This window comes from Chelmon rostratus, chromosome 12, assembly GCF_017976325.1.
Source record: "Chelmon rostratus isolate fCheRos1 chromosome 12, fCheRos1.pri, whole genome shotgun sequence".
Lineage (NCBI taxonomy): Eukaryota > Metazoa > Chordata > Actinopteri > Chaetodontiformes > Chaetodontidae > Chelmon > Chelmon rostratus.
In genome coordinates, this window is record NC_055669.1 from 13789724 (window position 1) to 13857072 (window position 67349).

The 67349-nt window shown below is 43.0% G+C and overlaps 4 protein-coding genes across 6 annotated transcripts; all 4 read right to left on the reverse strand.

Annotated features, from left to right (window-relative positions):
• Window positions 1-30438: 30438 nt before the first annotated feature.
• On the reverse strand, window positions 30439-34880 carry LOC121615287 (RE1-silencing transcription factor-like). The gene is made up of 5 exons (XM_041949578.1): window positions 34468-34880; window positions 33658-33757; window positions 33449-33572; window positions 33101-33359; window positions 30439-32902 (listed from the first exon to the last, which is right to left on the reverse strand). Exons 1-5 carry the CDS (start codon window positions 34756-34758, stop codon window positions 31559-31561), a joined length of 2118 nt encoding a protein of 705 aa, XP_041805512.1. The 5' UTR covers window positions 34759-34880; the 3' UTR covers window positions 30439-31558.
• Window positions 34881-35267: 387 nt separating this feature from the next.
• Window positions 35268-39633, reverse strand: LOC121615350 (zinc finger and BTB domain-containing protein 14-like). Its single transcript, XM_041949676.1, has 5 exons — window positions 39259-39633; window positions 38693-38792; window positions 38505-38607; window positions 38172-38412; window positions 35268-37469 (listed from the first exon to the last, which is right to left on the reverse strand). Exons 1-5 carry the CDS (start codon window positions 39535-39537, stop codon window positions 36195-36197), a joined length of 1998 nt encoding a protein of 665 aa, XP_041805610.1. The 5' UTR covers window positions 39538-39633; the 3' UTR covers window positions 35268-36194.
• Window positions 39634-39982: 349 nt separating this feature from the next.
• LOC121615320 (zinc finger protein 662-like) lies at window positions 39983-47640 on the reverse strand. 3 transcript variants are annotated; one of them, XM_041949634.1, is made up of 5 exons: window positions 47558-47640; window positions 43088-43181; window positions 42896-43010; window positions 42544-42802; window positions 39983-42286 (listed from the first exon to the last, which is right to left on the reverse strand). In XM_041949634.1, the coding sequence occupies exons 1-5, from the start codon at window positions 47624-47626 to the stop codon at window positions 40931-40933; spliced, it is 1893 nt and encodes a 630-aa protein (XP_041805568.1). In that variant the 5' UTR covers window positions 47627-47640; the 3' UTR covers window positions 39983-40930. The 3 variants fall into 3 exon arrangements, with proteins under 3 accessions (XP_041805568.1, XP_041805567.1, XP_041805566.1); XM_041949633.1 differs by lacking the exon at window positions 47558-47640 and adding an exon at window positions 43765-44171 and having other exon boundaries at window positions 42896-43007; XM_041949632.1 differs by lacking the exon at window positions 47558-47640 and adding an exon at window positions 43765-44171.
• A 3837-nt stretch (window positions 47641-51477) lies between these two features.
• LOC121615469 (angiomotin-like 2a) lies at window positions 51478-59295 on the reverse strand. The gene is made up of 11 exons (XM_041949831.1): window positions 59123-59295; window positions 57765-58572; window positions 57059-57227; window positions 55494-55638; window positions 55303-55392; window positions 54352-54647; window positions 54072-54247; window positions 53873-53974; window positions 53590-53777; window positions 53252-53383; window positions 51478-52797 (listed from the first exon to the last, which is right to left on the reverse strand). The coding sequence occupies exons 2-11, from the start codon at window positions 58484-58486 to the stop codon at window positions 52712-52714; spliced, it is 2106 nt and encodes a 701-aa protein (XP_041805765.1). The 5' UTR covers window positions 58487-58572; window positions 59123-59295; the 3' UTR covers window positions 51478-52711.
• Window positions 59296-67349: the final 8054 nt, after the last annotated feature.

The following is a 67349-nucleotide window of genomic DNA, read 5'->3' on the forward strand; positions in this document are numbered from 1 at the left end:
ACCACCGAAACTGATCATGTCCTTCCTCGATTTGATCGGTCAAGTATATTGGAAAAGAGGGGCTGCTGGACACATCCCCAGCGTCTGCAGATGTGTGCGTGTGAGAGCGTGTGTGTGTGTGTAAGCGAGAGGGAGCGAGAGAATATCAGAAAACATATTGGAGAGGAAAAGACTCGAGAGCAACATGAATGCCTTTCTGAGCAGCTTAGTGATGTGCCAGAGGAGAGAGCTCACAGAAAGTAATTGGATTTCATTTTGGTCCGCAGGAAAAAAAAAAAAAATCCTAAAAAACAGATGCATGCTGTCTCCTCGGAGCTCCTGCTACAGGTATCATAAAGGCCGAGAAATGTCTAAGTCCCTCTGAGAGTTCATATGGTACAAGCCCAGTAAGAGGAGCAGAAAATTCTGTCTTTTGATAAGAGAGGAAAACCGTCAGAGCTTCATTAAAAATGCTACTTTGCTCTCTACACATAGAAACAATGATACAGATGTTTTTTTTGGGATGATGCAATGATCCTACATGGTGTATTTTTTATGTTTCTTTCTGGTCAGATCCACAGATCCTCAGTTCTGCTAAATGAATTCACCCAGTAAGCCGATATTTGCTCATCGACACCTGTTGTTTGCTCCGAGAGGCAAACGCGTGGCGATGCCGTGGATTAGTATGCGTCGAGGATTAGCTGGCACGCCGTAATGATGCCTGTAATGATGACAAGACAGTCAGAACTGCAACATCTGCATCAGGTAACGGTGCATTTCTACGCAAAGCAGCCACCTCGACTGGGGATTTATTTCACTCAACACACCACTCATATGCTTTATTTCTGCGGTCTGTTGTTGAGATGAACGTTGGTTTGTAACAAGATGGAAAACTAAGGGAGGTATGACTGCAGATTATGTTCAATTAAACCTCTGAGCAGAGATTTTCCTCGCTAGAAAAACAAAAGCATTGTTGTTTGTTCAAATGGCCATTTGCAGTTTGACTGACGACAGAGTTTCGGGTGCTGACGTGGCCTCCAGCTGCTAGCCTTGAGGTGAGGAGTGGGCTACAGAGGCCCGGTTAGCTCAATTCTTTTAACTCCGCACCTCCATTTCCAAACTTCAAAAGCTGACTCACGTTACATCAGTTTGGGAATATCAGATTTAATGCAGCTCCCTCTGAAGCCATAATTTTTTAATTATTCAGTCGTGCTCCTCAAGACCCGTAAACAGACTTTGATGTGTGAAATGTGGGCAGTTCCCCTGATCTTTCAGCTGCCCACCATGTTGTTGTTTTACACTTTGGTTTCTGTACAAGTGAAACAAACAGACACGCATGTGAATTATTGAGCTTTACAGCTGCTGGTAGGCAGATTTTGTTACCTTTGGACAGAGCCATGCTAGCTTTTCACCCTGTTTCCAGACTCTGTGCGAAGCTAAGCTAACCAGCTCCTGGCTCTAGCTTTGTTTTGACCCTGCCGACGTGAGAGCGATTTTGAATTTCCTTGTCTAACTTTTGGCAAAAAAAGCGAATAAGCTTTTCAGATAGCCACAGCTACCTGAAATATTGTGGAGGTGGATCAAAAGCATTTCACTTGAATCATTTTTGTCTGGCAAAAAATCTCATTCTGTTTATAGAAACACCAGATCAGAAAAAGCTAAAATCAATGACAAACTGCCTGTTTTGTTGTTTAATTTGAAGCAGCTGTTGTCCTAGCAGAGTCCCACATACCTGCCATACACGAAACATCGCTTGTTACTATGAGAGCACGGTTAAAATTCACTGATAATGACCAAAAGAGATTTCATAGTCCTCAGAGGCCTGCGTATTTGAACCTCTTAATAATGTTTCTCTGCCACGGCATGTTTCTCATGTCTTCTTCAGACAACCGTAGCTATAAATGGCATATCATAAATTTTAATGTAAACGTCCAATAAACATTAATGGCCGAGAGAATAAATCCCACTGATGAAAATACTCTGTCTCTTCAAGACACTATTTTTCCAGCGCACAGCTGAAAAATAGCTAGTTAGAGTTATAGGACATAAAGTGGCCATCTAGGGACACGCACATTTTTACAGTCTATTAATCTATGAATAATTAAAGGCTCTCAGTAACCCCAGAGGAGATTACAGCACTTTGTCTTTCAATACAGTAACTTGTTTAGTGGTGTACGGCAGTCTCTATTTTCAGGTTTTCAGCACAAAAACGAGTGCCAGCACTACATTTTACTGACAGAGCAAAACAGGTGAAAAAGCAGCTGTTAAACTCCTGATACTGGTGCTGTTTAATTGGAAGCGAACGTCCAAATTCCTCTCACTCGTTATTTTTATTCTTAAGTGACAAGAGGTAACCTTCCCTTCCTGCTCCGTTTACTGCAGAGGAGATTTTTCATCACGTTCACACAGGCGAGCATTAAAATCATATGTCATTATTCTGTAATGATCATAATGCGGCAGGACTGGAGACACACGGATTCCCCCCGCCCCCCATCAGTTTTGTGAGCAGTGAAGAGATGTCCAAACAACAGCTGTTATAGCTGCTTTGCTTGCTTTGAGATTTCAAATGCTCACTAGCAGCGCTGGTGACAGTAAACAAGTGCTGCTGCGTGCAGATGATAAAAACAAATAGTTTCCAATCTCATCAAAGGCCAAGTGAACTGAGATGGATTCGGAGCCAAGCGGCTGCCAGCGTTGAGTGTCTCGCAAATAAAAAAACGGAGTATTTTCTCCACATTAATGGGTGTTCTGTTGTCTGATATAGAGAACCTCCTCCACTTGTTCAGCCTGATTTATATTTGAATCTGTTGGTTCAAATACGGGTTGTGGACGCTGATGTAGGGGCCGTAACAATTGCGATAATGATTATGTTGGTGAAAACAAAAGTAAATTATGCTAAATAACAAAGCAGCAAAATAATAAGGCAGCAAGGGAAAGTAAAAGCAAAGCTGACCTGAGAAAATGAAAAGAAAGCCTTAAACTCGAGGGGAATTTTAAAGAAGTGATTGAAAGACGCACAGGCTGAAAGTCCTGAAACTCAGAGGCCTAACTGATGCTGCTGGCTAACATTACAGCTCACCCAGAGCAAGACGCCATTAATGTTTACATCCCGTGCATCACGAACACGAGCCTCTCGTCCATGAGCATATCCACGCTTCCATCTGCGCAGTGATATGGTTGGTTGGTGTATTTGTTTTTCAAATGTTCAGCAGACATCTCTGCCGCTGATATCTAAAGAACTCACACCAAGACAATCTACATTCTTAATGTTAGCAGCAAAATGTGTAAAAACTCAAAAGGAGGTGGTTAAGAACGGAGACTGTGGGTGTTATCAGTGTCCTGTCTCCTGTCATTAGATAAAAAAGCCGAACAGCAGCTGGAGGCGGGTGATGGACTTGTGGATGAAGCCAGAACGAAGGGGCCGCAATAGTCCAAATGAGATGATTATTCAGGATGGGTGATTGTAAAGACAAAAAAAGATGACTCTTGGCTAAGAAACATTACATAATTCTAATCATTTGGAGTCAGACATTACACAGCGTTTGGATTCACTGTGCTGGGTTTCCTTGTTAAACTGAAGTGGCCTTTTAAACCAGATTAAACCAAAAAGGGCTCTCTCAGACATGGTTTAGAATAATCCTAGATTCAGTCCAAGATATGAGCCTAATCCATGCCACAGAAGTGCTATGATTTTTCAGGTATGTCTATGGATTTCACCATTGAATATCCTGAACAAAATGTATTGTATCACAATAGAAAGTTACATCTAGTGATAGAGGAGGTGGGCTGATGGCCGAGCTAAAGATGGATTACTAACCAGGCAAAGTGAGTGACTGTCCTGGGGCCTGAAAACTCACACAGGCCTTACAGTAGATACTGCATTAAAAGACTACCAATCATTAACATTTATTAACATTAAATGTGCAATTACATGATTAAAAAAAAGACCATGCAGGAAGTTCTGGATTTTGCACTCAACACGTTTAGCAGAGAAAAAAACACAAGACATTAATAAAGATAAAAATGTCAGAAGCAATTACAGGATAAAACGAAAAAGCAGAAAAAAAACAAAACAAATAGAGACCTCGTTCACAGCTGATATTTTCAATTGTCAAAGCAGGAAAAACAACAGGTGCAACTAATAACATTAGAGTTGGCTGTTTTCCATTGATGTGTGCCAACAGCAGCGAACAATACCAGAGCCGCTACTGGCGTGCATAAATGGAACAGGGACATTACTAATGTTGTTAGTTTGAAGAGTAAGTTAAAATGTCAGTGAGAACCCGTTTTTGTTTTCAAGCTCTCTAAAAACATAATCAGTGTGGCCATAAAGGGTGAAGATGTTCAGACTGCTGTGCAGAAGACTCTCAGGTCCTGGAGATCCTCAGCTCTGTTTAACAGCTACTTATCACTGGTTTATTACCTTGATGCTTTATTGGTCTTATGCTTCTATACATGATTTTGAGTCAACCACATATAACGTCCGTATTCTGTCGCTTTCATCAAATGAGAAGGGAAGGGTTACTCCTTTAAAACTTTTAGAAATATCAGGTTTTAATAAGATCACAAGACAAAAGAAAACTGTCTTTGACAGATGCGTTTGTAAAATCTTGCAGTGATTGTTATATTTTGCGCATACTGTGCAAAAAATGAGAAAATAAAGCCAGTGTAAACAAAAGGCTTAACAGACATTCCTGAAGTTCTTGTGTACCAGAGAATAATGACAACTCAACACCACAAACAAGTGAAGTTGGGTCTGTAGCTCATTAATGGAGAAGAGAATGAAATTCCTCTTCCACAGCAAGAATGTTCCAGGCGTCATTGTTCCTCCAGACAAGGATTTTATAAATGCACAAGACAAACGCAACGGGAATAAAACTAAACTGTGACACAGCAGCGCTAATTAGAATGAGTTTTCATATAGCTGAAGAGAGAAATAATGAGAAACGTAAAGTTATTTTAGAACACCATCAAAGAGAAGGACGACTAAAAAGACTGCAAAGACGTTTGCGCTTCTTTTTATTATCGTTATTTTATTAAGAGTGATATTTCAGTGTGACTGTCACCATAGCAGACAGTCATTTTGTCATCCTTTGGTAACAGACAGCAGTTCAACACAAAACAGGTCCTCTTTTAATCACTTTAATACAAAAGCGTCACAAAGAGCAACAACTGGAACCATTCCAGAAACGTATTCGAGAAAAACTGTGTCACCAAGTTTGCGCAGCGACTGTTTCATTTTTCTTTGGCATTATCAGGCAATTAGTTTCTTTCATTTATCACATACTGGGTTCAGTAGGCAATCTTCCATATAAACACACACACGCTCTCTCTCTCCTACACACATGCACACAACTACACACACTCCCTCTAATGACAAGTATGCATGAAGTGGTGTCAGCATGGAGGCACACACACGCGCACAAGCACATACCTCAGCTCCAACAGGATTAGCATATCATTTCACAGAACAAAGTGGAGCTTCTGTGCAGGAACAGACAGGGAAGAAGAAGCAGCAGGTTTCCAGAGATTAGACACATATTCATGAATACTTGACATCTCCTATAGAGCAGATAATTTGGCTGTAATGAATTCAGATGTTACAGTTTGTTAAGAGGTGTCTCTTTAATAGAAATGTTTTAAAAGATCAGTACTTGCGGTAAGTGAGAATGGTGTTTTACAAACTCTGACGTCAAGAGTTTCATCTCACAGATGAAGTTTGCTGATTATGGCTACACCAAGTGATGTGCACAGACTGAAACAGGCTTATGTGGACTAGTTATGGAGAAAGAGAGACAGGGTGTTTGGGTAAGCGTAGCTCACAGGGGAGCTAATGTTCACACCTCCAAAATCCCAGCAACCCATTATGTGTATCTGCGATAATGGTTGGTTGAGCAGGGAAAGATATCCAGGAGCAACGAGGTTGGACCAGCACCCAACTATGAATTCGTAAGAGCGCCAACAGCAAAAGCACACAGACACACTCTGATTTATTTTCCAGACAGGAGTTTCACAAGAGTTTCATTTTTCTGGCAATTTCTTCATTTCCTACGGAAGCCCTGAGAGGCAAGTAAGAAAAAAAAATTCTCTCGATATATTTTCTAAGTCTAAACAGTTTTTTTCCTTTTCTGTGTTTATGACTTAAGTATGGCAGAATACTCTTTCTAAGCTGTTTATTTTTTTTTTAAAGTTACTCCTTTTGTAACCTCTGAAAACTGGTGAAAAAAAGGGTTTTGGCAGGTTCATTTTGGTGTTTGTTGTTGTAATACTCATTTCAGCCACAAGAGGCTGAAGTGTACCACTACCCCAGGTTCTAAATAGGACTGAAAGCTTTCATGTTTTCTTCTAGCTGAGTTTTAATTTCTCCATAAACTCTAAACACAACATATATCATGTGTTAGCATGCTATATAACATTACTGTCATATCTGTCTGTTGGCTAAAAAATGTATTTCATATGGTGCTAATCTGCCTTAGCTTTAACCTCCTCCATATGTGGACTTCTTGATCTTTATAATACCTCATTGGACATGCTGGGAATGAGAACAGACTGCCTCCGGAAGTCTATCAGACCACCCTGCATGCTAAAAAATGGCGATAAAGGGATACCTCTCGAGCATCACCACAGTTCAAAGAAATGCTAAACTGGATGAGCTGCGAGAACAAATGTGCTTGGATGAAGTTAACGCTCTTCAGCAGAGTTTGGGTGCCCAACAAGCTATCAGCTATCATAAGACAACATTTTGACAGAGACAGTGTTATGCAGGCAAATTTTGCTGTGAGCTAGCTAATAGCTAAGAATAGGAATTTGTGAGGGAGAGCTTCATTGCTGCTGTGGAGCTGGTAGCACCGGACAAAGTAAAATTGTTCTAAAGTTTCAGTTTGTCTGGAATAATTCATAGAGATGATGAAAAGTAAAGGAGCTTAACATATCAGCGATGCTGTTAAATGTGGAACCAGCTGATGTGCCTGACAACCAACGACATAAAATCATAGAGCTGCAAAGCAACAACCTACTGCTGAGAGCAGCTCTTTTTTTCATTATCATCATCATCATCATCATCCCTACCTTCTGCCTCACCAAAGAGAAGCAATGCAGAGGTTGCTATGTGTGTTAAATAATTTAGTAGGGGAGGCCAAGGCCACCCTGATATAATTAGTGCACACATATGCATATTAAGCTTCTCATGTGCTGCCCAATAGTAGCTGTTATCTGTCGACCTCAGGACTTGTTTTCCTCTCAGTAATAACTTCTGATCTCCTTGATAACAAATGGAACCAGTAGCCAGCCACTAGTGCTATTTCAACCTGAGGAGATTTATTAAAGTACTTCTAGAAATCCCCACCAGAGCCATGCTGAATCTCACAAATAATAATCACCATAAAAATCACCATAATCACTGTTTTTCTTGATACTCTTGACAAATCAGCAGTTATTCAATTACGTCAAAGTAAACTGAGTAAGTGCATGGGGAGAAAAACAAAAGAGCGTTTCTCTCGCTCAAATAGACAACTTCATTTTTAATCACCGTCTGCGGCCAACTAAAGAAAACCTCCATCAAAACATTTTCAAGGGTTTCATAAACTGACGTAGAACAAGTGAAATACTCAAACCAAAAACAACAGCGAGCTCATTCGTTTTATCTGCAGACAGTCTAGCTGGTGTAATGGAAAGCTTGCTGTAATGTGGTGTATATCATGTCTACCTGCTATTTGAGCACAGGGAAAAGCTCTTTTCTCTGAGAACACTCAATCACATTACCCTGTAAGTGCAACCGTGCCCTTGTCAGAGCTCCTCTTCTGTATTAACAAGAGACCATCTTGCGATGTGATCACACCACACCCACGCCCATCTTCAAACTCGGCCTTCATTTTGATCTCAGCTACACCTGTACAGCTTGTGATGCTTGACAAAAACTGATCACAGACACAGAGGCAGACATTTATTCATGGCAAAAAGTATAAAAGAGTTCTAGGACATTTTAAAGTGGAACATTACAGTGTGAGACTGAGGCATTGCGCACATTATCCTCATGTGCCTGTTACTAGGACAACATTATCTGTTTCAGTGTGTGCTTGCGATGTGTTTTAGAGATGGCTCTGCTGTAAAGAGTGCAATATAAATAAATGTATTCATTCATTCGTTCATTTAGAAAAGGCCATGAACATCTAATATCTATGTGACATATATGGAAAATTCAGCGCTGTTCGGCAGCTGGCGCATCTGGAAAGCTCTGCACAAGTTAAAGATCGTAAATTTAAGTGAAAAATGTGCGTGTATCGCAGAGTGTTGTTTAGGGAGGACCGGGGGGGAGCAGAGGGACAGAGCTGCTGTTCACAGACAGACAGTTTCTACACCAGGAAGCTGTGGAGGAGCGCTGCAGCCAGAGCCAGAGCATCTGTATGTATAAACATCCAGAGTCTGAGTTTATTTTTTAAACTTTTGGGATTGAGAAGTGGATCTATCTTCACTCTCGCTGTCGGCCTGTCTGCAGCGGCGAGCCACCTAGGTGACTGTTTGGAATTAGCCTCTGTGTCCATGTTGACTGCTGACTCAGGGGAAATTTTACTTCATGAACAGGAGAAGGGAAAAGAAAACGGACTGGAGGAAAACAGAAAGAAGTGGAATCTCTGATGAGTGTACAGTTCAGTCAGAAGCTGAACTCAACACACACACACACACACACACACACACAATGACACAGTCAATTCCTGCCGATGCTTGCTAGCTTATGGCTAAGTAGAGGTACTGTGGCTGTTTGAGGCGAATAAACATACAGGTTGATAATTTGTGTTTATTTCAACAAATCCCACATTCAAACTCGCACAAGTAACATGAGGCTTAGCAATATTACTGACTTGCATAGCCAAATAGTTAGGCTATTAAGAAATAATAATAATAATTGATTATGTCAGTTTGCCCAAATTTTATTTGTCACAGAACAAACTAGCAGCCTTCCTCTGCACTCATCCATTAAGCATTTTGTTCTACAATGTGTTGTATGATATATGAAATAAATGACATTTGTAGTTGAGGTATATGATCAGATCAACCAAATATCAAATATATGTCAGATTAAGCATGATCAGGGGTAAACTGATGTTGAAAATGCTGACCACTCTTAGTTGTGATATGTAAGGCCACGCAGGGCAACGTGAGATTCAGATCAGGAAAAGATAAACTAGAGGTGGTAATGTTTGAGGGACAATGTCCATAGATATAGATTGTCCAAAGGAGAACATTCATCAGTGGGACAATGCCCAGAGCATGATCTTGTCTTTGAAGATAAGAAAGATATGGGTGGAGTTAGACAAAACGCTATGCTATATATTGTGTTGTCTGGATGTTAAGGGCAGAGTTTTCTGATCTGACCCTGAAGCTTTCTCAGATGGCCGGCATCTGATCTGGTACTGCTTGTTAAATAACTTTTCTTTAACTCAAGCTTGTATCAGCGGAGTCCTCTCTACATCATCATCACACCACTGCTCAGCAGGACCTGGCTGATAAACATCATAGTTATATCATGTTTTTAGTTGCATATTACAAAATGTATAGATGCCAGTGCCCCCACCATTTTCAATAATGAGACTACAATAAAGCAATACATATTGTCAGTTTCATTCAACGACACACGCCTGCAGGTCTTCTGACCGCTTTACGTGTGGATCACTGAATATCATCATTGCAACACACAAGATTAAGAGACAGAATATGCTGTAAACTGTTCAAATAACTTTACTGTACGATTATTCAGAATTTAGAAAGGACATCTCAAACGTTTGACAGTATCTTTAGTCACACACTGTACACACACACTTGTGCACTTGTGGAGAATGCAGGACGATGCTGCAAAGAATTGAATGCTGTATGTAAAGAAAAAGCAATGCGTCTTCCACATTGATCATTAAAATCATGAATATGCAAACACTGGAGTACTAGATCTCTAGCACTAATACACCTTGCAACACATACTCCAACAGATTCATAATAGATGTGGAGAGCTTCCTGAAGAGCCGTGCTGCATGACACTTCATCCAGGCCTTGAGCCTGTCTGCCTGAACCTCTACTCCTTGTAAAATGCCCTGAACATGTACCAGACAGACCATGGGCCAGATAAAAGACAGAGCTGTGCAAGTTAAACAATAAAATATTTTTTATTGAAAGGAAAATGTAGAAATTATACTTGCCTGTCTTTCGAAAACTGGTAAGGCTTAGGACTCAAGAGACAAATCACACTGTTTATGCAGTCATGCTAGTGATGATGATTAATGTATACATGAGTCCATGTAGAATTAATTATATTATTTTCACTGTGTTACAGTATCTTGAGGATCAATGTGCACCGAAACCAATATAATTTGCTTTTAGTATAAAGGCAAAAAAGTATAATGATGCTACACTAAAAAATAAACTAGCTCTGGCCTAAAAATAAACAACATGCACTCATGTGCTGCTTTTATGTATACACACACAAAGAGACCGGCACTCGATAACATGCCTCGAAATAATTAACCCCACAGACGCTAAAGCACTAAGCAGTACATACATTGGGTGGTATAAAAGAGACACAAAGTAAATATAATTCAACACATACGATAGCCTATAAATACAGATCAAGCTGAGGTGCTAATGGGCTGTCAAGAGAGGTGCAACAAATGCTGATAACTTGGTGTTTAAACGCCATTCCCACCTGTCACCCCCCTGCTTTTATTAAAAGATTTGCATTATTATATTCCACAGTGCTGCTCTCCTCTTCTTCCTCTTTCGTTTGGTGCTTTTACTTACCCTCCAAGCACATAATAAGTACTGTCTGTTCCCTCATCGTCCTGAGCCACAACCACTCTCATGTAGGACTAGCTGCCAACAGTGGGGACCATCTCGTTCTGGAGCTCTCTCTCAAGGCAGATTCTCAACTTACACAATCAGCCAACACATACATTAGACCAGGCATGTCAGACTGATTCCACAAATGGCCATGTGGCTGCAGGTTTTCGTTCCAACCAAGGAGGAGGACACCAGGTTGACCAATTAATCAGCTGATAACTAAGTGATCCCTCAAGGTTCGAGGTTCAAGGAGTCTTTATTGTCCCCGTGGGGCAAATTGCTCTACAGCCAGCAGTAACAAAAACAATCACAGAACAACAACATATTGCACAGAGGAAATAATAAATGGAACAGCAGATTAATCATTCACTTATTCAGAAGACCTATGGTGTTGATTGGCTGGCTTGGTGTGCTCCGCCTTGGTTGGAATGAAAACCTGCAGCCACACGGCCCTTTATGGAATTAGTTTGACATGCCTGCATTAGACAGACAGATTTGCATAGCAAAAGCACATGATTTAACATTTTGGAACAACGGAATAATCAATTAGTCAATTCTCTCATTCATTTAATTTAACCAAATTTCACAGACATCACAGATAGCTGTCAATCAGTTTTGGAGTGACATCATGTTTGTATGTGTGCCACAGCTTACTGTTTTCTAAATGGAGGCTGGTGGGGCTCTAGTGCAGGGACGGGCTGCAGCAGGAGAATGCTCAGCTAACCTGCTCAGGGTTAGTCCAACATTTCATGCAACATAAAAATGATGCTAGGCTACAGGATGTACAGTCAAGTTAGGGGGTCACACCTTCTACGAAAACGTTCAAATTATAAAATCAGTCCGCCTCTTCTTCATGTCATCATTCTTAGGAAATCTGAATGAGGAGTGTTGCGCAAAGGTGCATTTACAGCACAAAGGCTCATGTAGGACTAGCTGCCAACAGTAACCATCATCCTGGCTCCATGGCGTACAGACATAAGAGTAGAATTGAACTTCGGATCAACATCTTGACAAGAAAGCAAATAGATGTATTCCCCCAAAAATGTTTAACTATTCATTTAAGCCTGACACAGAGGAAATAAGAAGCAGCATCTTTAATCATCATGTCCCATTATCAGTAACGAGCTTTTGATGTAGGAGAAATTTTTTGTAACAGGTATCCATTTCTGAGCAACACCCTTTTGATCACAACACTCTGCTCACAGTGTGCAAATAATGGAGAAATCAGTATACTCCTCACAGCAGAATTGAGCCAACTTGACATGATTTGCATTTCTGCTGAAGTGCTGACTGAAGATTCATCTCCTGAGAATGCAGCAATTTGTCTGCATCTGTAATTAGTAAAAAAACACACAGGGATGTGCATATCTGATAGGAAACCTGGTTTTATTGCTTGTTACGGAAATCAGATAAGTAAGCATGAATCAAAGTGAGGAGGGTGGCTGTATTTTAATGAAGCAGATGGTGAGAGGTAATATTAAACTTTACACATGTAAATGAGCGTCTAACCTGGCTGGGGTGCATATCCTGGACAAGACATTTCTACAAAAATATTCTACATTACACGCTAAGTGCTATTCAGGTTTCTAAAATATAATAATCACAAAAATGAGTACAAATTGAAAACTCCATATTTGCAGTTGTAGTTTTTCTGAAAGGTGTTGTCCAAATATTTTAGCACACATTGTTGCAAATACTGTTGTTAGTCAGTAGTTATTATGCTCAGAGAGCCCTGAGCTGAAGCTGAGATCTAACAGCCACTCAGATTCCAGTGGTGTTGTGTTGCCTCTTAGTGTTGAAGTGAGCAGCAGGGATTTCTGCTGCCATCGTGTATCGCCGGAGGGCTTTTTCCACTCGGCGGTGGCCGACCGTGCGGACGTGTGAGCTCTGTTTGGCCTCATGTACCCTTCTCAAAGCAACAGAATTTACAGGACAAACACTCCCAACTGGACAAGGTCAACTGGATTATCTTTCACAAGTCTGAAATCCTAACAAGAGCCACATTTGAGAGAGTGAAGGGTCTGGAACACATAAACGCTTTGCCCCGCTTACTGTGCTTTTATTATATTTTCAGCGGTTAACGATTATATTTTTTTAATAAGATGAAAAACATTTACCAGACGTACTTGAATGAGCACGATGAACCTTAAAGGAGTTGTTCTACACTTTGGGAAACACTCTTTTTATTTTGTTTCTTGACAAAAGTTAGATGAGTTAGATGATCAATATAAAGCCCATGTCTTTATGGTTTATGCAGCCAGCAGTCAATTAGCTTAGCTTAGCACAAAGATGAAACAGGGGGAAACTGCTGGCTCAGTTCTGTCCAAAAATAACAAAATCCTCCTCCAACTGGTCGAAATGTCAAAATATTCCTTAAAAATCACAATAAAAATGCATTGCACTGTATCCCCAGAAAATGGACCACACATTTGTTTTGTCTAATTAAAAAAATGTGATCATGTCCTTCACACACATTTTTTATTTTCTAGTTTAAAGTACATCTTGTAACTTTTGCTGAACAGCGACAAATGTTGGCACAAGTGGGAACTTGAACCCTGTTTGTTTGTGACTAAAATGTCGAACAGTAACACAAGAATCAGCTTGCCAGCAAACGATCTCAGTATTGTCAGGCCCAGAGCTAACTCAAAGTTAGCTCACATTAGCCACTATAAGCGAATGGTCACCAGTTAAGGCTGCAGCAGCAAAAACTCTTGAGTGTATTGAAAACAGGCTGCATTTTATTGCTTATCAATTTGACTTTTCATTTGTAAGACAAATAATTATTTCCAAAGTTTTATTTCATTTTATTATTAGACAGTGACATCCCTTATCCTCACATAAAGCCAGCTTTAAGTTCAAAACCTGCAGCATGTTGGCAAGAAGACAGAAGCTAGTAATGACAACGGTAATAATAAGTCTTTTTATAGCTGCTGCCTAAAGAATCTGTCACTGTGAGAAGACGAGACGAGACGAGTAGAGAGGAGGTGGCGGTGAGGGACTTTTTCTTCACTTCTACGAAATTACCAGATCGAAAGAGTGCACTCTTGGCAACATACTACTGTAAAACCACACATGCAGCCTTTAAATGGACTCAAGTAAATTAAGGTAAATTAAGAAACACCATTAGTGTCTCTCTGTGCATGCACCACAAATGAGTGGCTAACAAAATGGACCTGGGACAAATTAGAGAAACAAAAAGAGAAAGATATTTTGAATACATTTGCGATGATTCAAAACATCACCATTATGAACTTTGAAAGGTGCATCTGCTCTCTTTCTGGATGGTCGCAGGCTAAAACATGGAGAATTCACGCTCTTAAGAACTGTCTTTTTCAGAGGAGCCGAGGAGAGGCGGTGATTAAAACTGCGTTCAGCACTCCTAGTCTGGAGGAGAAGCGTTAGCCAGGAGAGAAACAGAGGAGAGGAAGAGCTGAGTGGAGGGGAGGAGCAGCAGTCAAGGCCTGTGCCAGACCCTCTGTTCTCACGTGGGATGGCTGTAATTAATTTGGACACTTGGCTGCTGGGTGGCATCAGCAATAGTTCGTGTGTGCGCGTGTGTGTGTGTGTGCGTGCGTGCGTGCACAGGCCTTTTATCAGTGATGACATATCCCCGCCCTCCTACTGTATGTTGCCCTTGAGGTGGCTATTTGCATTAGTGTCAGAGCAGGGCACATAAGCTAGCTGACTCGCAGACTCACACACTCAGTCGTACACACATGCATGCAGGCATACACCTACATGCACGCACACATACAGACAGACAGATGCACACTAGAATTTGAAGCAGGGTACAGTAAGTTTTACTCAGTTAAGACAATTTTGAATATGATATTTCACCATAAACAAGATATTGATCAGTAGGATTAGTTCTGAATGAGGATATTTTTGAAATGTGTTTTGAAGTCTGCGGAAGTTGTCATTGATCTTCTACCTCTGTTGTTTGAATTTAAAACAAGGTTATTAAAAATTCATTCATGTCTTCTTTTCAGGGCTATAGGTGGCTGTGGGGCTGCAGCCTATCCAGGAAACAGTGAGAAGAAAGCAAAGAAACATCCTGTATAGGTCACCAGTGCATCACAGAGCAACATAAATAGACAATCACTCACACTATTAACTATGAATGAACTGGACAAGAAGTTCACCTGGCCTGCCTCTAGAGAGAAAAGACAGTAGGCATGGAAAACCTCAGAGTCCTCCACATATGAGTATCCTGGGTCGTTCTTCTTCTTCATCTCCTTACCGCACACCTCAGACAAGTGTACAATATGATACATCTTTGTGAGGGCCAAGCACTTCTGTAGCCACCAAACATCTCAACAAGTGTTAGTTAACTGGGAAGGATAAAGCCAAACCCAGAGATCCACCTGATATGCAAAAGCAGGTACATCAACCATGTAGCAGATAGTTATCAAAACATCAATTTCCAGACTTTTTTAGGACACTTGGGGGCAGGGCTACAAGCAACGAGCTGAAAGACGTTAAACCTCTTTGCATAGCCGAGGGGGACTGCGCCATTAGGTGCAGGTAAGAGAGACCCCTTTAAATATTACATGAAGTCATTTGAACGATTGTTAATGTAAAAAAAAAACCCATTAATACACCTTTAACCTCTGCAAGAGTTTGTGGCTTCTCTTCTTCTCATCGCTTCTGAAATTGTCATATAATTTTGATGACCATCAGTACACGGATATAAATAATATAATGAGTGCAGCAAAGTGTTGCAGCAGTGTAAGCCTACAGCAGCTCAGCAATTTAGATGCAATTACAATATAGCAAGCTGTCATATAAACCTGAGCTTTGAGTTAAATGCTTCTCTAATATTTAGCTGACAAACCTATAAGTGTAGCTGAAGAAATATCCAGGCAGCGGATGTAAAACCTTTGTATGGATTTCCTCAAACTGCCATTTATGCTGGGAAACGCTTCTTTCCAGTCACTGTTTCCCGCCATTGGTGACTGAGATGGATGTTTCAGCTGCCGGGAAACTGTCGCCACCAACCCTGCAACTGCAAATAAGAATTTCACACTTCCTGCACTCAGTTAGTTGGAGTCTGAAGTTACTTTCATGCAGGCCATCAAAGAGCAGGAAAGTCATGCGGAACGCCTCACCTCTGCCCCTCTGGGGAATACAGCCAGCAAAAGTATGATGTTGAATGAGCACTGCGCAACTGCCATTGATGATTTCCACGCACCGGTGTCAGAGGCTGCCACCAGGTGTCCACTGTGGCAATCTGGAGGTCCATTGGGAAATGTCTAAGCTCTGCTGCTGTGAACTTTCCTCCATGTGTCACATATGAACTGCAAAGAAAGTTTAAAGCTGGTCCAGAACATCTTTTATTCCTGCAGCTACTGAATGAAGATCAGATATAGCCGGCTCTTCTTGAGAGACAGAAATACAGTTTTTTGTTGCTAATTGTTAATGTGAATGTGTGCGACTACACACTGTGGAACAGGAAATGCCACTGTCTGTGTGTTGGCTGCACAGCATTTGTTTTGATGCCGTTTTGTGGTATTTGCCCATCTGTTGTGGTTCAGGGAGTCTCTCCAATGACAAATTGGCCTGTCACAGTGAGGTGGGCAAGAGTTCAGGTTCCTCTGGCTTTAATTCATGGGGATGCAGTTAAAAGGATTGTGGGACTGACCACCAAGTGGGTTCAGCCACTGGATAAATACAGACATTGCATTGTGCATCATCATTTTCAATTTCCTGGTCTTACTCTGTCATTTCTGGTCGCATATTTTAGGTAATAAATGACATTCAAATGCTGGCAAATTAAGCAAAACAAGATAATTCTTCAGTGTGCCTGGGCTCATTCTTGACAGCGTAAAAGGCCCAGAGTCAAGCCACTTAGCTACTATGGTTAGAGGAGCCAGTTCAGGCTCCTTGTGAGGCTGCATCCAGGGCTCTTTTCACTGGAAGCACACAGAGAATGGCTGATTGAGATGTGCAGACCCAGTATCCCTAAGAGTCACTGTACGTCCATACTGGATAATTCTATACATCACGATTTACACCAGTGCTAATGTTTAGTGCCAATGTAGGATGTAGTGTGCCTTTAATGTAGCATGGTGGAATGTCTGGAGGTTGCAGTGAGATATCCTGACGTTTAGTCCCTGATTGGGTCAAGCAGCAGGAACACTGATTCCTACATTTCCTATAATGCAGTTCAATTCAAATGAATCATCAGACCTGTCTTCCCATCCATTGACACAAACGCTATGTTCATGTTTATACTCTCTCAGTGATCCAGTCTGAGTTGAATGAGGGTCCTCCTTCTCTTCTCATGTGTGCAAATCAAACCAATCACATCTTATTTTGAAGATGACTGACGCTTCGAATAGCCAATGAAATTGTGAACACTCCAATATGCCACTTCAGTGGGTTATTTACAGCTCCAGCACCTCAAAACAAGGATTAATAGCCCTTTTACGCACAATTTCAAGTGATAAGTATGGTAAATATAACGATATATAGCCAAATATAGGTAAATTAAATATGAATATAGATGGCCAAAATGTAGATTTCATTAATACAAATATAGATATTTATGTAGATAAATATATAGTAAATTGGCTATTTTTCAAGAATGCCTAAATACACCATAAGAGCCAACATGAAATATTCAGTTTCTGTGCCATTTTTTTTATTGAACTTGGACTAGTGTAGGGCTTCATGCTGCCATTGTTCCAGCATGAAATGATGCCTCTAAATGCATGTTTACATGTTTCACAATGTAACTGCTAAAGGTTATTTAAACCATCAGCCTTTTTGCAGTCGCTCGAAAATAACAGAAAATGAGCGTAATGAGGAAAATGTGAGTGGACGTTCACTCTATTAGACTTGTCCACTTACCACAGAGGGACATTAGCATGGCTCACGCCGACATAAAATAATGTTCTATGAATTCAAAATTCTACACTCTTATAGTACAAAATTCCAGATAACAAGTCTGGCTTCATTACAGATATTCAGAGTGCCCCCTAATGGTCCAGCGGGGATCGTGACAAGCTGTAATCAAGAGTGAGTGCTGTCATTAAACAGTATATCATGAAAAAATAGAATATCTGCTGCAAATGTGTAAAAAGGGAGAGAAGCAGGGACAGAAGAGAGATATAAAAATGAAGACAAATGAGGAAATTTGAAGCAGAGAGGAAGCGAGAGGAAAAAGGGGAAATGTGCATGTGCCACAGTCCTAATTAGTCAACCTTGGGCCGTCTGATGAAGGACGAACCATCGACAGAGGCAGTGCCGTGCCTCCAGGCAGCCAGATAGGGGAACACACACTGACACAAAAATACACACCGTCTCTCACTCTCCCTCACACACTTGGCTTTAATTAAATTTACAGATGTCAAAGCTCTGATCACGAAAGCAAACGCCCCTCCTCCCTCCTGTCATTCATCCGTCCATCTCTCCCTGCGTCCGTCCCTTTTTCCCCACCCATCCCGAGCCACGAGGACAGCTTTGAGTGGTGTGATGGTGAACGCTGTGTCGTTCAGACCCCCTGTCTGTCTCTCTCACTTTAACACACACACACACACACACACACATACTTTCGCCTACATACACTCTGTCATGCACACATGCTCAGACAGAGAGAGAGAAAGTGTTTCCAGACAGCTATTGATCTGTTATGTAGCTGATAGGACAGTAATGAACTTCCTGTAGAACAAACGGCAGCCTGTAGAAAGAAATCTGCTCCAAATGTCACATGGCACAACAAAGTTTTCTGACTGACATGTTTAGAGTTTTTTTATAGTCCGCAGTGATTTTTTTTCAGTTTTTGAGAGCTTGCGTGTTTGCAGCACATAAAAGTGCTGCAGCGTTTAGGGTCGTAGTCCTTGAAGTGGCATTTTTTCTAGTCTCTACTAAATTTTGGTTTGATTCTCTACGATATCCTTACAATCAGCTGGTGTTGACTGAACAAAAATACTAAGCACTTGTGCATGAGGCCATAGAGTCTAACCTGTACAAACCTTGGTCATGGAAAGTTTCAATGAGTCAGTCAGGCAGGCTGGACTAACACATTCAACCCTTCTGCCCCTGTACTCTCTCTGCTACTAGGGGATCAAGATGGGGGATGACGGGTTAAGAAGGGGGATGCATTTTGGTCATTTTCCTAACAAGGGGGATGCATTTTGGTCCCCCTTCATTTTCCCTACTGAGTTAAACCAAACAGGGTGAAATTAATGCCAAGCTAAGGTACCAACTCACCATCTTTCATTATTAGACTGACACAAAGTAGATAAAATCTATAGGCTGCAGCAGACTGAGTACACATACTGTGGCTATGCGAGGATAAAGCCCCCTTTGAGTGTCACGTTTGCTCCACAAACAACTTGTCAGACACTTACATGGATGGCCTGAACTGCTGATGAGCTCCATCACACTCTTCAAAGGAAACCAAGTGATCATGAAATAACATGGTAAGGACTGACCTTGCCTTCTTCTCTTTACTGTGCAAAGAGCCACTGCTCTTTGTCTCGCTGGTCACCGCCTCCCTATTCTCCTCTCTCCTTAGAGCTGTATCGCCATTAAGGTAATGGAGCAAAGTCTGAGTGTGCGCGGCATGAAGATACAGGGAGAGTGTGTGCTGTGTGCCCTAAATGCCCCTGGCACCTCGTCTGAATTTAGAAAGGAGCTCATCAATCTTGGTGTCCAGCTGCCTGTCCAGCAATGACACTACAGTACGATATCTGTATTTGTGGGTGTAATTGAATGTGTGTGTGTGTCCTGAAGGGACCGTCTGCTAAAGGGAAGATAATGGGATGTAATGGAGATGAGGCTTACACTCGTTTCCTCTCTATTTTTCTCTTCATCCCTCCTCTCGTTCGCTTCCTTCACAGTCTCTCCCACAGACGAGCCTGCAACGTTTCACTCTCTGACTGACGGGCAACATGCTACTCAGTTAATACGTCGCCCTGGGCAGCAGGTGAAGGTAAATCATCCTGCAGGATGCGCCGCAGCCAAAGACAGGATTTAAAAAGTGAGAGAGCAGGCGAAGACTTTATTTTCCAACCTGACTTGAGTCCAAGCAGAATTTTAAAATATATTATGCCTGTCTGCTCTCTCCTCCTTAACGATAACAACCTCTTAATCCACTTAGCATTTTTTTTTTTTTTTTGGCGGTTCAAAAACCCCACTAGTAGTTTTCAGCTTGTTGGGGATCGTTCACTCCACCCCCAACAACATGCAGAAGCTAAAATTAAAAAATAAAAAACACGTGGAGAAAATAAAATATGAAAACAGGCCCAGATGATTTACAGTTCACAAACACACAGATACATCATAAACATGTGCATGTAGAAGTGCAATGCACACACTAGCAGCTCCACACAAACACACACAGGGTTTCATGGGGAGCTATAGAGGCTGGTTTAATAGACAGGGATTTACATTTAGGATTTACCATAAGAGCCCCATAATAAGACAGACAGAAAGAAAGTAACAAATAGCAAACTGTGAGCAGCTCGGAGCTCCAGGCGAGAAGCGATGTGTGGAGAGAACTAAATTATAATTTCAAACATTGCTTCCATTTATCCGCCCTCCTCCCTCTGAGTTGTGCTCAAACATCATCCCTCCCCTCCTCCACCCTCACCTCTCAAGCCCCAAGTCGAAATCCATACTGAGACTCAGTGTTTTGCGAAGGATGAGGTTGGAGGAATTGATGTAACGCTCACGCGCCAAACGGGACATCCATTTTGACGCAATACTCATGACAGGACTGTAACTGGGCGTGCAGCAGCTTGTTTTTGTCTCCACAGTTTGGTTTACACGTTGGGATGTACTGAACTGGCACTGCGCCCTTTTTAAGTTTGCCTCCACAGAAAATGACACAAGTGAAAATTAGATGTGAAATATTCTGCATATTGTCCCATGAAGCTGAAGTGCCAGACGTGTAATATCCATTAGATCCACACTTGCATAGCAAACTGCTCTTTTTTTAAACCACGCTGTGAGTGATTGAATATGTAAGTTCATTTCAAAGACTTGGGGCGTTGCAGTGTGTTACATCACTCATCAATGTATCCTAGCCATTCGATCATTAATGCTTTAAACCAGCATACTGTTAAATTATAAACATATTATATCAGTTATAGTTGATTAACAGTCATTAAAATTCTTGCTGTGACTCGGCCAAAAAGCGTCAGTTTACATGACGGTGACAGGGCCCGGAGGCGCGAGGTTTCAGGACTCAAATGCAAGACTCAGACACAATCAGCGAAGTTACAAAATAAAGAAGTAATTTATTAACAAAAGGCGCTCAGGATAAATAACTACAGCACATACAATGTATGGCAACAAAGTACAAACAAAGGACGCTAGGGATAATTGAGAATGCAAAAATCAAAACTCAAAGACGCTCAAATGGCTATGAAACAAAGTAACAAATGAATCAAGACTAGACTAGAAAAATACTCAATCAACAATGACTTACTTACAAACAAAATACAAGGCACGAACAGGAAGACAAGGATCAAGAGAGTTAGATAAATCAAGGCTTGGTACAAGGACATGGCACAAGACAATCTGGCACAGGACAAAGGGAGACGCGGACTATATATACACGAGGTAACAATGAACAGGTGGAGACAATTAGGGCGGGGTAGACAATCAGACAGGCGGGAAACACACCGGGAAGTCAATGGGCCGGAAACGAGAGGAGAGTTAGGTTTCACAATAAAACAGGAATTGTAAGACAAGACATGACGCTCGTGAACAAAAACACTTAAGAGATCTGACGAGACATGACAGACGGCACCGACACTTCGCCATGTTGACGCAGGGAAGAGCCGTCCGTGCTCCTATATTAAACACAATATTGTGGAATTTATTGTGAAAGGCCAAAAAGTTCTAACACGCTAGTCTTTATGTTCATGCCCCAGATCCACTATAATACACTATACGGGACTTTGTTCCTGAATCCCTGCATCTGTCGGTCAGCTGTCATCAGGCTGATACCGTGTAGTCTGAACCTGACATGAAGGTGTTCTGTGGATATCATCCAATAATGCAGGTATAATATCACATGATGCTAAATGTCACAGGTTTGCAATGACTTGCTAGGATTAGCTTCCACGCCAACGCCACTGTTTCGCAGGGATTTTAACGGTATTGCCGTAATTGCTCGGCGCAGCAATGTGCAGTAGGTTACAGATTTCAGCAGGACAATAAATGACAGCTATTCAAGTAAAGTGTCTATGATGATATATATATATAAAAAAAAGCCTGAAAGTTCATTGCTGACCTTGGAAATTTGAACTCCAGGTGCAGATTTCGCCTTTCAAACACGTCTCCAGGTCTTAAAACCGAGTGAGCGGCTGGAGCTTTATTGTCCACATCTTGACTTAACTAGTTATTTTACAGTTGAGCAGATGTGGTTTTCAGCACATTCGATTCCACCGGGAGCTGCGCGCTGTTTATGCAACACGCGCAAGCAAAATATCGCCTGCAACGGTAAAGAAGAACTGGGAGAATGAAAGAGGGATTATTGCCATGTGAAACCCACACAGTTCATGCAGTATGTATAGCATAAGATGTATTTACTGCGTGACCTCTGAACTTGTTGTCACTTGGGCAGCAGCGGATCATGAATTATTTTTAACTCAACTTTCCAAGTTTATTCTTACTTTCAAACCAAAACGCAGCCTCTCAGCACGAGTTCATCTGAGTGCAGGGCATTGGAAAACCAGTGTTGTGCCAACAAGGTCGGGCAGGGCCAATGATAATCATTTTAGAGTGCTTATCAAACCCCATTACACACACCATATATCCTTTTATATGATCTGTGAATGGACTTCACTCAGGAGGATGTCCATTTTGTCCTTGGTTTCATGGCAGCGTAAGTTGATAGAGTCACTGCCACAGACACCATAATGTGCCTGATGTATCATGTCCCTCTCTCTCATTCCCCCCACAGTCAAGCAGCAGTATGCATGCTGTAAGGCCGTCACAGAGACTTCACCGGGGCGCTCGCTGCGGAGAAACGACCCATGGACCTTGAAGAGGCGCCATTTGAGAGTAAATAATATTTAAGCTCTTTGTATCACTCACGACTTCTACAAACCTTCAGGACGTGATTTACAAGCAACGTTAAGAAGCAATTGTGACGAGTTATTACCGACGGGATTCTCACCATACGTGTGTGTTCTGCAAGACTCATAATATCATTCGCAGTGCTTTTGTCCAGGAGAGCCCATCATTCTGACCTCTCCAAGAGGCAATACATCTGAAAGTTTGTTTGGAGCCGTCACATCCTCTCATGTCCAAATGGTGCTGACCTCCATTATGAGAATAAGACTGAAGCTGTAGCACTGGTAGCAGAATGAAAACGGCAGCAGAAAGGTTTCTATTACATTTGCAGAGGTTTGCATGCACAGGGTGCATTCGAAGCAACTGTATTGAGATGGAAAGATAACCTCGCCACTTTCTTCACTGTTATCTGTACTCAGCGGTGGTATTTAGCCTGACAACCCCTTCTTTGAACGCGAACGATGTTTTATACATATTCATGATTCCTGTGGTGTATTCCGCTCATGACCTTGGAATCCCTAACTCATCTGCGGTGAGTATGGTCTCTCTCTCTCTCTCTCTCTCACACACACACACACACACACACATATATAAAGCCTTGATCTAAATAACGTGCTGCCTCAGAGCACTGGAGCCACCAATGTCTATTTTTTCAATCAAATCCAATTATTTCTTACGTGGCCTGTAAAGCAGTGTTATGGAAAGAAGGACGGGGAGCAGAGATGCGTGAGATGGGGAATGATGGATGGATAAAAAGGTAGAAGTATATCCAGAGAGAGAAAATTGCAGAATGGATATGGAGGAGGGGACATGCATAAAAAACAGGCAAAGGAAAGAACAAAGGCAACAAGGAGCATTGTGAAATAAGAGAAGGGAACAAGGAAAGCAATGAATCTAGAAAGACTGTGAGGAACTGTACGTTACCTGAGTGAGGACAGAGGGATGGAGGTGAGGAACAATAAAATTGTGTACAGTTTCAGTGCTGTAGAGTTGAATCAAAGCGCCACTCATATTGCATTTTGCAACGTAGCATAAAATAGATGGCAGGAGAAGGGAATTGATATTAGAGAGGGAATTGGGGTTGGCAGACATATAGATTATAGCCAAGGCTGTAAAAAAAAAAAAAAAAAAGATGACAGCACTTCTGTGGCCAGTAGATTGTTGTGTTGGCTGCCTGTTTTTGATCATCTGATGTCAGGGAGAACTAGTTATTGGAGGGCACACCAGTAATGCAGAGCACCAAGAAAGCTCCTGTAGCTGAATATCTTACACTTCCACACAATAAGAGGGAAGGCTTGACTCAAGCAAGGGGCTGCTTGCTGTAAAAAGGACTGAATGTATAAAGACAGGACAGTTTTCATGTGTTTTAGAGCAGAAGTGCTTCAGTTCACTGTAGATAAACTAGGCTAATATATTCATTGGCTCCTCTGTAATTTAACTTATCTTCCCTGGACAACATGCAGACATGTTTTCATCAGATTAGCAAAAACATTGTCCTCCATTTACACACAAAAGTCAAATTTCACACCGAGCTGATGAAATGCAGTGTTAGTCCGACATCCACTTAAAATTACAAGGATGTCACTTTGGGCTGGATTCAAATCACAGGAGGACCAGAAAGTTTCCCGAAAAACAGAGGTGACTGTGGCTGTAATTATTCCTGGGTCGGGGGTGAAACTTTACGCACATGCACGCTCTAGACTGGATTAAAACCAATGACCAGAGCAGGTAGTTTAAAAGTCACCTTACCTCCTCTAGAGAAATAAATCCAGTCTGAATCCAGCCACACTATAGAGGCTGTATGCAGGCACAGTGGTGCCTTGAGCTAAATGCTAATGTTGGTGTGCTAACACACTGACAATGACAGTAACACGCCAACGTTTATCTGACATAATATTTACCAACCCATGTTAGCATGTTAGCATCCTATGGGGCACATGAATCTCTGTAAAAAAAATAATAATAATCAAAATAATCCATCCAATAATTGCTGAGATATGTCAGTCCAGACTTACTGTCACACCGACATCCCAGAGTGATGCTGCGAGTACAGCTAAAGAACACAAGCTCACAAGCGACAGTTTGCTGCTTCATCTGTGTGACTGATGCACAACATTTGCAGTGTGACATATGCATATCGGTACCTGAACTGTCTGCAGTTTACTAATATTTTAAAACAAAGTTGCAGACAGACAAATGACAGCGTCTGCGCGTGTGTGGATCCTGGAGGGACATATTAATCTGCTGCGAGGCAGCGAGTGGAAATGTAATGTGCCGCTGTCGATTTGGAGGAACACGGTTGTACAGATAACTGTCTCTGTCTCAGGCTGGCAGTGTCACCGCCACTGGGGGGTTTCTGTCACCTCCGATTTTCCACAGACTGCCATTCTGCATGTGTGTACTTGTGAGCGACGGGGTGATTAACATTTAAGGGGCTGATTAAAATTTTTGATTCAAATGACTGTAACTCAGCAATGGGAGGGGAAAAGGAAGCAGATGTCAGGTCTTGCGAACGTGAACGACTCTCTCTCTCTATCTTCACGCATCCAGACAAGTCTCCCTCCAGTGAGGGTGAGGTTAAAGCGAGAACGAGGGTCAGAGACAATCAAAGCCGTCTTATTGAATTTTAGCTGTTTTGCTTCCAATTTTTCACATTTTGCTGCATTTGTTTCACTAAATCATGTGAGGAAACAGTAAATGTATGAATGAACATTATCAAGTCAACACTTTTAAGAAGCTGACACACTGACATTGAAACTATGGTCCTCTGCAGTTTTGCAACCATTGCTCACTTCGGAAAAGCATATTATACACGAGTCATAACTCAAGCAACATCTTTTTTGCTGTCTTCCCGTTTCGCTCGTAGTCAGAGCACATTCGTATGCAAGCCACTGAGAGCTAAATGTTTTTACATTATGGATATGTCACAAAATGATTCTAATGCAGCAGGCTTTCTCTATCACTGGATTCCCTTATCTGCTGGAGTCTGAGGGTTTTCTTCCTGCCGGGGAGAGCAACAGGCACAGGGATGCTGAGTGAATGCAATATACTGGAGATCCTGTATGTTGATATTATCTGTCAGGTATTATTCCTTAAACACGGGAAACTTGTGGACCAAGAGCATCGACTGTTCAGCGGCCCATGTGAACTTCAAATGAGCGGCTCGTTGCCTTGAAACATAAAACTTACAGCAGCGTCTGTCTGATTAAATCTCTCAATTGCAGTTACAAGGCTTAAAATTTCAGTGGCATGAATAGATTAGATAAGGCATGAAATCTGCAGCCGGCAGCAACAAACACTGCCGGCTGTAGCTGCCGATCGATGCGTCTTGCTATGTTGTTAGTGTTTGGTCTGTGTGCTCTGTTCTAAAAACACTTTAATGCATGTTTCACGGTTGCCATTACTGCAAAGAAAATCTTTAGCTCTTCGTTTATCAAAGGGGCTCATTCAATTAACAGCAGAGCTGAATGCATGCAGATACATTAGCGTATGCTGTAAATAATACAGCTGATGCTCACACAGATGCTGTGAAAGGCTTCAGTGTGTGAGTGTGGCTTTCACGCGTGGATTTAAGTTCAAAACTGACAAAAGTATGGATTTTCTGGCCCCTCTCCCATCAAATTTATGCTCATCTCTGACTAAGATCTAACACATCTCCCAGCTCACAGGGGAAACTTGCTGACATCCCTGACGTGCTACTTGGTCCCTGCTGTTTTGGATTGACGATGGCGTGCTGCGACAGAGGGTGCAAACTAATACTTGCCAGTCAACCGGGCTGGATAGCAGGTGACAAGTGATTGCACTGTTGATGGAGGTAATTTTGCACAGATAGGAGGTGGAAGGAGGGGGTTTATGGTAAACAGCAGAACACAAATGCTGTGTGATTGATAAATAGAGTATGACAGCACTCCGTCTTCCCTGTGAAAGACAGCAGACGAGGAGGCCACTTTAAATCAGTGAATGACAATGAAAACGACTGCAGTGAAATTTCACAGAGGAAGAGATATACAGGAATATCTTTGAAAAAAACCTTTAGCGATAGATAACACATTTTTTTTGTATCATGGGATCTTCAAGCAGTTTAGGTGGATAATCCTCCCATTAAAGGGATAGTGTGACATTTTTGGGAAATGCACTTATTTGATTTCTCGCCGAGCGTTAGATGAGAAGATCGACACCTCTCTCATAGTTGTGCGCTAAATGTGAAACTGCAGCCAGCAGCTGTTTAGCTTAGCTTAACACAAAGACTGGAAACAGGGGGAAACAGCTAGCACAGCCCTGTCCAAAGGGAAAGTAACCTGCCTACAAGCACCTCTGATTCCAGCCTTTATTCTGCTGACTCCAACTAGGCTACATATTGAAAAGACATATATTAAACTCCTCATTTAACTCTTGACAAGAAAGCAAATAAGCATATTTTCCAAAATTATCCACTTAATGGATGGTTCATGCACCCACAGCCTAACACTGTGCAAATGTAACAAAATCCACCACATATAAAAACATGTAAAATATCATCTTTGCACTTACTTTTTCTGCAGATTAAACAAACAACACATAACTTGTGTGTTTGTGAGCCTTCAGAAGAAGTGGTAGGCAGCTTTTATTGTTTGGACAAAGCCAGGCTAGCTGTTTCCCTCTGTTTCCAGTGAATATGCTAAGCTAAGCTAACCAGCTGCTGGTACCAGCCTCAAATTTACCGTACTTCTCTAACTCTTGGCAAGAAAGTGAAGAAATGTCAAACTATTCCTTTAGAGGGCAACATTAAGTGTAATCAAACATCATTACGTGCAGTCATTCTCGCTCACTGTAAGTTTCAGAAAGGAGTTTTTAGCTTTATATATTGAATGAAGGGGTCAAATGGTTTATGGCTAAACACAGACTCCTGAAAACAAATCACGGATATTAAAACACAGAGAACAGGAGACAGAAAAGGAGAACAGTCCAAAGGCCAAGTGCATTTCAATAAACATCCGAGTAATGTAGCCTGGAAACGGAGAGCGAGAAAATGTCATGCGGCCCAGGTGGATTCCTATCTGTTTGGCTTATGACATTTTGGCAGGCATTTGAGTTCCCGTGTGGGGAGGCCATTTCAAATCTCATTTCTGAAGCAAATATAAAAACAGAGTTATTATTGTTCTGTAGTTTTCATTAGTTTTGATTTTTATTGCATTTTAAATTTTTGTTTTCCATTTACTTTAGTTTCAGTTAGTTTCCACAGTGGGTTTTGCTCTTTCCAATTTAGTTTTTATTGTTCAAAAATGTTCAGTTTTAGTTTCATTTTTCATTACTTTCAGTTTTTTAAATGATAATTTGGAGGGTATTTGTCAGGGGCAAGATCGATGAAGTTCAGAATAGGTATCACAAGACAAACTGTGGAGGAAATGAACAGAAGTACCACACTGTATCTAACTGAGTGAGTTTAGACAATCATCCTCACGCTGATGGAGCTAGCTCATGCCAAAGCACTTATTATCTCCATGCTGCACTCTTCATCTCAAGTCTCAGAGCATCAATCTAGTCCTCTGGCAGCTGAGAGCATCTCCGATTATTTAACTGACGTCTCAAAAAGACCGGCTTCAAATCATCAGACCCGAGGGGGAGGGAGGCAGAGAGGGAGAGTTATACCAGTAGAAAAGACAGCCTCAGGATGAAAAGGGAGAAAATAATATGTAAACAGCCATGAAAAAAAAAAATGACTGAAAACAGGAAAATGTAGAGAAAATAGCTGTAGGATGAAGTCCTTGTGACATTATTAAATGACAGATTTTTTTCCAAGCCTCAGCAGCTGGCTCTGTCTGCTCCTACTTAATACTGTCTGAGGGGGTGGCTTTAGAATATCTCAGGCCTGCAGGTCACCTATAGAGCCGATATGAATGGAGTGGGAGAGATACTGCACTAACTGGGGCCTCATTTATAAAACAGATCTTAAGTAGGATTTAAGGAGAAAGCCACGTTTGAGTAGCTATTTATAAAACTATGACGCTGAAATGATCTCATCTGTTAACAAAGTTGAGGCTTGTTTCGTGATTTCCCTGCTGGTTATACGGCGGTACTGCAGTCCTGTTGCCTTTATGCTGCAGTTATTTTTTCCTCTTTTAGTTTAAGGTCAGACCATTTCTTCTTGATATCAGCCACAGCTCTGTCTTCCTGCCCAAACCACTGTTTTGTTCACTAAATAATATGTGTTTTCTCTTTTAGTCCATGGCTATTCCTCATTTTTGCTGCCATTATATTGGAGGAAAAGACAATTTGATTTGAGATTCATAAAATCACAGGAGAGTAAGTTACAAATGGGATTCTTAGCAAGTGTTTTTTTTTTAATGTTATGTTTTGTGTTGTATGTTTATAGCATCTTTCATGAATCAAACATAAGCTCACCTTCGTAAATTAGCTCAAGTTCAAGTATAAATCTAAGAACATTTTTAGAAACGAGGCCCCTGCTGAAGAGGACATTGAGAGAGAAGATAAGAAAAAGAAGCGAGAAAGAAAGATAAGTGAAAGGAGGAAGCACACTGACTGGCCGGCTCAGGTACTGCAGTAAAAATACCAGTTACCATAGCAATTGTGATGGAGGGATGGCTGTGGTCTCACTCAGTGTTTTGCAGAATGAGTCAGTATTTGTGGCACAAGGAGGACATCTAGTGGTGGTCCTGAAATTTGCAGGACACTCTTATCACCCAGGTGAGCAAGGACATTTACTCCAGTCCTGTACTTGAGTGCAAATTTGAGGTACTACTTATTACATTTTTTGACTTCACTACAACGGATAGCTTGAGTTACTTTACAAATCCAGATTTTTGCACACACAAAACATACAAAGAGTTTAAAATGTATGCTTTGCTCGCTCACACGTTTTGGGACAAATACTGCAGTTGCAAAGGACCTCTGGATTCACTGGTACGCTGCTTCTTAATGCTGCGCTAATACTGTGCTCATACTCCCTAATTCCTGAAGACCTACTAATTTCGCCACAGACAAAGTTGGCACCTGGATGTGATTTCAGAAGCCTGAACGTGTCTCACTCTTACTGAGGTGTCTTTTCAGTTAATTCAGACAAGACGCAAGTCACCCTCAACAGATCACTGGAGCGAAGAGAGGCGAAAAATATTAATTTGCTGAATACATTTATTATGCACACTGAACTAATTAGTGTGTTATCAGTTACAAGTGTGGCTCTGTCCTTAGTTTCAAACCTCAGTGACAGAAAAGGAACCAAAGTGAAAAAATTATTTTACAAAATTCAGTCTGACAGACTTTCAAATTTCCTAATGCATGACAGACCACACATGAGGCTTATTTAGCACTTTGTCTTGTTATTTTGAACTGAATGGAATTTTTTTTGCCAGAAGTATCACTGAAGGCCTGTCGTTTGCTCACACTCAGCTTTAAATAAACTCCATCAAGCATCTGATTTATACATCTAGTTAAATGAGAGGCTTTGAGATGACTCTTCTACCTCAATGTCCTCATTTGTTGCTCTGACATGTATCAGTGCTACCTGAAAGTACTGAGGGTTGTAGCGCATTAAAAGTCAGAAGAAATTCCTTTTATTTCAGTTCTCCAAACATTAGTCCACGTTTAGATCTGCAAACCATTCGCATGTCTAATCCACTGAGCGACCGCAAGTTTAACCAGGCAACAGGCTGACTCTTTCCCAGAGAGCAAAGCTGAATAAGTTTCTCCAACACTCAAAAAAAAAAAACCCTGACAGGCATTGAAGGAAGCTCAATGACTGGCACACACATGAGAGGGAAAGAGGATAAACATGTAAGCAGGGGGGATTCATCCAGGGTTTCTGATCAAAGTGGGAACTCATGGTCCCAGATGCGCCAGTACATTTATATTCAAGAATCGCAAGGTAGGGGAAAAAGTCAAATCCTTTTGATAAAAGAACCGAGACCAGCTTCTCTTCACTGTGATGAACGTACTGTACTACTGTCTGGCAAACTAGTTTCAAGCCTCAGCTAGCTGATATGATTTGGACGTACTTAAGGAAACTGACCTGGAGAGCAACAAATCTATCCAAAATCCAAGACTCTATCTATCCATTACATTAATTAACATTGAGTTTAATTTATTGTGCAATATTACACAACATGTAACAATGAACTGCTATCTGAATTCTTGAATTCTTACATAATTATGCAGTTTTATAGAGAATAAGACGAGCTAGAAACTGACTGAACCAGTGTCCTGACTTACTTTAAGAGTATAAAGGTGGTTTTTAGCTTGAAACTGACATACATAAAAATAAATACTCACCCTCCTTTACTGCATGTCTTTGCATTATTAATGATATCAAATCATCAGAGAATGTTGGTCTCATTGGTGACAGCTGGAAAGACCATTTATCAAGCTGAAGAGCTCCTTGATTTTGAACCAACGCTCACTTGTTTTTCTTGCAAAGGAACTCAGACTTGACATTAGCCCTAGCTAATCCACTTCTCCAGATCAAATGGCACGGGCTTCACATCATTTAACAGGTTTAAAAGTATTTGAAAACCAAAGCAACATGATGTCTTAAGAGCAAAAGACAATTTAGTTCAGACGGACGCTAACCCGTGTGGATGCTTCTCACATCTCAAACTGTTTTTAATAAGAGGTATCGAGAGATATCGGCCCAAACGGACCTCAAATGTTAGTGGCTTCTTTTATTTTCACAGTCGCTCACACAGAATGAATCCTTCAGCTCTGCAAGCTTGAAGAGTTTTTCAGACCTCTAGATCTTTCTCCCCCTGCGTTTCCCTGAGCTCTCGCCACTGCACTGGCTGCTGTACCTCTTTTTCTTTGTTTCTTCTTCGGGGACAAAACCAGTGTCACTGTCGTTTTTTGGCCTTCCCCTTGATCTCCCTGCACTCTTCCTCGGTGCCTCCTTCTCTTCTTTTTCTTCCTCTTCCTCTTCGTCAAAGGATGCATCGCTGCTTGATTGCTCGTCCTCGCTTTCCTCATCGCTGGAACCTGTCCTCTTTAACTTCTGCGCCTTTGATTTTGCACTCTTAGTGTTTGAGCGCCGGCCTCCTCCCCTGCCTGCCAGAACCAAGCCGCCTGCTGCATTCCTCTTCGGCCTTCCTCTGGGTCTACCCGTGCTCCTCCTCTTACTTTTCGGCACATCTGTCCTCGTCTCCATCACCTCCTCCTCTGTGTCTTGTCCTTCTGCGCTGTCAAACTCAGAGTCTGTGCCCTTACTCCCGCTCGCCCTTTCCTTTCTCTTCCCTTTCTTCCGTTCACATCCAGCGCTCGATGAGTGGTACCGCTGGACGTGACTCTTCAAGCTCACGTTATGGTTGAAGCTGTGATCGCAATGCTGGCACTTGTAAGGCCTCTCCCCCGTGTGCAGACGCATGTGGGACTTCAGGTGGCTCGTCTGGTTGAAGCCACGTTTGCAGACTGAACACTTGTACGGTTTCAACCCTGTGTGCACGACAGAGTGTCTCCGAAGGTGATGCACGTCCTTAAATTCAATCCCGCAGACTCCACATTTGAACTCCTTCGGGGCTCTGTGGTTTGCCAGGTGGATGCTGCGTTCTTTACTGGTTGTAAATGTCTTCGGGCAGTCAGGGCATTTGTAGGGGTCCTTGCTATCTTGATGGGTCTGCTCGTGTTTGCATTTGTCCACCCGTGTCTTGAAGGTGACGTGGCAGTATTTGCAAGGGTGCTCGTAGGTTTCGTCGTGGATTTTGCTGTGAATTTTTAGAGACATCTCGGTGACACACCTTTTGCCGCAAATGTTGCAGGAATAGGGCTTGATTTTGTGCTCGCACGCGTGAGGCTTCAGAACATCGAAAAAGCGTCCGCACTCCGTGCAGAGCTCATTAATTTTGAGGCCACCCAGGGAATCAAACTCCTGCTCCTCCTCCTCGCCTTCATCTTCCGTCTCCTCTTCAGACTCCTCTGCGAGCTCTTCGGTCAGCAAAAAACCCTCAGATGGATGCCATTCTTCATCTGAACTCACGCCACCGTCATCGCCTTCTTCGTCTTCATCTGGGGGATCGCTGTCTTCATCACTCAACATAACAATCTGAGAGAAAGCTTTGGTGCTGGGGTCGTCCTCTGTGGCCACTTCCTGTGAACAATACAAAGCATGAATAGAGCTTTTCCACATCTGCACAGCACAGAATAATGTGGCTAAAAAGGGGGCGCAAGCAGAAGAAACATTATGATTTATTAATCGAATTAAACTGAATTCCTTATTAGCTCTGAGGTACAGAGTAGGTTCTACAGGCAGAGTGTCAGGATGTGATTCAGACTATTCAAGTCCCACCTGCTGGGTCTCTGAAGTGAATCCTGAGCCTCCTCTCAGGTGTTGGAACTCAGCCGTCGGGACACTGGCATTGACCTGGCTTTTCCACTGGTACCTGTACTCACACCGAAGGCACCACTGGTTGAAGACGACGAGCGCCCCGTAGGTGACCTTCTCCATCTGAAGTTTGCAGCCGCACAACGGGCACTTGCGGCGGAACAACTGGAGGAGGCAGCTTTCGTTCACAACAAACTTTCCTCTCTTCTGCAGAAGTGCAGCTCTAGAAATCGATTAAACAGACGATTTAAAGAGCCAGCTTAATGCTGAATGTTAAGAAGCAAGCAAACATGTTGAGGAAGTCGGACTCACTTTTCCCTGTTCAAACCAGTCATGAGTTTTTGTGGCACCCGGTCAAACCCGGGGGCAGCAACATTTGAAGCATCAGATGAATATGACACTGAGACTCCACTTGACTCAGGACTTGCTTGGGAACCTACAAAACAAATCTCAGTATTCACACGCGAGGAAACAGCGTAACAATCAAATCCCATCTTCATTTTTAATGCAAAGCTTCTTACCTGTTGGCGTATGTTCTGATTCTTCAGAGTGGGACGTTGGACTATCACATGCGTCAACGTTGTCACACTGATAAGCGATGTGTGTGGTCTGCACAGGCTCCTGCACAAATGACAAAAGCTTGGAGTCAAACAAAAGCCGCACACACTAAAACTGTATAAGCACCAGTCGGTGTGCCATCAAGCACCTGAAAGTACACGCAGCATTTACACATGGACACACAAGAGGTGGACTGGCACACTAATTTGTGAATATTAATGAATGTGGTTGTGATTCTTCTCATATAAGCTATATGTTGTGCAGCATGAAGTGGACAGAATGAACGATGAACTGAATGAGGGATGCTGAGAATTCATCATGTTAAACAGTGTGTTGACAGACTGTGAATGCACAAAGGAACGACTACAGCTGTGACTCTTAAGGGGTCTTAACTGTGTGCCTGACAAACCAGTGTAAACACCTTACACACTTGCTTTCAAGGTTTTTATACAGAAAAGCAAAAATGCAAAACTCTTACAAAAATGTACAAAATTAAATCAGTGTTTTGCTTTAATTTGATAAACACCTAATCAATGAAGAAGGGGGCTCTGACCCTGACCTGTTGTCTTTATGATTGATCATTTATGTATTTATTTCCTAAGATTAACAGCCCCTGAAGCAACTTTTGTATATAAAGCGTGCGGCTTGTTTTAAACGTAGAGTCACTGAGCTGTGATTTGACATGAAGGCTGGACTGTCCGGTGATGTGCTGAGGAGGAAGGAAGGGGACAGTAACAGCTGTTAACATGGCACAGCTGTCGCGGCGGACTCACCACAGCTTGCGGGCTGTCCGGAGGTCCCTCTGGCTCCGACTTGATGCACACTGACGGGACAACATTGGGCTTCAGCTGGACCGTGCCAGCCGCCGGAGTCACGTTTTCGAAACAGTCGTGAGTGAAGTGCTCCGTGCAAATGGTGATATCGGTCCAGGACGATTCTTTAAGTCGCTGCCCGTTAACTTCGAACAGGAACTGGACCCACACCAGCCTCCTCTCCGGATCCTCCGGTAACTTGAATCGTTGCGCACTGCGACGCGACGAATCACATCCGACGACGGAGCACATCCTGGACTTAAGTCGTAACCCTCCAGTTTTAACAGTGCTCGGACAGCGTTTAAGTTCGATGTTCGGGAAACCTCCTGGGTCGACTGCTTTCCACTGCCAACAGTGACAAGCTAACGGCTAGCCTTTGCTAGTTTGCTAGTTGCTGTTGTGATAACGGAGTGGGCGGGGTTCTACGGCCGGGTGCGCGTGGTTTGGAGTCGGGCGTGTCCCGGCTTTGGGTTCGGTGTATGAAATTACGGTCTTTCGGGGTCATTACTCACATAAGCTTCTTAATACATAAAACTAGCCGAGCTCCAGGGGCGCGAGTTTCCCACAGTCAGCGTTAATAATCTAAAGTACTTTTATCTGAGACAAACTCAAACCTCGTCAGGTAACGTTAAAACCGGAACAATAACATGACCTAACAACATTGTGTTCAATGTGAGGAAGCGCCTCGCTCCGTCGGCAGACCCATTAATATTTAGCAAGACGCGTGCTAATAACAACGTGTTGTCCTGCAAAGGTCTAACAATACAATTTAATCACAATAAACAAACTCGAGCATTGATGTGCACTGATAATGCAGGTCCAACACACCACCAGCAGATGGGGCTGTTGAGCCGAGCACGTTTTACACCAAAGCACGAATCATATATGTACAGAACACTTCATCGCTTAGCACCAGTGGGATTTACCCATGCAGATAGTTTTGTTTTTAATCGTCCAGGTTTTGAGACATCCATCTGTAGCATTCCTGCCTCCATCTCCATTCAGTGGAGGTTGATGAACTTGATCCCTGGCTCTTGATGCTCTGAGCATGACAAATAGAACAAGGTCTTTTCACACCTGTTACACTGAGGTGAAAACAGAAATGTTGGATATAAGTCTACAATATAGCATCACTCGAAATTGCTTCACAGTTTTCAAAAAGTTTCATGTGTTGAACATAAAGGCAAGAGGTCTTCTTCACAAAAGACATTTTGACATGTCACAAGAGGAAAAGTGCAGGTGTAAATGTAATAAAATGAAGGATGGCTGAATTTCATTGAGTTGATTCAGTTTCAGGGACCTGATACTGGTATCCACCCACCAACATCTTGTTGGCTGCATAGGACATCTAAATGTTCCTATACAGTAGGTAACAGGAATTATTAAACATTTCCAACAAAAAGGAAAACGGGCACTACACAGTTTAATTCCACCCAGTTTGATCCCATGGCGTCCACGTCAAAAGTATCTTGAAAGACATGATTGCTTAACAACCAAAAGCGAAGACATTTTTAAATACTCCAGCCTAACTGTGCATGTGCAATGTCAAATATATCACGGAAAACAGTCCAGTTAACATGGGGGTTGCAATGAAAATTTCATTGACATGCTCAATGACAATAAAGACTCTTGAATCTTGAATCTTCTGTATGACGCTCTTAATTGCATGTCTCTTAATCGATGGATTTTTAAGTGTCTTCCACTACTTGGGTCTTTCTTGGTCTTCCCAGGCGCTTCCCTGAGCCCTTCCCACTGCACCTCTTTTTCTCAGAGTCTTCTGGGTTAAAGTCCTTCCTTGCTCTTCCTCTTACTCTGCTTGTGCTCCATGTCACTTTCTCTCTCCCCTCCTCTTCCCTCTGTGCAGAGTCAAGCGATGCATCGCTTTCGGTCGGCTCGCCCTCGCTCTGCTCATCGCTGCAGCGTGTTCTCTTTAACTTCCGCACTTTTACTTTGGCAGTCTTGGTGTTTGAACTCCGTCCCTTCATTCCCCCTCCCTGAGCCGAGCTGTCACTTCTCTTCGGCCTTCCTATCGGTCTGCCTGTGCTCCTCCTTTTACTTTTTGGCGTATCTGTTCTCTCCTCCTGCACCTTCTTGTTCCCATTCCCCTGAGCGTCAACAGTGTTGCTCGCTGTTTTGTTTTTTTTATCCTTCTTCTGTTCACATCCAGAACCCGGCGTGTGGTAGCGCTGGACGTGACTCTTCAGGCTCACGTTGTGATTGAAGCATTTGTCACAGTGCTGGCACTTATAAGGCCTCTCCCCCGTGTGCAGACGCATGTGGGACTTCAGGTGGCTTGCCTGGTTGAAGCCACGTTGGCACACTGAACACTTAAATGGCTTCGCCCCTGTGTGCACAGCTAAGTGTCTCTGGAGAGAAAGTGGACGGTAAAATTCAATCCCACAGATGTCACACTTTAACTGCCGGGGGCCTCTGTGATCCTCCAGGTGGATGCTGCGGTCCTTGTTTGTGGCAAACGTCTCTGAACAGTCGGGACATTTGTAGGGCTTCCCTTCAGTGACGTGGGTCTGCTCATGTGTGCGTTTGTCCACCTTCGTTTTGAACGTAGCGTGGCAGTATTTGCACCGATGCTCATAGTTTTCATCGTGGACTCTGCTGTGGCAATTTAGAGCGACTTCACTGACGCATCTCTTGCCACAAATGTTGCAGGAAAAGGGTTTGATTTTGTGCTCACACGTGTGAGACCGCTGCTTGTTGAAAAACTTTCCGCACTCCGTGCAGAGCTGACTGTGTTTGAGGGCAAGTGGAGGATAATCATAGCTTTCATTGTCGCTTTCACTTTCACTTTCCTCATCAGATTCGTCTTTAAGAAGCCTGCCATCCAGTGAAATCTCATTCTTTGGATTCCAGTCCTCGTCTGAGTCCGTGCCGCCTTCATCGCCTGATTCCTCCGTTTCTTCCGTGGGATCACCCTCCTCATTGATAAAAGCGTGTGCTGACGCTGTCTGTGAAAGATAAAATGGCAAGAATGGGTGTGGGTGAAACGCAACCTTTTGCAAATTCTGTTCAGGATGAATCTGAGAGGAAGTCACAATCTTTTAATTATCTGTTAATCCGAAGGTTAGTTTATTCCATTAACTAATCATTTGAGCTACGAAATGTCAAAAAATAGTAAAAAATGCCAAACACAACTTCGATGAGTCCCAGGTGACGTCTTCAAATGTCTTGTTTACTCCGAAATCCAAAGATACTCAGTTTACATTGATGATTGACTGAGAAACTGCAGCATTTCTTCACTATTTTTAGCTTGATAAATGACAAACAATTGAACGAGTATCCAAATAGTACGTCTGAACGATAGGCAATAAATAAATACATAATCATAGTGCAGTTATTTATACAGATGCTTTGCGATGGGCAAATTTAACACTGCACTCTGCCATACTGCGATTTCGATATTTCCATTAATTGTTCGGCCCTGCAAAACAGTTATTATTATTTTCCTGATTGACTAATCAATTAATCATTTCACCTATACCTAGTTATGTTGCAAGAGCCAGCACAAAAATTAACAACACAAAACTGCAAAAAAACAAAAATATAGATTGTGTGATTTTAGTTTGAAAACTTTCTTGGATGCACAGTTCTGTTGAGAAGCAGGCTAAACTCTTAAGCTAGCGTTGGATCTGTCGTGGGATGTCTCCTACCTGTTTGCTCTCTGGACTCAGATCTGAGCCTTCAGCTGCTGGGACACTGGCATTGACTTGGCTTTTCCACTGGTCTCTGTACTCACACTGAAGGCACTGTTGGTTCAAGATGATCAGCAGCCCACAGGTGACCTTCTCCACCTTTACCTTAGAACCACACAGCGGGCACTTGCTGCTAAACAACTGGAGGAGGCGATTTTCATTCACGACATACTTTCCTTTCATCTGTAGAAGAGCAGCTCTAAAGAAAAAAATAAAGGGAAAAAATGTGAGATACAGAATTAAAAAGCTTGCCTTATGTGATTAAAGCACTGCTGATGTTGATGACCTTACTTTTCCCTGATCGCATCGATGTTCACGATTTTTTGCAGCATCTGAGCATAATCATACATTAAAGCGTCTGGAGTGTCGCTCGGCTCTGGGCTGTCTTGGGCAGCTGCAAAATAAAAGTTCATTATTCGCACAGAAAGAAAACATTTCACTCCATTTTAATGAGCTCATAAGGATGCCAAGTTTCTTACCTGATGAAGTGATCCCTGATTCTTCAGAACAGGACGACGGAGTGTCATTTGCTCTAAACTGATCACTCTGAGAGGCAACTTCTGCGATTTCCAAGGTCTCCTGCACAAAGCAGCACAGATAAAAGCTTGTAGCAGCACTGACTGACCTTGAGTAGTAGCAAAAACAGCTGCATATACCAAAAGCTGTGTTTGGTTGACTTTGCATTGAAAGACCTTTCAAATACTACATGCTTTATTTTTAACACACAAAACTGTCTACCTAAATAAATACATTTGGGCACGTTTGCTGCACTTGACAGTTATATTTGTACTGCATCTTTGATCTGTTTTTAATGATTCATTAAATAAATGTGAATTTAATGAGAAATTAATAGCCATTTAAAGTACGTGATAGACAGTCAGCCGGGTTCGTGTGTCAAAACAAACCAACCCTTAAGAAAACATGGTGTCAACAGTACTCTGTAGTGTTCGCTTCACATGCCGTGTGGGTGGGAACGGGTCCTGAGTCTTTCTAGAGTCGGAGGATTAGGCTATCGGAGCAAAATGACGACATATTCCGGCCTCACCTGGTGTGGCTCAGGTCCGTCTGACTCTGACTTGAGACACAGTGATGGGACAGCACTGGACTTGAGCTGGACCGTGCCGGTCCGAGTCACGTCTGCAAAACAACCGCGAGGAAAGTGCTCGCTGCAAATGGTGATATCGGTCCAGGACGACTCTTTCAGCCGCTGCACGTTGACTTCGAGCAGGAACTGGACCCACTCCAGCCTCCTCTCCGGATCCTCCGGTAACTTAAACCGCTGCGCACCGCGACGCCACGACTCACATCCGACGACGGAGCACATCCTGGATTAAGTTTGGTCCAGTTTGAAAAGTGGCCGGACAGCGTTGTTGTTATTGTGTAGAGTGACAGGAGGACACACCTCAGTGTCTGCTGCAGCCTCAATGTCCCAAACACACGAGCTAACAGCTAACGGTTAGCTAAGTCTATCTGAGGCGGGCAGTGAATGGGCGGGGTTGCGTAGTGAGGTTCGCGTGGTTTTGTATCAGGCGTGTCCCGGCTGCGCACGTCGGCTACTGAACGGCCCATGAAGGGCGATTTTTCTAATGAAAGGAGACTGAGTGAGATGCTAAACGACGTTTATTTGGCCTCAGATTACATGGCACCTGCCAATAACGAGTTATGTGGATTATCCAAGCAAAGAAATAATATAAAACCGTTTAATTTTAAAACGTAATCTAGCTGCGTGAAACGTGAAATGCTGTGAAACACTGCAAACCAAATTCAATTCACTTGGACTTTATTGGACAGAAACGAGGAAGTCGGATTATTCAAAACGTTGGCAAATTGCACCAAAACTATCTGTATGACTAAATATGCATTTCTGTACATTAAACTGTCCAACAGTATATAAAGTCATTAAAGTTAGCTCAACCTTAAACATCTATAGCAGTAAAATACAAAATTCACATTTAATGCAGCAGAATATTAGTCAAATATCATAATAAAACACTGACAGGGACCATTTTACTGCATAATTAGGTACTTTTGCTACTTTAAGTATATTTAAGTACTTTTTGTTGACAATACAGGACACTTACTTGTAATTAAGTATTTTTCAAAGTGTGATATTAGCACTTTTACTTAAGTAAAGGATCTTTGCACTCCTTCCACTCCTGGTACTAGTAGTAGCCTAGTAATAATAACAATAACAATAATAAAATGTCAAGAGTACTTGTTCTTCTGTAGCAAGATGAGAGCTTTTTTCAACCCTGTTGCCATGAAAAATGTTAAAATACACACACAAACCTCCTGAAAGATGATCTGACCTGTTAGATGTACAGTAGAAGCAAATTAACTAGTCTTCTTGGCAGAATGTGTGATTAACTTTCCAGCAGTTTACAGATGAATCATCATTACATACAGCAGTATTATTAAGAATAAAGTATTGGACAATACTTCACATCAGCCGTGTTTAATATGCTTTTATCCAGTTTGATCCTATAGAATACACATCCGGAAACAAGATTCAAAAGTATGAATAAAGCAACAGCTTCTCTTTAAAGGCAGTAACATTTGAGCGTGGCCCTGGCCTTGGTGTGGATGTTTTCTCTGTCATATTATGCAATTTTCTTGAAACTCACTCCGGTTCTGTATGAACGTCCACTTTATATGGCTCCTTTCTTTTCACGATCATTTCAACAAAACTAATTCTTTAGCTCTTATTTTAAGGATCTTCACACCACTAGATTTTTTCGTGGTCTTCCCCTGCGCTTCCCTAAACTTTTACCACTGCTCTGGCTGCTGTACCTCTTTTTCTTTCTTTCTTCTGGGTCAAAATCAGAGTCACTGTCCAAGTTCTTCCCCCTTCCTCTCGATCTGCTTGTGCTCGATGTCGCCTCCTCGCTCCTCTCCCCCTCCTCCCCTGCTGAATCAAAGGATGTGTCGCTGTCACTCAGCTCACTGCATTGTGCTCTCTTTAACTTCTGCCTTAACTTCAGTGTTTTTCCAGTCTTGTTCTTTGAACACTGGCCTTCCACTTGAACTGCCAGAACTAAATTGCCTGATTCATTTCTCTTCGGCCTTCCTATCGGTCTGCCTGTGCTCCTCTTTTTATTTTTTGGCAGACCTGCTGTCTCCCTCTGCATCTCCTCTTCTGTGTCTTGCTCTTCTTCTACATTGTCGAACTCAGAGTTTGTGTCTTTCTTGTTCCTGTTTCCGTCAGCATCGCCAGTGTCACTTTCCCTTTCATTTATCTTTTCTTTTTTCTGTTCACATCCAGAACCTGACGTGTGGTAGCGCTGGACGTGACTCTTCAGGCTCACGTTGTGATTGAAGCATTTGTCACAGTGCTGGCACTTATAAGGCCTCTCCCCCGTGTGCAGACGCATGTGGGACTTCAGGTGGCTTGCCTGGTTGAAGCCACGTTGGCACACTGAACACTTAAATGGCTTCGCCCCTGTGTGCACAGCTAAGTGTCTCTGGAGAGAAAGCGGCGTGACAAATTGAATCCCACAGATGTCACATTTTAACTTGCGGGGGCCTCTGTGATCCTCCAGGTGGATGCTGCGGTCCTTGTTTGTGGCAAACGTCTCTGAACAGTCGGGACATTTGTAGGGCTTCCCTTCAGTGAGGTGGGTCTGCTCATGTGTGCGTTTGTCCACCTTCGTTTTGAACGTAGCGTGGCAGTATTTGCACCGATGCTCATAGTTTTCATTGTGAACTCTGCTGTGGCAATTTAGAGCGACCTCGCTGACGCATCTCTTGCCACAAATGTTGCAAGAAAAGGGTTTGATTTTGTGCTCACACGTGTGAGACCGCTGCTTGTTGAAAAACATCCCACACTCTGTGCAGAGCTGACTGTGTGTGGTGGCAAGCGGAGGATAATCATGACTTTCTTCCTCTTCATTTTTGGTCTTGTCATCTGTTTCCTTTTGAAAATGCTTCGCTGGCTTCCAATCCTCGTCTGAGTCCATGTCACCCTGATCACCCGATTCCTCTGTGTCATCCATGGCGTCACTTTCGTCATCAATAACAGCGACAATCTCAGGGACCCCTGTGATATTGCTATCGGTGTCATCTGTTGCCTGTGCCTGTAATACATTGAAAAAATCTGGGTAAAAAAATGTTTAAATCCATACAGCAGACTTTGAAATATTACAACTAAAAAAACGAGAAGGCGCAAGCAGACACAGCATGCTTTATGATTCTGGCTAAACAGGCGATAAGACCCACAAAATCAAACTCAACAGTGTAGCACGTGATTGATTTTCTTGTAAACATTTTCTTGGATGCACAATTCCCAAGCTTCATGCAGTCTGTGTAACACGTGTGACTATTCAAGTCGTACCTGTTGCACCTCTGGAGTTACATCTGAGCCTCCTGTCAGATGTTGATCTTCAGCTGCTGGGACACTGGCATTGACTTGGCTTTTCCACTGGTTTCTGTACTGGCACTGAAGGCACTGTTGGTTCAAGATGATCAGCAGCCCACAGGTGACCTTCTCCACCTTTACCTTAGAACCACACAACGGACACTTGCAGCTAAACAACTGGAGGAGGCGTTTTTCGTTCACAACATACTTCCCCTTCATCTGTAGAAGTGCGGCTCTAAAAAACAATTTCAACATTAAAACACCAACCTGATGTAAAAAGTGGCCAAAGGAAGCAAAAATGTTGCGCAAAAAATTAAAGAAAACTTACTTTTCTCTGATCAAATCAATGTTCATATTGTTTGGATGCATCTGGCCATAGACAGATATGAACACATCTGGAGTATCAGTTGAACCTCCTCTTGGGACTGGGCTTCCATGAGCTGCTAGAAATTAAGTTTAAAGTATATGAGAGAAAATTCTTCACTTGAAATAATTTATTATAACACATAACTTTTTGTACCTGTTGAAGTAAGTCTTGATTCTTCTGAATAGAGGCCATCACATGTTTGAAGTATAGCACGTTGACAAGTAGCATCTGTGGTTTCCACAGGCTCCTACACAAAGTAACAAGATAATAAAAGCTCATAGTTCACCAAAAGCAACATGTGATACATTAAAAGCTGTGCTTGCACAATGTTAAAATACCTGATATGCTTAGATTTTTTTTGAAAATGTAGAAAAGCTTTGTGTGAGTGTACTGACTGGTCAATGTGTACACTTTCCAACTGAATAGTGCTATGTAAATGTGGACATTGGGATATCACTTTATTACTATATGAGTACTTTTTTGTAGCACTATAGAGCCAAGTCAATAAATGCATATTACAGCTATCAGACAAGCAACATCTGAGGCAGCATGCAGGAACACAGGATGTGGATCAGCACTACTGGTCGGTTTGGTTCTGAAAAACTGTGGATCGGTATGTCGGGTACATCTGTGCAAGAGGAGAGGGCGTGAAGCTTTTGTTGCCTGGTGTGTTGCTGTGTTGACACCATGCTTGTTCAAGGCTGCAGGGCATCATACTGAACTTTTACAACCCACAGTATCGCGCTCGAAGGATGCAGCATGAGTTGCGGTGTTGCGTAGGAGAGAAGGGTAACAAATGTGTGCCTCTGGTCAGTGCAGCGCAGACTCACCACACACTCTGGCCTCTCCAGATGTGGCTCAGGCTCGTCTGCCTCTGACTGGAGGCATAGTGATGGGACAGCGCTGGGCTTTAACGTTAGCTGGACCTTGCCAGTCACGCCTGAATGGCTCGGCGTCACGCTTTCAAAACAGTCATCTTTAAAGTGTTCGCTGCAGATTGTGATGTCAGTCCAGGACGACTCTTTGAAGCGCTGCTTATTGACTGTGGCGAGAAACTGGACCCACTCCAGCCTCCTCTCCGGGTCCTCCGGTAACTTGAAGCGTTGCGCAGTGCGACGCCACGAATAACATCCGACGACGGAGCACATCCTGGACTTAACTTAAGTCCCTCCGCCTCTTAAACTGGTGGGACAGCGTTTCTGGTGGTCATATATAGTGGAAAACGGACGTGGTGAACTCTTTTCCAACCTTAACAACAGCGTTAAGCTAATTCAGCTAGAATACAGCTGCCAGATGTTGGTGCGGCTCTTCTTCTATTTAAAGAAATTGCGGTAGACTGGACGCAGGAAAGGCGTGTTGCTGACCCCTACAGGTTATATGTAGAACTCCATGGAATGAGTTCGATCTGTGTTAGAGCGCAGTACGGTGGTAATGAGTACAGTTCTTGTTGATCTTGATCTTGAATTCTCCGATTCAATTTTCTTAAAGGTTAGAATTTTCACGTTCCTTGCTCCTCTATGACTGAAACATTTGGATTATGGACAAAACAAGACATTTGAGGACTTCATTTCGGGCTTTGACCAACATTTTTCACCTTTTTCTGACATATTACTGACCAAACAACTAATCCATTAATCTGGGAATAATCAACAGAATAATTGACAATTAAAATAATCGTTATTTTCAGCCCTCGTTGGCTGTATAGAAAAATAAATATATAAATAATAAATGCCGGGCCCATCCACAAATCTTTCTCTCCCACTTCCCATGCTCTCTCACCCATGGAATTTACTAGACTCCCCCTCCTTGCTTTCCCCTAAGTTCCCAGGGCTCCCCCGACAAAAACGTAGCAGCTCTTAAGAACGTGTAACTCTGTAGTTCAGACCAGTATTTCAGAGACAATTTGCACCTTCTTTGCACTAATGTGGGTTTTCCCTAATTCAGTCAAAAGGTGTGGTTCTTGAAGCCTCGCCACATATTGTAAGTGCTTTATTCTGCACCACATGCAGCTTCTTTAGAACAGAGGAAGCTCACTGTCCTTTATGGCTCACACCCAGCATCAATCACAGATCGTATGAGTGTCCTAATGTTCCTTACATGACATTATAACTTTCTCACACTTTGATACTCTGTTCTCTGCACATACCCTCCATCTCCTCAAACCAGACGGCCATAAATTTGAAGGTTTTACTCTTTCAGTAGGCTTCTTATAGCCTGATGTCCTACTGAGACCACATATGTTGACCTTACACCTGAAATTTTAAAACTCTCCTTTTCTTCCTCTTTCACTACTTTATCTAAGGCCTGCTCCAGTTGCTCATGAACATGGTCTAAATTTTGACCTGTTTTAACTCGCATGTCTTCCTCAGCTTTGTTGTCACCTGCCTCCTGTCGCTCAGAATGTAAACAGGTACAGCAGATATCCTGTGCTCCCCTGTCATTCCATGCTCCAAAGCCTATAACTTCCTAACTTGTTTGCCGTCCTAAAGTACTGCAAATGCCAGCTTCCTCTCTTTGCATCCTTAATAGCACCCCTGGCCTTTGCCCTGACTTTCTTTTAATTGATTGCATGGCTTTCCAAGGCACTGTCATACTACTGCCTGTGTGCTTTATTTTGCCAGGTGTAGCAAGATTGCATGCATCATCCAACCTTGGTGCAATCTGACCTTGTGTTTTTGATATGAGCTCGTCTGCAGCCAGTGTTCCACAGCCTCACTACTTTGTCAACCACTGTCTGAGTCTTCTCTTTGAATTCTGCCCACCTTGCCCTTGAGAAATTGAATCTTGAATCTCTTTTACCAGCATCCTACTAAACCTGCTTAATATTTAACCATGATCACTTTCCCTCGTGTATATGTCCATCATATCCTACTCCCCCACTTAAGCAAGATCAGCTGATGTTAAAGTTAATGCTGATTTCCATGATTTCTTCACAATGTACATTAAAGTGCCACTGTTCCTAAATCAACTTTCTCCATCACACCTTCCAGCTTCTCTTCCTCCAGCTATAGTTGAGAGTTCTTTCCTCTGACAACACTTTAACAACCACGCATTCAAGCTCAGTGTCAATCTCTTGTTTTCTGCATTGCAAACCTTTCTTAAGAAATCTGGCACGCCCTCCCCTGGTCTGTTTGCTCGGTCTGTCCTTAAGCACTCATACCGTGGAATTACAGAATCTAACCGTGGCTTAAACCAAGTCTCCTGTACACATATCAAATCCAGTTTCTCAACAAATGCACCAACAGACCTTTTTAATTGTGACTCCTATCAGGACATAAAGTATAATGAAGACGCCTTGCTACCTGGCTATTGTTACTAGATAACTCCTTTAGCACTGCTAAAACCTTCTACACTCCTACTGCTTCAATTCTTCACTTTACAGACTTTGGTTTGTTGATCAGATTTTTTACAGACCACCATTAACAATCTGTTTCTGAGGGTTTTAGCATGCTGGACATCTCCTAACTCTCTTTTCATGGTATTTGATTGCTCGAGTTAACTCACTACTCTTCTTCCTCCTAATGCATTTCCATCTTCCTGCTCTTCGCCTGCCTGTCCATGTCACTGTTTGCTTAATATGAAGGATCTTGAGTTAATTTCCAATGTCTTTTACCAGTTTTACTTTTCACCTGTTCCCATTCCCCTCCACCCTTCCCAGTCCCTCCACCCTCGCCTGGCATGGCCTTGGCTTCTGGTTTGAACAAGCTGTTTGCAGCACCTGCAGCTGACAGCAACCTTTTCTACTTAACTCTGTGCTCTTTAGTCCACACACTCTGCAACCATGGTTCACAACCAAGCCTTCTTGTCTTCCTGGCAGTTCATGCTCACTCTACCCATCAACAACAGTTTCCCTCAGTTCCCTGTGATCACTCTGCTTCCTTCACACACAGATCAGCACAGCAGCCACAGAATTAGCTTCTGATTTGTTAGGTTAATCAGTGTGTTTCATGACTTCACCTGAATTGAAAAGACAACTGGGTGACTGGGTTTAGCAATATGACACCTTTTTGTGTTTTGGGATGTGTGCTCGACCAGTCAGCACTGTTTGTAGGATTTCTATTCTTTTTGCACCCTTGCTTTGCGGGTTCAAAGTCTCCAGTCACTCTAATGTCATCAAGGCTACTTGCAGTTTGCTGACTCCATCAACGCATTGAGCACACATCAATTCTGTGGCTGTTCCTGACCAGAAAATGTAAGAAACAAACCAGCGTTTTGTCCCCTGAATGTTTCAAAATAGGCTGATAAAAGCCATGCAGGTGTGTGCAGGTGTGGGAAATTTCCAGCAGGAGGCGCTGTTCAGCTTCAAAAGTTTTGTATCATGAGCATGACTGTTGTCAGTGATTGTAAAGTGATGTTGAAAACCCCATTTTACCTCTCAGAATTGTTCGGATATGAAACATTTAGGCAACTTTTTCTTTGTGTGCTTTTGTTAATATTCATATTATCTTATGTCCCAAACTATACTCTGTGGAAGCACATCTTATTTGCAAAAGACACCTGAGTGAATAAAAAAGAGTTATAAAAAGACATCACTTAGTTTAAACAAGTACATGTTGAAACACAGATTTAAAACCATGTTGGCCATAAGTTGTTTTACATTGTAACTAATCAAGTGATACTTACCACCGAACACCAGAAGCAGTTGTAACCTATATTGTGCTGCTCTGTTGTCAAGTGGAGTTCCTCAGTCATACATTCCCAAAACATGACGTGTGTGTGTGTGTGAGCGTGTGCTTGTGTGTGTGTGTGTAGCGTGTGTGTGTGTGTGTGTGTGTGTGTGTGTGTGTGTGTGTGTGTGTAGATTTGTAGAGCAGTTAACACATCTAATCCCCAAGTCAAAGAACACATGTTTTCCAGGGGGTGGAGCACATACTGTAGCTACAGTGCATGCCTCATGTTTTGTGTCTCAGAGGATCTGTAAGTGTAAATAATCCTCTCTGTAATCTGTCTGTTAACTATTTAATGTCTGTAGGGCCGTTTGTCCAGGCTGAAAAACAGACCATCTACTGACCCTTTATGCATCTGTCCAGTTTAAATATTTCAGTGCAGATGATTTTCAACAGATGAACAAATAAGAATCCCAAAACCCACAATTAGCCAGCATATGAGAGTGCCAAGAGCAGAAAAATCAAATGGCCTCATTTCAAAGTCAAAGTGAAATGATTTTTAACCTTAAAAAAGCATTTTTGTGCAAACCTCCTGGAACCTGTAGCACCTCTCCCTTGTTTGGAAAATCAGCAGAGATCCTGACCATTATGACAGCCTGCATAACATCTTACGATACAGACTTTTCACTTAAGTCCACAGCAGGGACGTGTGGGCCAGGGTCATCCCTGTGGTTTTTAACATACGGCCCCTGAACAAACAGCCTGCAGCCTGTGCGGCGGGCTTGTGCAGCAGGTGGTGACAAGTTGCTCTCCCGTGTCCCTCTGGCCGTGACACACGTGTTACTAGTGCCCGAAAACATGCCAGGCCTCTATGACAAGAGAAAGACATCATGTAGAGCTTAATGTAGAGGATTTACTTACTTTCCCGCTGGGTGTTTTAAGGATGTCTGCTTGCCGCTTATCTGACAAGTTATTCCAGGTGTCCATTCATCAGCGCAGCATATATCTGCCCCCGAGGAGGCCAGTCAATCAATCTCTCATCAAACTCAACATTTATTTGTGTTTGTTTGTCTGTGTGAACATGCTTGTGATATGTATACAGCAGCTAGCACTTGTGCGTGTTGCTTTGACGGAAATCTAAATTATAGTTTTTCTTTCTTAATGAGTGTTTGGCCTTATTTAGAAATAGCGTAAAGGCCATATTATCATACCAACGTTGGACAAAAGCAATCCACATTCCAACAACCTCCTCTTTACTCTGACTTTGATAATCATCATTCGCCATCAGCATATTTTCTGAATGTGCTGAAACTTCAAAGGCTAATGCTCAGTAGGAATGTGCTGTTAAACTGTAAACGTCAGGATGGGGCAATAAACCTGGCGGCGCACACAAACACACCGTGTGAGAAGATAATTTCCTCGGTTTACACAGCAACAAACCCGTCCCTTTCACGGTGATTGCAGTTGATATGAAGTTCCCATGTGACCGAGCCAGAGAGAGAAGAGAAAACTGCTCCGAAAAGTGTAGAAAATGTAATTTTCTTGGATGTTTCAGCACAATGGAATTCGACCCCTGACTCCTATTTACATTCTCCTTCATCATATCAATTCTGGGAAAGAGTGAGAGAGTGAGAGAGGGAGCTGCAGTCGAAACATGTCAGCTGCCTTTCACATTCGCTGAGGAATGTTGGCGAGTCCTCACAATGTTGTCTGTCAGTGCGCCAGATAAGAGCTCTCAGTTCATAAATAAGATTGATGGCATCGCGTACCACTAGTTCCTGCTCTGTGTTTTCCCATACATGCTTCTCTGTCAAAAGCATCCGTACTATGTCACCAGCTCATATCCTCTCCTGCCCGAGTCCAGGCATGCTTAGGTGTTTTAACATGTTCCCCAACCAGTTATCAAACCACGCTACAGCAGGATGTGTTCTGTGGTGCCTTTGCTCGCTCAGATGTGAATGATAATGTGCAATTGTTTCAAAGCTGGTAGGCATAATTGACCATGAGTAATTTGTAGAGGGTAAAGGTTGATGGATAACTTGCAAAGATTGTGTACTGTCCCCACACTGCTACATGACATTAAATCAGGAGCGTTTAGAACATGTTAGAAATGTAAAAAAAAATCATATTTGCTTGAGAGAGGGACCAGAAAACGCCTTATAAAAGCACACTGTCAGACAACCAGCATCTACAGACCAGGTCATTGCTAATAAAGTGAATATAAATATTCCTATTTTCTACTTTTTTCTCTCTACTTTGATATATCTCTATTTGTCTGAGGTTGAATGAGAATATGTCTTATTTTAAGGCCTGCTTGGTTTGCGAGCCAATCACGAAAGCCAAAAAAAAAGGGCTGGTGGAAGGTAGAAAAAGAGCCGTTTGGTGGAAAAGCAAAAGAGACCTTTCACTTTTTTACACAGCAGCTCACCACCACCTGCCATGGACCCTCCAAGTTTTCTTCACACCATGGGGAGTTCAGGGCCAAATCAAATCAGTGTCCCTGGAGCTGGTGAGATTCAGTGTCTTGCTCAAGGACACTTCAGCATTAAGGATGCTGTTATTGTTCTATCACTGACAAAGTCTGATATGTTGTACTGATACCTCTTTCAATAAGGTGCCCTTTATGAAGGATTTATAGGCTGTAATTAATCAACAATGCACTAATCCTTTATCAGCTATTACAAATGCTGGGTCGCCACATTGTGAAAAACACCGCTTTTTCTAAACATCGTGTTTTACATGTCGATAACCAATTGATCAATTGTAATGGATTTCACAAGTCTCAAGTTAATAATGTCAAAAAGTTATTAATAAAGGGGTTTAATATCAAGTATTCTCTAGAGATAAGGGGTCAGCTGATTTTCACTACCTGGCAACACAAACACAAACTTTTATAACTGATCTATAAAGCATTGGTAAATTGTTTAACCTAAAGCCATTAGTTAGAAATTACAGCCTCTTTAAAAAGGGTTCCTCATTATAAAGTGTTTATTGTATAAATATATTAAAGGATGTCAATAAACCAAAACAACCAAGATAGCTGGAAACACTTGGTGACTAAAGTGAGTACATGAAGTTTATTGTGACGTGTTTTGTTTCAACAAACCAAATCTAATCATGAATCCAGCTCCTGTGGGTTAAAGGCAGTGTCGCTGCTTCATGTTTCACACACATGTTGCTGGTGAATCATGTGAGTGGACGCTGATGACACGGTAACGTTCAGTCATTGTCCCTCTGCATTGTGAAGTCTCATTGTCAGCTCTGCTCAACCGCCCCAAACTGGTACAAGTCAATATCTGTGGCTTTGTCGTGTGTGTGTGTGTGTGTGTGTGTGTGTGTGTGTGTGTGTGTGAGTGGTATGTGTGTTCATGCCAGTGTGTGTGTGTGAGAGAGAAAGATCTATCCTGAAAAAGATACCACACAACAGAGCTCTCCATTCTCTCATCTTCCTATCGAATGGCACGTCCTGAAATAGCACATAAACACCTCCGGGTGCGACTTAAATCGGAGGCAATAAGATTATTTAAGAATGCGGCACATGTTAGCAAAGGTAGACGGCGGCACGCAGGAATTTCAAATGGCAACAGCGGCTAATCTGGGAGAAACCTGTCTTTGTCACTTAGAGGGTTACGTGTCCCTGAGAGAATGCGATCTATGTCAAGCACGCTCTCCATGGCAGAGGAGAACAAGAGAGCAGGCCACCCGAGAAAGCTGAACCCGAGAGAATGCAGCTCTGGAATAACTTAATGAAGAGAGCTCTTCTCTGTGGTGGAGCGACATGACGATGGAGGAGAGGAGGAGAGAGAGTGAAGCAGGAGGCTCACAACACGTTGCAGAATACCCTATCAGCAGATCTGACATCATCGGTCAAACAGAAAATAGCCAGATATCTTCCACCAGGAGCAAACAACTCACAAGACGAGGAGCCGGTTCATGTATATTAGAATATTTTATTGCTTTATGAAATGTGGCATGAATTCAACTGTAAAAACCTTCATATTGTTTGAAGTTCACAGAAATGTCTGTTTGAAGTCAACACTCGGTTGGTTGTGTACAGCTTGACATGACCGTGATTGTCGGCACATAACTTACAACGAACATACATAAACTCTTTGGCATCCTGCTCAAAGCACTATTATATCTAAAATAACAAACATCTGTATAAAATATAATAATAATAATAATAATAATAATAATAATTAACCTGTTTGTTAGTTCAAAGCTCACAGTAAACAAAAAAACAAAAAAAACACGGTGTAGTTTTCAACTTTTATCCCACAGCAGTGACCGAACCAGCAGGACCACCACGTCAGGACTCACACTCACATACTGTTACCACACATGCAAACATACTTTGAGAAGTGATCAGAAAAAGCAACAGATGATGAAATCAACACCATGATGCAACGCCCTCCCAAAACAACACCAGGTTTGTGTCAGTCTGGCAAAAAAAAGAAATCTGATGCATCCCACTGCTCGCACTCCTCTAAGCTCCTGCAGAACCAGCTACTCGGGCTTAAGAGACATGGGCAGCAAGAGCATTTAAATCAGCAGTGTTTCATGTGTTATAAGCTTAAATTATTGAACGGGGGTTGGGGGAGGCTTCCAAACAAATAAGATCCATGTGATAGGGATGAGGTTACTCAGATTGACGCCACATTTTTCCTTTTTTTTTTATGGGGGGGCAGGTCACATAGATAACCTTTGACTGAATATTTATCTAGAAGAGCATGAGGCTTAAGTTAATATTTGGGGAATGTGGAACCCAGATAAGATAAATATGCAGCTTCTCAATTCACTCGATTGGGAAAGGAGATAAAGGGGGAATAAAAGGGGGTAAGCAGCAATTATATATATATATATTTCTATAAATATTTTGGCATATACTCTCTGACAACATGTTGCCCTATTACAATCCACAATACTGTCCAAGTACCTCAGAAGATTCATCTTTTCTCTCCCTGCCGGGCAAACCGCCTGCAGCTGTCCGAGCTTCAGTGAGAGAAAGTGAGTCGGAGCGCAGCTCTGCCTCTAAAATGTGAAAACAGTCCTTTTTTTTTGTTTTCGTGCGTTGGCCTCTTTCCACGACATTCTTGCATCCAACATGTAATTCAAAGTCTTGCACACTTCACAGATTCTTTATCTCATTCAAAATCCGCCTCCCAGTTCTTTAAATGAAGATTTCCACTGCCTCTGACTCCAGCTCTTCCAGGCCTCTGAAGGGGTTTAATAGCAACTTCTTCGGCGCTGTCTTGTCTGGAGAAAAAAAAAAAAACAAGAAATGAGAGAGGATAAATAATTATATAAATGCTTTAAGGCTAAAACAGCAGAAAAAAGCATCCCTGATATAGTTCAACTAGGTTGAACGACTAAAGGTTAACAGAGATTTTCCACGGTCAGACAGTCCACTCTGGTAAATGTGCTCAGTCAACAGATCCACATTATTTCCTAACCATGCACATTCCACCAGGCCCACATTATGAACCATGACCTGGACAGACGGTACCCGATTGGACAGTTCAGTGGCAGCATGGTTAATCAATGAGAACATCCATGAAGCAGAGGTCCAAAGCAAGAGGAACATGCTTACTTGCTGCATGTGAGCGTTTTGTGCATCATTTATCACTCAAGCTTTACACTCGTGGTCATTATTGGATTATTGGCCCCTCATAAAACAAACACACTCATGCATATTTGATAGATTACTCACCACTGTTGAGCTTAGTTGTGCTGGCAGCCTCTTTGACTTTGGTTCCCTCCACCTGCCGCTCTAGCGTTCCGGGTTCGGACTGAGCAGAGAACTGACAGTTTGGCAACGTCTGATCGTCCGATAGGCTCTTACCTAAAAGGCGACAGCACAGAAAACGTTAGCGGGGCCTCCAACGCAGAAAATCTAATGCTTGGCACGCTTGTTAGCAGCTAGCTTATTAGGTAGAGAAGTGTGTTTGAATGGAATATATGGAGCGTGTAATGTAAGAAGTGCAGTGGCTGCTCAGCCTGAGCACCACCCAAATGAATTATTAAAAAAGGCAAAGTTATGCTCCTCACCTCGACTCTTTGTGGTGCTGCTGGCAGTGCTGATGGAGGGAGTGGAGGCAGCAGGTCGGAGAGATGTATTCAGGAGGTTTGTACGGGGACTTTGCTCGTCCTTCCTCCCCTGGTCCTGGTGCAGCCGCTGGTTCAGGATCTTGATTACGGCGTCCTTTTCCAAGATCTGAGCGTAAAGAGCACGGATCCTGATACAAAGCATAATTTTAAAAAAAAGTTAGGAGGGAGTTGATTTGTAATGGTGGTTCTCTGAGAGCAAGACAGTTTAATAGAAGGCACGCACCTGTTCTCCATCTCCTGATTCCTATAGTCAGCAACTGGCAGCTCCTCGTTGAAGCTGTTGTTAGAGGAGTGGCAGGGCGAGTGGTTAATGATGGTGGTGTCTCTGCAGAAGGAGAAGACATTTTCCTGGGCTTAACTCCAATTCAAACGAGCTTGAAATGTCCGAGCACATGTCGAGCAAAAAGTCATGTGATCTTTACCTCTGGGCAGCGGCAGTGGCAGCCACCTCCATTGCGAACTGCCTCATGGTGCTCTCCTCCAGGTACTTCTGCTCCCAGCGCACCATGTCGGCCTCGAGGGCCAGGATTCGCTCCTCGCGCTCCCGCAGGCGCTCTTGGAGGGAGCCCATGGTCACTCCTGGTGGCTGGGACTGCCTCTGTGGTGGAGGGAGAGAGTGTTTGAAACAGACAGTCAGAAATACTAAAATTACTTCTCAAAGATCATATATTTTGGAGCCAGAGGTGTTTTGAGGATATTTACCTGTTGCGCCCTCAGACTCCTCAGCTCCTGCTCCAGTCGCGTCCTCAGCTTCATCTCCAGGCTCTCCCTCTTCTCGCAGGTGGACTGCAGCTGAGCCAGCGCGCTCTGGAGCCTCTCCACCTTCTCCACGTACGCCCTCTTCCTCCTCAGCTCCTCCTCAAGCTGGCGACCCCGTCCACGAGCTGACTCCAGGGCCTCCTCGAGCCGCTTCGCCCTGGCGCTCTGCTCCTCCGCTGTGGTTCGCAGCCGTTGCAGCTCCCGCTCCACGCGCTCTCGCTCAAAGTTCTGCTCCTCGTCTGAAGGGAAAGTAAAGGAGGCCGGGTTAATCGCCTGAACTTTGTAGTTGGGTTGAAAACGATACAGGATACAAGTACCATGAGATGAAATATAAAATCATTACAAATCTGCATGAGGTTCTCTCTGCAAAAAAAAAAGGCCAATCCCCACTTTCTCCCAGAGTCCAACCCCAGTAATAAGCACCAGAGTTGCTACATGGTGGCCAGTGTTCCTCATTTAGCGAAGCACTCCTGGAATGCTGAGAGGAGGAAGGAGGAGGAAGGGGGCGAAAGCTGCCCTATCCCTTTGACCCACATAGCACAGAGCATTCCTCATCAAGGCCATACAAACACCAGCACTCTGCTCGAGTCCAGTTCCTTAAACAGACAACATAAATCACACTAACAACAGGTGGGGGAACCTCATTTCTACCACTTCCACTGCCGCTCTGTGATTTAGAGCCGTTTCCCTTACAAAGAGGTGCGTGGACCAAATTCCCTATTATTAAGCCTTCTTACCAAATAAGCCGAGGTTATGCAAGTGAAATTCCTTCGTGCAGGATGCCCCTAGCTACAGAAAGGGCCCCATGCTGTGCTACGATCCAATCCAATCAGGCACGTTAATTACAAAGGAGGATGTAAGAGAGAGCCGGGCCAAACAAAATGACATACTCACTTTGCTCAAGCAGTTTCGCCATGATGTGCTGGTTGTGGTCGGCTGCTTCGACTTCTTTCGCGACATGCGTTCTGGCATTTTCCAAGTTTTCTGCAATGCAAACGTTTTGAAATAAGACAACAACCGAGGATCTGATATTATGGTCGAACACTTCCATGTGGTGTTATGTGTCTTTTGGAAGTCGTCCATACCTCTAAGGTCTCTGTTGAAATCCTGCAGCCTCCTGATCTCAGCCACGAGCCTCTTCCTCAGCGTCTGCTCCAGGTTTTCCCTCTTACTGCTGCCCTGCATCAGTGTCTCATAGGCCTCGGAAATACGCTGGATCTCCTGCTCCAACTGAAAAGGGAAGGAAAGGCCGAAAAGGAGAGGAGATGGAGTGAGGATTGGAGGAGAGGAAGAAAGGAGCACAAAGAGGGAGAAAGTAGAGGAGAGGAATTTTTGGTTAACCTACTTCAAATGCCAGGGAGGAGCTGGAATGTCGACTCATGTTGTTACAGTACATAGATACACATATGTACTATATAAATAAGAGCACATACGTGACTGTGTGTGTACAGTACACTCGGGGTGTGTGTTTGTGCGTGTGTGTGTTTTTGTGTGTGTGGTATAATTCGGAGAAGGAATTCAAGCCCGCACCACTCCCTGTGAGACTGATTTATATCTGCATTCCTGAGGGCTGATAACTCTAGTTCCAGGTGTGTGAGCGCACAAGAGCGCGCATTTACACAACACACCACAAAGCACAGGCTAGCATGCACACACACACACACACACACACACACACACACACACACACACAGAGGTCTGGGAAGGCTGCCAGAGGAGGGAAGGTGTGCATGCCTGTGCCTGGGTTGTGGAAACGGCAAAGAGAAACCCACCATTATAGCAGTCACACAGGCATGTTTACCCAGGGCTGCGGCCTGACGGAGAAAACTTTCCAACCCCGCCAATTATCATTCTTTAAGGCTGAGACAAGGCATGAGCCATGTGACATAACTCCAGCAGAGAGCAGGGCGGATTTTACAAAGATCGGCTGAGGTGTCAAATGTCTCTGAAGCTGTTTCCACCATGTTGAATGAGAAAATATCTTATTTTAAGGCCTGTTTGGTTAGCGAGTCAATCGCGAAGGGCAAAAAAAAATGGGGCTGGTGGAAGGTGTGTGCCGCTTGGTGGAAAAACAAAAGAGACCTTTCACTTTTTACACAGCAGCCCACCACCACCTGCCACGGACCCTCACCCCACCCCCATCAGCTGTGCGCACGGGTCACAACCCGATCGACTGCTGCCTGACAAGCCCTTGATTACGCTGAAAATCTATGACCACTCTGGAGCTAAAGCACACACACACACACACTCTCTCTCTGGCCTCCACCAGGTCAGCTCCACAATGAAAGGAGTGTGTAAACACAGTAGCAGGCTGTGACCTCTGTTTGTGCCTCTGTGGTATGGAAGGTAGCAGCTGCTGATCTCATCTGTCCCGTCCAGATGAGGGAGCGGGATGTCGGGGAGACAACTGTTGACCGGGGTTGTGTTACATAGACAGGTGGCTGGGATGTCGTCTGGCTTTCCCTTTGAATTCAGTGAATTTTAATCCTAGATTTTAAGATTGCCTTTTCATTGAGAAATGAGCTGGGGGTGTCATGACCAACCCTGGTAGTGTCCAAGTGTAGAATTTGATAATCTAGCTTGAGTTTGTGTATTGTTACTCCTTCAATGACAAAACTACGATATTCTCTCATGTTCGTCCTCCTCTTACCTTCTGAATACGGCTGGTCTTCTCCCTGTGTGCCTCCAGCTCTTGCCTCAGCCTCTCATTCTCCATCAGCAGCAGCTCCACCTGGTTGGGCTCCTCCAAACCAGCAGGTGGCAGGCTGGCGAACGTGCTGTAACAGGGGGCGTCTGCTGGCTGACTAGGCTGGACATACCTATGAGAGAGACATTGCTGAGTAAGACAAGTCTTGTCAATGTCTTATTTCTATATCTGAATTTGTGGCTGCTTCAGCTGAAGTGAAACATTTGGAAGCGGCCCGCCAGAGTTAAAAGAGCGAGGCATCTGAAATATAACTCTGGCCGTGTCTATTGGCGAGCAGACAGGCTGACTCCAGTCACCGTAAAGAATGTAAAAGCCTATATGAGGAACATACTTTTGTAAAAAAGCATCCTGGGCAAAACAAGCATGTGAAACCATCCTGTTCCAGTATGCCAGGCATTACAAACACCTACAGGGCTGGACTTGTTCGCCTCTAAGTATTGCAGGAGGAAATATGAAGCAGTGCGCAGGCTATGGTGTGACTCACATTGATAAGTATGTGTTTACGAATGCGAAACACAGTGATGAGTCCTGAAACACGATTACGAGGCTGGCTCTCGTACAAAAACTCCACCACAGAATGTGATGTAATGTTAAAGTCGCTTTTTAAAACATGCACACACGATCACATCCTCCGAAACTGTCGTTGTACCTGTGCTGCTGTGCCTGCAAGGGCTCCTGGACCTGGTGAGGGATAAATCCTTGGCCCTGGATGGGGGCTGAGTACTCCGGAGGGGGGCTGCGCTTGTCCAGGCTCTGGCCGGAGCTCTGGAGGCCCTGCGGCGTGTAGTATGGAAGCTCCGGGTAGCTGTGAGAGGTGGTCCTGATGGCCTCCGCTTTAGCAGCTGCATCATTCCTCTCCAGAGATATCTGCATGCGATGCTCACTGAGTGACCGCACATGGCTGCACTTCAGCTCCATCAGGTCTGCCTCTTCGTGGAAGACCCCCTCATGCAGGAGTGTGCCCTCGTGGGGCTGCCTGATGGGGCCTGTAGGGGCCCAGTGAGAGGCCAGATACTGAGAGTGCGCCTTTGCCTGCTCATAAGTCGGCAGCTCTTCCCCGTGCAGCTGGTAGAGCTGGTAGCCACTTTCTGAGTGGTGGTAGTCCCCCTGGTGCTCCTGGCCCTGAGGCTCCTGCCTCGCGGAGAGCTGAGGGAATGGAGGGTCCTCCTGGGTGAGACTCTCCAGAGACGATCGCGGGCTCCTGCCCGTGTCGCCTCCGCTGCTGGGTCCGCTGTTGCTTCCACTGCCTCCACGCAGGGCCTGCTGCTGGATGGCTAATAAGGTGCGGGTGTCTGTGGGGTTTCCATACCGGAGCTGCTCCTGGATGAGCCGGTGCAGGACGGTGCCAGACGGCTCTTCAGTGGACGACATTCCGCTTTGTGTCTGTTGTTATGTTCTCTAAAGATCAGTTGAGCTCTCTCTTAGTTTGAAAGTACTTAAATAAATCAGCTGTGAACCTGGAACAGAGCAGAATGAGAGAATAAAGTACAATCAGTGTGAGGTCAAACATGATGGTTCATACATTAACATACAGTCACACATGCAGTGTGTTTGAGGCATGGAGGCCTCTGCACTAACACTTGTAACACAAACTTTAATATCATGCAAACGTATTTCCTTTTACATATATTCAACTACATAAAGCTCTCTGATGAAGAATTTAGATGGATTCTATTCAAATAGTGCAGCTTCAGGCTTCTTTACCAACAGCGACAACACAGAGATGTGGAGACATTTTCCACAGCAGCCACAAAATACATGCGCCAGAAATTCCAATCTCACGGGGGAGCAAAAGCGCACAAAACCGCACCGTAAAATAACTTCATCTTTGCTCTTTTAGCACATTTTGTCGTCTTTAAAACACTTAAAATCGCATTTAAATCCCTCACAACACACCGTGCTGTCGCACGTTTCAACCAGAAGCCGCGATGTCGCCACTTTATTCATTTCTGCGCTGTTTTTTTTTCCTGTTGTGGCAAAGGCAGAAAAAAAAGACGCTCTTCTTACCAGCTCACGCTCTCATCGTCACCAAACGCTGTTCTCGACCTCGTCGCTACAAAAAATCAGAGTAATCCAGCTATTTCCATGAGTTTCTCCGAGTCAAACGTGTCTCATCTTCCTCCACCAGGACGGGCTCCTCTCTCGCTGTGAAATGATTGTGGAGAGAGCGGGCGGCGATAATAAGTAACCGAGGAGGGACTGAGGTCGGAATGCCAGGAATGTAAAACGCGAGGTCCCTCTGGGATCAAAAGCGTAAAACCACACTGGAGGGGGGAGGAGGGAAGCTGCAGTGCGCTTTATCGCTTCCAATGAGGAGTTAAAAAGGAGCACAGGGAAGCGAGTGAAGGGGTTTGGGAATAAATGCTTTTACGCTCGGCGAAAGGCTCATTCTGGCGCAAAATCTCCTTCCTGGGAGACTTAAGAGGAGTTTTCAGCGGCAGAGATGAGCTCACTCAGAGGTGGAACAAGTATTCAGATCATTCAGAGCACTATAAAATACAGCAATCACTTTGACTTAAGTGAAAGTACATAAGTATCAGAAAAAACATGCGCCTGAAGAATCAAAAGTAAAAGTACTGATGTATTTGGATCATATTTATTTTGCATTAATCATATTGTATAGGCTGACTTCTTGCTTTGCATGTAAAATCTTAATCTGAAACTGCTAAATAAATGTAGTGGAGTAAAAGTGTAATATTTTCCCTTTGAAATGTGGTGGAGTGTAACATAAGATAGAAATACTGACCTTGAGGTACAATTATCTCACAATTGTGTTCAAGTACAGCATTGAGTAGACACACACAACTGCAAAGAAGTATGTAATTTGGTGCTATTTGTAGGAGAAATTGGACTTTTTGTTAGGATTTAGTCACATCCACTACACTTTATATATATGCATTAGTCAGTAATTATTGGAAACCTTACTACCTTACAACTCTTTGAGCCCTCAGGTGGCACCGCGCTGAAAAACAACATAATTGTATGAAGAATATCACTACATGGGCTCAGGAACACTACAGAAAACTGTTGTCCATAAACGCAGTTCATCGCTACATCTGCAAATGCAAGTTCGGACTCCACCATGCAAAGTGAAAGTCATGTCAGTAACATCCAGGAACGCTGCTGACTTTGCTGGGCCTGAGCTCATCTGAGATGGACTGACCGAGGTGGAAAACTGTGCTGTGGTCTGATGAGTCCACTTCTCAAATTGCTTTTGGAAATTACGGCTGTCATGTCTCTGGGCTAAAGAGGAAAAGGATTATCCAGATTGTTACCAGTGTAAAGTTCAAGAGCCAGCATCTATGATGGTACGGGTGTGTGTTAGTGCCCATGGCATGAGGAACTTGCACATCTGTGAAGGCACCTTTAATGTTCAAAGGAACATGCAGGTTTTGGAGCAACATATGCTGCCATCCAGACACTGACTTTTTGAGGGACATCTTTGCAGCGTGACTTTGTAGTTGACGAGTGTGGGTACTAAACTGGCCTGCCTGCAGTTCACCTGTCTCCCACTGAAAATGTGTGGCGCATGACAAAGCAAAAATAATGGAGCAATTTACATATCAAGCAAGAATGAGAAAGAATGCAGATGCAAATCATTGCATTCTGTTTTTATTTGCATTTTACAGAGCATGCCAACTCCTATAGTATAAAGAGGCATAATGTGGAAATACTCAAGTAAAGTACCTCAGAATTGTACTTAAATACATTAGTTGAGTAAATGTAATTTTTTTTTATTTGTGTCTCTAATATATATCAAATGTGTAATTATGGAGAGGAATTTAAGTTATTAGGATATACTGCAGGACTCTATGGGTGAGTGAAAACTCTTGTCTGTGCAAGTGTGTTAAAGCTGTGCATGCCTTAATAGTGTGAGTGTGTGTGTGTGTGTGTGTGTGTGTGTGTGTGTGTGTGTGTGTGTCACTGTGTGGTGTGTGTGGCAGCTGTCCCCTGGAATCTGAGGTCTGTGTATGCCCCATTACTACAAACACAGTGGCTCCAACATCACACTCCACGGTGCAGAGCATGGCCTGGAGACTGCCACACATGGGCACCACTCGTCCAGCTGATTTACAGGTTCAAATCTCAAACACGCAGCGGTTTGTCCTCCCGCTGGGACGAGGTCACGCACATAATCTCAAGATGTATGGATGGATAGACAGTCGGGGAGATATTTAACCCTCCATCCATCTATGGATTAGGTCATTTAATCGGTCACGCAGTTCAATTTCTTCCTCCATCTTCTCCAGATGATAGACAACAACAGTTTTTGACACGTGTCTATTTTTGTTTCCTTGATGCGATAAACTGTCTGCCTTGCAGGAGAAAGCAAATCTTTATGACAGGCTTTATTTCTGTCCAAGCCAAAAGACAAGACAGAGCTATTTATTACTTGCTTGGACCTGACTGCCGCTACGCTGAGGACTTTAGTCAGGGACTCTAAGTTTTACTGTGGGCCCTTTAAATAGCAGAGATTTCAATCATAACACACCAATCATGTCTTTGGGCAGTGGAGGGAGAGAAATAAAGCAACAGGGAGGGTTGCAGATGTTATCCTGCTTCTGCATGATCCCTCCAAATAAAATATCGCAGGAAAAACACATGCAACTCTGAATCTGTAAAAATATGGATGCAATCAAAGCACAACAGGCCACAGTCATTGATTGTTGTACAGTATGTGGCCACTGGCCTCAGGCTGATTATCTCATCAGACCTAAAAATCTATAGGCCCAGTGGGTCTTTATTGAACTGCTGATGGTATGTGTCCACAATTATCCCGCTGGCTCTTTCACCCTCCTTAATTAAACACACACACACAGACACACAGACACACACATTCCCGTCATGTCTCAGATGCTGCATATTCTTAAACGGGCTCTTTTTAAAAAACACGCAGACACTGCGTCTGTGTGGGCGGCACTCACAAGGAGGCGACTGGTCAGCAAAGTGGAACATGTTTGCATTTCAGATCCACACTGTGAAGCAGCGCAGTCTCCACCTTTTAAAAAGTCTGGTCATGTCATTTAACACCACCTCACGACTTCCTGTCCTCCCTCCCTGCGACTCTGTGTGTGTGTGTGTCTCTGTTGGTGGACAACGCCTCTGGCCATTTTGTCCTCCATTGTACCACACTTCCTGTGAACTTCCAAAGGAATGCAGGGCTCACCCTTTGAAAATTATGGACGCTTACAAAAAGTCATCACAGGAGATGGACATCTTAAATGGCGTGCCACAAAAATTCTGCCTGTCTGCGGCCCCAAAGCAGGCAAAACTTCAAATTGAGTTATTCCTTGTTTGTGCAAAGAAGAATGGCATTGAGGAATATTTGAGGACACCCTGCAACATAAAGCACAATTGTGTTGTTGCTCTTCACAGTAAAATCATTTTGCTCTTGAGGTTTTGGTGGAAACACAAGCACAAATGAGGCAACAGTGAGAGTAGTCAAACTACCGGTTACACAATTGGAAACAGTCTGACTCTAAATTTACTCATCTGAGCCGTGCGTTTAAGTCAGTATAAAAATGCCTTTGTCAAAGGGAGGGAGACAGGAAGACAGAATCTGTGTGTGTGTGTGTGTGTGTGTGTGTGTGTGTGTGTTAACAGAGGGGGAGCCCTCAAAGCTACAAACTACTACTTCTCTTATAGTAAACAAGCTTTTTGATAATCTTTCTGCAACTTTATTGAGTTCAAATTCATCGTTGAGTCTCCAGAACAAAGTGCAAATAAAGCACATTACAATATAAACAAATATTACACTCACACATTGTGTACTGCAGTTTTAGTTTGTAACTTTCAAGAGAAACTCAGCTAGAACGGGAGAGCAGATCAATGTGCCTCAAAGAGGCTGTGTAGGTCAGCATGGATTTCAAATTAAAAGGACAGAATTAAGGATTTGAACTGCAGGAAACATTAATTCCAGCTAAACAGCTCTAAAATGTAATAAGGTCATGGAAACAAGGGATGTTGGCCAAGCTTGACACAGCTGACTTTTGACCATATTTGTTTCCTTTCTAATCTTTTTTTTTTCTACACAGTGATTCCTGAGAGTAACAACATGAAAGACGAGCTCTCCCAGTTCATTTCGCGGGAAGCGTTTCTTAACGGTGACAAACACGAAGCCAGACACACGATGAAACATGTGCATCATTTTACCACCAGCAGGGATCTGTAACATTCAGCTGGTCAGAGCCAAAACTTTCATAATCACAACTACTATTTGTCTGTTATGAGATTCAGCGTCTGTATGTCTTCTCCTGCAGGTTGTAATTATTGTACAATATGTATTTTCTGTGACTTTTCAGCGAGTACAGAGAAAAGAAGACAAGGATGAGCAGTTTGTTGTAGCCGTGTAAACTAAATTCTCAGGTTTCACTTTCATTAAGTGTAGTATCCAAAGTCCATTTTGACTGTTTTCCTCCCAGCATTTTCTTTGTGTCGTAAATAATGAATTCATCACTCATGTTCGGACTGGACGTTTTCTGTTTCCTCAATTTAAAAATACCTCTTACAGGCCCTCTAAACAGGGATGAACACATCCTACCTGTATGTACGACCCAGAAAATAAACCATCTTTCTTCATATATTGCTAAATGGCTTAATTAATAAATTGATTCTTATTCTTATTCAGTAATTGATTAATGGAAGGATTTTGAAAGAAAACATTAAAATAATTTTGTGTCCCGTATGTTGGCACCAGAGACTTTGCATGTGCACTACAATTATCGGTACAGTGTTTCAAAAACACTTGCTAACAGCAGCGATAAAGTATCACTTGAAGGCAGCAGCAGCCAGTTGTTTGGATTTAGTTTCAGACATAGATTCACAGCGTGTTTGCACAGTAAACCTGTTAAGACTTTAATGAACGGCAGGTTAATTTACCCTCTGGCAAATAAGCTTGAAGTCAATTGTGTAATGAAAAATAAGCAAATATTGCAAATTAGCATGAGCAAGCTGCAGAAAAATGTTCACTGTGAGGGTCTGGATAAAGTTTTAGACCATTGTTTTCTAAACTGCATATACATCTGGGAGGTTGAGGGCTGATCAACGTGATATATTTGAATTTTTTTCTTCACTTGACACATGCAGTACATTACCTCCTCCCATCCAAAGATGGTTTGCTGCAGTTAAATGCGTCACATGTTTAAATATCTACGGTACATGATGAAGACAGCTGTTACTGTTCCGTCATTGGAGAGCAGCAGTTGTTTCACCACATTAAGAGACTGGAGACAATCCATCCTCCAAACAGTGGAGGCAACTCAACGGGCTTGTAATAAATAAAGCCGACATCACACTATTAAAATCTATTTTTTATGACTCTTACTCTGCAGTGGTTTAAAATTAGCTTACGGCTTATATATCAGGAGATGTTACATGGGCTGAAGACTGTTTGACTTGTCAGAGATTTTTGATTTATATGAAGACGAAACAACAAGATGTTTTACTCTCTGTCTCTCTTTTGATCTCTCGTTATCTTAAAGTCTGTAGATAACTCACGGATGATCAGAGACCACAATGTCTGTATCTGGCTCGAGTTAAAGGGACTGAATAGAACAGGATGCATGTCACAGTGTCGGACTGTGTGGGAAAGAATGACACAGAATAGCAGACAAGGTCATCTGATATGGCAGGATTGGTGAGGAATGTAACTGATAGTGTTGGAAAGAGGGATGGATTCCTCTCCTTGACTCTCACATCCATGGCCGACTTCCTCATTCACACAGGACACAATAGACAAGGACAAGGTGCGCTGCAGTCAGAGTGGTATCCTGTTCTCAGGAAACCACTGACGACCAGCTTCCCATGTATTCGTATTTCGCACACAGCTTGGATTGCCATGGAAGCTGAAATTATGTCGAGGCAAGCAGGCGAGCCTGATCTAACCTAATTCCTCTCTGACACCTTAAGAGGGAAAGAAAAGAAAATAAATAGGCTATTGGTCGCCTATTTATTTAAAGGGAAGAGTGGAGAAATCGCTGCGTGTTGCAGCAAGTCAAGTTGCGTTTAAGGGAATTTCCAGACGCTCGCTGCAAACAGACTTCAGACGTGAGTCACAAGAGATGAATCTGTGAAGTGTGCAAAGATGACAAAACAGATGTGTGGTGCAGTCATAGCCCGGGCAGGTTTGGTTCTATTGACTTCCAGGGATGATTGAAGGGGGTTGAAAGCAATGAATCAAACTCTGTGCTGGTCGCCTGAAACCTTAAAGCAAAAGTTCAGCATTTTGGGCGCTATGCTTATTTGCTGACAGGTAGATGAAAAAATCAATACCACTATTGTGCGTGCATGATAAATATGAAGCTGCAGCAGCCAGGTAGCTTAGCTCAGCATAAAGGCTGGAAACAGAATAAAACAGCTCATAAACCACCTCCACAAAACTAGAACTTATCATTTTAACGCTTTAGTTGTTGTATTAAACAAAATAGATATAATGTGTCCATTAGTGAGCTTTAGAGCAGCTGAGACAGATTTTGTTACCTGTGGACTGAGCTAGGCTAGCTGTTTGCCCCTGATTCCAGTCTTTATGCTAAGCTAAGCTAAGTGTCTGGCTGTAGCTACGTAATTATGGAACACATATGAGAGTGGACACAACTGGATCATCTCATGTAACTCCCGGCTAACAAATGAACAATCCCATTTTCCAAAATATTGATCCTTCACCCCATAATATTACAGTGTACCGCTGAGAACGTATTACAGTAGTAGTAATACAAGTAGTAGTAATGAATATCATTATTCAGATTTCTGTTTTTAATTGCTTTGGCTGACCCCCAGCTGTGAAGCTCAGGTGTGTTTTCAAAGCGACCACATGTCTCAACCCCGTCTGTCTGCAGAACTGGAAAATCCACATTTTTCTCCTTGGTCATGATATCTGAGAAGTCTTCTGTTGTATTGTGCTTTGCTGCACTGAAGTCAGCATTACCAGCGTTAAAAAGCGAACAGAGGACTTAATTAAGATGTGCTCCGTCTGACTGGAAGTTTTCAAAGTTCACTGCTGAGAGACGCTTTTATTGACCTCTGCAGGCAAGTGAATGACCGTAGCATTAACCAGCACAGCAAACTGCGGTCTGTAATTTTGGCAAATGGCAGTCACAAGTCAGCTGTACAACAGAGAGGAGCAAGCAAGCTAATTAGAGGAGATATAACAGAAATGCCTGCCAAAGCTAAGAATACAGGGTGGTGTGTGAGTTTTGAAAGGCAGAAATCTCCCTGACCTGGTGAACTAATGGTTGAGGTATTCACAAATGACCCTATTCGGCATAGATTTTATGGGAATTTTGTGCTACGGGGTAATAAAATGCTAACATGTTGCACCTTTAACACATGGGATTTACATGTTGACATCGCCATGGCAACTTCACTGTTTTCTTTTGTCTCAAAACACTCTGAATATTTGGCCTCTGCTCTCAGACGTATTACTCATGCTGCGCTGAGGGCAAATAGCTGAGTGTCACTGTAATGATGTTCCCTTTTCCATTTTCTTCCCATCCACTTATTTCTCCTGACACTTTTCTCTCGCTTCGCTCTGAGCGAACGCAGAACTACACGCATATGCTTCTTCCTAAGTTAACTGTATTTCTGGTATGTGACAGGAATCTTGACAGGTCAAGTGTCAAGATGGAAAACAGGTCATAAAGTTGTATAACAAGAGCTGAGTGCCAGGGGCTTGCAGCCAGACAATAAACATTTAATTTTTCTGTTTAAGCAACCAAGACTTGGCCGTCAGCTAATAGCCGACATTCATTTGTCTCTCAGAACAGAAAAACTGGTCTTGAATCACAAAAGAGGTCCTCTTAAAGTCTCAGTCATCCCCATCTTCAGGGTGAAACCGCATCACACTGAGCACCACTGAGGCATGGCTCTGAGGCCTTTTATAAATACCAGCGCAAGCTGCCCTTTAGAGGTGTGAAAACATTTTGCAGCCTTCTGCCCCGGAGACAACATGCCTATACCGCAGACGAATGACACAGCAATAAGCCATGACACCCTGTTCTAAAACAGCCTTCCATCCCGGCGGTCGGCTGCCATCCTGGGAGGTCACCAGAATGCCAGTCATTCATTCGGGCCCCAGCATGTGTGCCCCCCAGCAAATAGCTGTGCTCCTCTGCTGCTGAGGCTGCACATAGCATGTGATCTGATGGCTGGCTTTGGCCGGCGGCACGGTGGAAAGAGAGCGAGGGAGAGAGAGAGGGGGCTCTGTGTCTGTATACGGTGCTCAGCAGCTCTGAAAATG

Excerpts from the sequence above, each read along its gene's own strand:
- LOC121615287 (XM_041949578.1), bottom strand. The coding sequence starts at position 34,758 with ATGTGCTCCGTCGTCGGATGTGATTCGTCGCGTCGCAGTGCGCAACGA. Across the intron at positions 33,758-34,467 it reads CGGACAGCCCGCAAGCTGTG|GAGCCTGTGCAGACCACACA; the intron begins GTGAGTCCGCCG and ends TCATTTGTGCAG. Across the intron at positions 33,573-33,657 it reads ATCAGAACATACGCCAACAG|GTTCCCAAGCAAGTCCTGAG; the intron begins GTAAGAAGCTTT and ends TTTGTTTTGTAG.
- LOC121615350 (XM_041949676.1), bottom strand. The coding sequence starts at position 39,537 with ATGTGCTCCGTCGTCGGATGTGAGTCGTGGCGTCGCGGTGCGCAGCGG. Across the intron at positions 38,413-38,504 it reads ATCGATGCGATCAGGGAAAA|AGCTGCTCTTCTACAGATGA; the intron begins GTAAGGTCATCA and ends TTTTTTCTTTAG. Across the intron at positions 37,470-38,171 it reads TGAGTCCAGAGAGCAAACAG|ACAGCGTCAGCACACGCTTT; the intron begins GTAGGAGACATC and ends TATCTTTCACAG.
- LOC121615320 (XM_041949632.1), bottom strand. The coding sequence starts at position 44,082 with ATGTGCTCCGTCGTCGGATGTTATTCGTGGCGTCGCACTGCGCAACGC. Across the intron at positions 43,182-43,764 it reads TGGAGAGGCCAGAGTGTGTG|GAGCCTGTGGAAACCACAGA; the intron begins GTGAGTCTGCGC and ends TACTTTGTGTAG. Across the intron at positions 42,803-42,895 it reads ATTGATTTGATCAGAGAAAA|AGCCGCACTTCTACAGATGA; the intron begins GTAAGTTTTCTT and ends ATTGTTTTTTAG.
- LOC121615469 (XM_041949831.1), bottom strand. The coding sequence starts at position 58,486 with ATGTCGTCCACTGAAGAGCCGTCTGGCACCGTCCTGCACCGGCTCATC. Across the intron at positions 57,228-57,764 it reads TTGCAGGCACAGCAGCACAG|GTATGTCCAGCCTAGTCAGC; the intron begins GTACAACGACAG and ends TCTCTCTCATAG. Across the intron at positions 53,778-53,872 it reads AATCAGGAGATGGAGAACAG|GATCCGTGCTCTTTACGCTC; the intron begins GTGCGTGCCTTC and ends GCTTTGTATCAG.